The following is a 72089-nucleotide window of genomic DNA, read 5'->3' as shown; positions in this document are numbered from 1 at the left end:
AGCAGATTTACTTATCTGCTTCTCGAATGTCCCCATCATCAACTCGACACCGCTGTATTAGTCCATTCATTCTTTAATGGTCTCTCTGACCATCAAAAGGAAACCTTAGATATCATGAACGGCAGTTGTTTCATGGACAAGGGCGCTACTAAAGCATACACGTTTCTTGAGAAACACGCTTCACGGCACCCATCGGGGAAACACTTGATTCTTCTAGATCTTCTAAAGACACTCCTACCAAAGTTACGCCTATGTTCGAGGTCAAACCCGATCCGAATTAAAACTCTAATCGAGTCCCTAAACAAAAAGGTCGATGCTCTTTCGGTACAAGTAAATGATCAAAAACCCAAACAGGTCATGGCTGCCAACGCTTCCCCATGTCCTCTTTGCTTAAGTCCTGAGCACGCCGATTCTTATTACCCTTTGGTATATGAGTGCCCTCCCCAACCTTCTGAAGAGGCTTGTGCTTTCAACATCCCTAATGCACCTTGGCGACAACATCCGAATTTAGCTTGGGCATCCCATGCCCAACAACAAGCTCCTCCGGGTGTCAACAACGTTCCTCTACGACCACCCGCGAACTACAATTCCTATCGTCAAGGAAATTCCCCACAATTCCAGCAAGGGCAAAGTAATTTTCCCAATAATATAGGGTACCAAAACAACCGCAACCTTGTTCCCGCTAATCAAGGATATGGCTACCAAAATCAACCCGTAAATAATAACCGTGAACTAGTTCCTGCTGTTCCGCTGGTACAATCCACAGCCGATAAAACAACTGAAACTTTTCTGACATACATGAATCAACATAATCAAATCCTAGCTTCTATCCAACATTCTCTTCAGCTGTTAGCTCAGGATAAAAGTCAAAAGGGCGTGTTCCCTGGCCAAGCAGTTCCAAACCCTAAGCCTACAAACACTACCTTTGAACTCAACAATGCACCAGGACCTAGTAATCCAAGCCAGGGTGAGGTAAATGCCATTACCACTCTTCGTTTTGGCAGAACCATCAACAATAAAATACGTATGCCAGACGAGGAATCGATGGAAACCATGGCTGACGTCCTTCCAACTCCTACTTCGCAACCTATAACGGACGAAGTTGTACCTTCCAATTCACCCACGTCCCTAGGGAAAGACGCCACTGGATCCTTATCGCAAATTCCGCCCAAAAGCTCCGTTCCCTGCCCCTTTGGTAAAGAACAAACGTGACGAACATTTCGATGAGATCCGTGAAACCTTCAAAAATTTGACCATAAACTTACCTTTCCTAGATGCTTTAGCATTTACCCAAGCATGCCAAGTTTTTGAAGGACATGTGCACCACCAAACGACGTCATCGAATGTTCCTCAACAAGCGTTCCTCATCGGCGGTTTCAATTACCACTACCAATGGTGTGTGGTAAAGTATAAGGACCGAGTCGACCAACTGTACCATGCACGTTGGGCGACAAGTATACCGCTACCGCACTTTTAGACCTAGGTGCCAGTGTTAACCTACTTCCCTACTACTTATTTAAGCAGTTAGGTCTTCATGAATTAAAATCTACCAATATGACTCTGCAACTCGCGGATCGCTCCATCAAGTACCCAAAGGGCATAGTAGAGAACGTCATAGTCAAGGTCCAAGATTTTTACTACCCAGTTGATTTTGTCATTTTAGATACTGAAGTGGCTTGTGACTCCATTCCTATCAACTTGGGACGTCCTTTTCTTGCAACTGCTAACGCTCTCATAAATTGTCGGGACGGTTCAATGACATTGTCTTTCGGGAACCTTTCTGTAGAACTCAACGTATTCAAATTAATGAAACAATTTCCCGATCCTATAATGGAGGGCGAGATTAGTTTGGTTGATAAACTGGAACATGATTATTTCACAAACTCTTTTCCCCCAGACGAGATACACCAATTTCTTTCTTTTGATAATCCTGAGTTTGACGATGACTCGTACATAAGGGATGTCCACGCTTTATTAGAGTCGGTACCACTATTTGATCCTACTACTGCGTTGCAAACTGATTCAGAAGAACCGGATTCACTCTGTTCCATTGAAGAGGTGATCCCTCACGAATCCCTGATCCCCAATCCTCCAACTCCGGATTTAAAACCTCTACCCTCTGATTTGAAGTACGTGCATCTTGATCTCGATGGTAGTCACCCTATAATAATTTCTGCTCACTTGACTACCGACGAAGAGGCACGTTTGATTCATGTCATTCGTGAACACCGCTCCGCTATCGGATGGTCCTTAGATGATATCAAGGGAATAGACCCTAGCATATGCACGCATCGCATACATCTCGATGACGGCACAAAGACATTGCAAGAACCACAACGCCCGCCTTAATCCCGCCATGAAGGAAGTGGTGAGAGAGGAAGTTTTACGTTTACTTGATGCGGGTATCATATACCCTATCTCTGATAGTGATTGGGTTAGTCCTGTCCACGTTGTTCCCAAAAAGTCCGGCATTCAAGTCGCAGTACAAAATGAAAATGGTGAGTGCATCTCCACTCGCATTCCATTAAAATGGAGAATTTGCATTGACTATCGCAAACTTAATACCAGAACACGTAAAGATCACTTCCCTCTCCCATTCATTGACCAAATGCTAGAACGTTTATCCGGTCATGCTTACTACTGTTTTCTTGATGGCTATTCCGGATACTTCCAAATTGTCATCGATCCCGCCGATCAAGAAAAGACAGCTTTCACATGTCCCTTTGGAACCTTTGCATATAGACGAATGCCTTTTGGTCTTTGTAATGCCCCAGGCACCTTCCAACGCATGCAGTCTTCATGGACGATTTTTCCATCTACGGGAATTCCTTTGACGACTACCTATCCAACCTTTCGAAAGTATTAACGCGTTGCGAAGAGAAAAATCTGGTACTCAATTGGGAGAAGTGTCATTTCATGGTTACCAAAGGACTTGTTCTGGGTCATATTGTTTTGAAAAATGGGATAAAGGTTGATAAAGCTAAAATTGTTAAAATTTCTTCGCTACCTTTCCCACGTACAGTTCGTGATATCCGTGCCTTTTTAGGCCACGCTGGGTTTTACAAGAGATTCATTCAGGATTTTTCTAAAGTTGCTTGACCTTTAACTAATCTCCTGCTAAGGATGCAGTATTCGACTTCAATTTGAATTGCAAACAAGCTTTTGATACTCTAAAAACCGCTCTGACTACCGCTCCTATCATTCAACCCCCTGATTGGTCTTAACCATTCGAATTAATGTGTGACGCTAGCGACTTTGCTATTGGCGCCGTACTAGGCCAACGACGTGATGACAAACCCGTTGTCATTTACTACGCTAGTAAAACTCTTAATGACGCTCAACGTAATTACACAACAACTGAAAAAGAGTTCCTAGTTGTTGTCTATGCTTTGGATAAGTTTCTCCCTTACCTAGTTAGAACATCCACCATCGTATATACTGACCATGCCGCACTTCGGTACTTACTCGCAAAAAAGGACGCAAAACAACGATTGTTCCGCTGGATCCTTCTCTTGCAAGAATTCACCCTGGAAATCAAGGACAAGAAAGGAACCGAAAATGTCGTGGCCGACCATTTATCAAGGTTGGTTGGTGATAGTGATAGTGATTCTGAAGCCATCTGTGATTCCTTCCTAGACGAATATTTGTACTCTATTTTCTCATCTCCATGGTACGTGGATATCGTTAACTACCTTATTACTGAGGAAGTTCCTTCCTCTTGGTCACGTCCTGATCATAAAAAATTCTTATCTACTGTAAAATATTATTTTTGGGATGACCCCTACCTCTTTAAGTATTGTTCCGACCAACTCATTCGTCGCTGCATTCCCGACTGGGAGCACACCAACGTATTATCCTTTTGCCATGAACAATCTTGCGGAGGTCATTTCAGTGGAAAGAAAACTGCAGCCAAGGTATTACAATATGGTTTTTACTGGCCTACCCTTTTTTACGATGCACACGAACATTGCATAGCTTGCATTCGTTGTCAGCACCTAGGTCGAATTACCAAACGAAATATGATGCCCCTAAATCCTATCTTGATTGTGGAAATTTTTGATGTTTGGGGCATTGATTTTATGGGACCTTTCCCTATTTCTCAAGGTTTTCTATACATTTTAGTCGCTGTGTGTCCATTTGGACTATGTGTCTCAATCCATTTGGACTATGTGTCCAAATGGATTGAGGCACTCGCATGTCGCTCAAATGACCATAAGACTGTCGTGAAATTTGTTAAAGAAAATATTTTCCCTCGTTTTGGTGTCCCCAAAGCTATCATTAGTGATGGGGAACACATTTTTGTAATAAAAATTTTGGGTTTTTAATGAAGAAATATAGAGTTACTCACAAAGTTGCTACTCCATATCACCCACAAACGAGTGGCCAAGTGGAAGTCTCCAACAGAGATATAAAAGTCTATTCTGGAAAAAACTGTCAACCCATCATGAAATGACTGGTCTCTCCGCTTATCGGATGCCTTGTGGGCATACCGAACAGCATTCAAGACACCTATAGGGATGTCTCCTTACCGTATTGTTTTTGGAAAACCTTGTCATCTGCCAGTTGAACTTGAGCATCGTGCCCTTTGGGCCATCAAAAGCCTCAATTACAATATCATCGAGGCAGGCGAGAAGCGAAAACTGCAATTAAATGAGCTTGAGGAGATTCGTAGTGATGCTTATGATCTCTCGAAATCCTACAAAGCTAATATGAAAAGAGTGCACGACAAGCACATTTTGGGTAAGGATTTTAAAATTGGCCAAAAAGTTCTACTGTACAACTCCAGATTACACATTTTTCCTGGTAAATTGAAAACACGATGGTCTGGTCCTTTCATTGTGTCAGCTATGAAACATTATGGGGCAATCTCTTTGCTTAATCCACAAGATAATAGTGAATTTCAAGTCAATGGACAACGCCTAAAACATTACCACGAATTACGCTCAATAGATGTTGAACAGACTCTTCTTCAGGATTCGGTCTACACAGACTAGATGTTTCATTTGGCGTACTCAATCTTTTTTCTATAGAGGGTACACCATTTTGGTAGCCGGGCCATCTTCTATCTTATAATCTCCATAGTTCTTTGAAGTATGTGGTTGCAAGCTGGAACCTTAGTCCACAAAAACTCTATTTCAGAACTGAGTATAAATGTTTTCTGCAACACGAGCAAACGTGCTTTTCGGTAAACGATGGGTACCTAAAATTTCACCTCCTTCCTTCTCTTCCCTTTTCTACTCTCTACCTCGTGAACTTCAGCTAATCATTGGTGTAAGTCTCACTCATCACGAATAGGGAATAGTCGTAGTACTTTTGCTCGTAAACGACGTGCGCGAAGGATTTGCTGGTGTATGCATTGTCAAACACCCTTCTGTCTAGGTCTTGACTTCCTATCCAATACTAGCCAGTTTAAGGTATACTTCTGTCTGACACCAGCTGTGCAAGATAATCTTCGACGCCGTGCCGTTTTTCCCACAGGTTGGGATTTGTCTTGAGAATCTAACGTTAAAAAACCCGATTCGTCTTGAGAATCTGACATTAAAAGACTCGACTCATCTTGAGGATCTGACGTTAAAAGACTCACCTTGTAGATATGTTTATATTGTTGCCTTTTCCCTTTGCATTAAGTTTTGCACATGAGATTCGTGTCCAACCTCCGATGCCGCATACTTAGAACACAAACGGGCAATGTATTCCACCAGACCAACCCTAGAATTGGTTACTTTGAGTTCCCTTGGGGCAGTTTGAGGATAGCCGTATGTAATAAGGGCAATTTTATTAGATCGTAGCTCGCACGGTCCAGGATGGTACCGTCCTGCCCCTAACCCCATAATACATAGAGGTAAAGCCACAGTCTGGCTGGATTGGGTTCGCTCCAGAGCCGACATGGTAGTTGTCTATGATTTAAGATGGTGACTCTTCTGGACATCTAGTGTTTTTCACGTATATCTCCCTTGTATATAAATAAAACCTTTGTTTATAAATAAAACACTCTCTTTCTTTTCAAAAACTCTTATGACCTTTGAGGATGACTCATATAATTGGATAGCATTTTTCATGTCGATCATTTTGATATCTCATTCATCCAATTCGGAGTCCAAACGAGTCGTGGGTAAGCGTTTAGATTTTTTTAAGCTTAAATCGGGTTTTTGGCTTGATTTGGGCTTGGGAAAATTTTTGGCCCAACCAAAATATCGAAATATCGGACCCTTTAAACCCGGATAACCTGACCACACACGTCACCATCACTCATTTCTTCTTCCCTAAATTCCGGATCTTGCCCCCTCTCGTTTAAGTCTCGCACGAGACAGGCCCACACTAAATACAGGTCTCGCGTGCGACTGTTACAACTCCGACAACAATTCCTTTCCGTCAGCAAGTCCCATTTCTTCCCCTCATCATTAATCCATATCCAGCCTCTCCCTAAGACCAGTAATGGCCGGTAACAGGCGGATTTGTGTGGAGAAATTGTTTGGAAATTTGTTTGAAAACGGGATGTTTGCTCCATTATTTGATAATGAAATTCACTCTAGAGGATGGGAGTACTTGCTATATGCTAATGGAGGGCTTTATTCCAAGGATTTGGTGATGAAATTCTACGACAATGGGAGCTTTAATGGCGACCATTTTTGGGTTACCGTCGAGGGTGTGCGCCATTGGCTATGACTCAATGGCTGGGACTAAACGTCATTGGCACCTCGAAGCCCTCAAACATCAAGAAGACCTTCCTCCACCTTCTCTGGATCCTCCAGGAGTGAAAGGGTAACTTCTGCATCGTTACCTTTCTTTTTGACATTATTACACATGTCACTCTTAGATCTGCCCCTCTTGCTGTTCTGGTAACACAAGTTATGATTACCTTGGGTTTTCTGTCCGCCACCCCGCTACTCCCTATAACACAATATGAGAATATACTTGTCTTCAAGAAATGCATACAGGACCCTTGGGAACCCATTAAAGACCTAGGGCTGCCGAAAGCACGCTTAGCGTAGGCTCCTCTCACCCACCCTACTTTGATGAGATCGCCATGAGTAAGATCACCCACCCCATAGAGGCCTTTTACGTCTGTGAACAAATGTGGTGAGAGACATGTACACTCGCCCGTATCGATGCGGCGTACCTTGGGCGAAGTTAAGGACAGATATGACCACTTTTCGAAGTCGATGATGACAAACATGGGCAAATTCCAAAGAGAAATGAGAGGTTCCATGACTGCATTTCAGGACAATATGCTTACTTCGCCAAAACCAGTTCAATGAATGTTCATGGCGAGCCAAAGATCGATTTTTAGGCTCGGTGATGGATACTCTTGGTGATATCCGGAGCAGCGGTTAGCATCTACGGAGCTCAGATTGCCGCGACGTCGCGGGACTCCCCGGTTTTTCTTTTCCGCAACCCCCGGGATTCTTTCTGACCCACGAGGATCATCGGTTAGCTAGTTTATTTTTCCAGTCTTGTATAATATTTATGTCAGATATTTGATTTACGTGTTTGCATTTCCAGCTTAATAGTAGGTTATTTCCTAAAAAATTTTACCTGGATATATTAGTTATGTCTAATATTATATTATGTAGGTAGGAACATATATAATAATATTAGTAATAATAATTTATATACATATATATAATTATATATACATATATATTTTAGATGTCACACTTAACAGCAAAATTTACCGTAATCTAACGTTTTATTAAACGGTCATGAAAACGCACAAAACACGGTCATGAAAACGCACAAAAAATGGTCAGAAAACAGTCATGAAAACGGTCAGAAAATGGTCATGAAAACGCACAAAAAACGGTCGGAAAACGGTCAGAAAAAGGAAAAGTTCTTTCTATAAATAAGTTCAACACTTCCTCCACATTCACTCATTTCATATTCTTCCCTCTACACTTCTTATTCTAAAAAATGGTTTTTAGTCCGCTCCAAATTTCAAGCTTCATGGATGCACTAGAAAAGTTTGAGCAGCGGCAAATTGAATATACTAATCAAGTCTTCATGCTTGTTTGTTTCATTATAGTAATGTTGTTAATGTAGCATATAGTTCTATCTAATATTTAGGTTTTTATTTCATTTCCCGTATCATTATGTTGTGTTTCCATACCGTTGTACGTTCTTATATCTTATTGTGATAGTATATCTACATTTTCCTTGTCCTTATTCTTACGCTATATTTAAAAAAAATAAAAAAAAAAAAAAAAAAAAAAAAAAAAAAGGCACTCCTTGTCACATGCCCCATTCTTCTCATCCACACTAAATCCACTTTTGCATATATCATAGAAGATACACGTGGTCTAACTACCCTGTGACACCTCGATCCGTATCTTTTACAATTTCGGATTGGTGACTATTTATAACAAGGATAGACACCTCAAAAATCTAACTTCCCTTTTTCCAAAAATATTTTTCTTCACCACTCCATCTTTAATGGCCCTCACTCGAAGTTTCGTGCCCGAGCAAAATTTTATGGAAAATTTCCAAAATGGTCTTTTTCATCCCTTTTTTGACGTAGAAATATCACATCGAGGATGGCACCCTCTTTTACATCATAAGCAAGCTTTTTATTCCAAAGAATTGGTCTTGTTATTCTATAAAAGCGGTTATTTCCAAAACGGACAATTCTTTGTCCGTGCTATAATCTTGGCGTGAATTGGCTATGGAAATCATCTCTGAGGTATTTCAAATTCCTATTACAAACCAAGGAGTACACCTTCAGGATTCACCTTTCGACAATATCAGGCATCTAATGTTTGCAACTATCCTTCACGGCGAATACAACCGGAAAAACCGTATTGTTTATCAGCGATCTTTGCAAAAGAACCAATTATCTGTGATCCAATGGGTAGCTCATAATGTGCTCGGCACGTCTAAGACTTCCGAAATAACCAAACCCCTACTCCATATACTCTGGGTCTTACAGAGTAACTGCAATGATTTTTGCATTATTAAATTTCTCTGGAACGCGATCGCACGTGCCAGGGAAAAGGCAGCTCCTTTACTAACCATTGTGACACTTATCATGATACGTTGGGGTTTTTCTAGTACTTCTCCTCATGCACCTCTTCGAATAGCTAACATTCTTACCATTTACTCAGTATGTAAGAACGGATTCTGGAACCCCGACGTTGCAAAGAACCATGTCGGTGCAGAAACCGACGAAGATTGTTCCGTTGACAACATCTTCACTGAAAATGCATTATGCAACGTATTTAATCCCATGGAAGGGCTTCGTTTAATGCAACAAGGACTGATGACATTATTCAAACGTCAGAACATTATCATCAACAGTCTTCTTGAATTTCAGGACCTGCGGACAATAAACGAAGAGGAACAAGCACAATTCTTGCACGCCCACAACCGCCTCTGGCAAATCACACTCTCATAATGGAGAACCACGCCGACATTTACCAGACAGAAAAGCAAAATCTTGCAACGAGCTGTTGCCTGGATTGACGGCATAGAAAATCTTATAAATGGATCCCTCCCACAAAAGGATCCTTGCCGTTACTTGGGCCAATGAAACCATTTAAATTTTGCAATTTTATATTATTTGTCATTTTCTTTTTAGTTTTTAATTTTACTATGGTAATTTGTTTTTACTTAATTATTCTCATCATACTCTAACATTTGTTTATCCTTGTCTATATAGGTCACATTTTTTTTCACAATGGAAGCTCCAAAGATGATTCCAGAACAATCTTTCCATTCGTTGCTAAATTCTCCGGCATATGGACATCTTTTCAGAGACTACATCACTCAAGTTGGTTGGAACTCTCTTATTCTACACCCGGAGCAGACATACTCCCCAGGTTTGGCAACTTATTTTTATGATCACATGGAAGATCTACTAGCTGTCCAGGGTTTCCCTTTGAATGGTTTTACACTACGTATTGGTAACACCCGACACACTTTTTACGAGCCAACTGTTGCTATGGCCCTAGACCTTCCTCCTCTTCAGCCAAACCTCCCCATTCAATACATGATAGAGAATGACTTTAATGACTATTATAGGGAAGATTTTGCTGCCCGGTATGGTGATGGCATCGCCCACATCAGAGAACGTGCCGAAGCCGGCCGATGGCCAAACTTCACTATTCCACTAGCCAGTATGACCATGAATGTTGGAACTGCCATGTTATTTATTCTTCTGAACATCATGGGGGATTGGCATTTTCCCACTGCATCAAAGTCAGCGTGTAAGACATTCCATGCTTTGGCCCAGCAACATACCGCCTTTGACATTACAGACCTAGTAATTGAGAATCTTAAGAAGGCTCGGTCTTTTCGGTAACACTATATCACCCTGCCAGTTACAGCATGCAGGATAGTGAGGACGTACTTCCCACAGTTTGTGACCACCTTTCAGGACTGGGTAAAGGTCGACTCTACTTGTCCAACAAACAAGATAATCCGTTCTTTGCAATTTAGGACATGGCGACGCCCTGCAAGGTATCTAAAGAAAGTTCGTTCTTTCCCTGATGATGATAAAATGATAGCTCATCTAGACAATGCAAAAAAAGAGGAAGTGGAGTGAAGTCTGGAAAGCTATGATAGATTGGCGGGATACAAGGGATTGGCATTTCTACAGGGACAAGGCAAGGATGGACTATCCCCTAGTTCAAGGTTGGGGCAATGTGAGTTGATGCATGTAAATATTTGTTTTACGCTTTGATGTGAAATAAATAAATAACCTAACAAAGGTGCTACTCTAACAATTATTCCTCGCTTTTATGATGTATAATATATAGTGTATTACAATAAATTTATGTGGAAGATGTCACTAGATTTTTGCTCAAAGCCTCCGGTATACTCTTTCTTCCTCTTAACACTTTGAGGACACATTAATCCCGACCGTTTGGGGTGGTGAGAACCTTTTGCAAAAATTAGGCATGCATAGTTGTATATAGTTTACTTAATGTCTAAATAAACGTGTTTAGTGACAAATTCTCGTTTCCTTCTATGATGAAAAATATTTAGAAATCTCACCCTAGCATCGAATTAGGACTTGTTCTTAGAAACTTAATTTAATACATTATGCAATAGTTTTACATCTTTTCATGAGCATTCATACACTGACTATCATTAAATGTACACAGCTAGAAGTTTCGACCCACGGTTAGACAACTTAGTTTCCATATCCCGTAAGAATCTAACCAAAAGCCTCAAAATGTGTGATATATGAGTAATGACACGGAGGAGTAGTTCTTCCGAATAGAGAAGTTCACATATCTACTTACTTGATCACTACCCAAATCCTAGGCGAGAATTTAGGCCTTCTTTGGATCGATATAAGCCAAAAATTCACACCTGTAAAAAAAATACCGCTTAATCGCCTCCATCAACCTTTCATTAATCCTTTCTACTTCACCAAAAAAAATCATTACCCATCTATTAACCACAAATAAATAAGCCTACCTAGATGATGAGTATGAGAAATAGGATGAAGTGCAGAAAAATGAAGAGAAAAACCTTGTCACAGATCAAAATCAGTTACCTGTTTCAGAAGAAAAGAAAAAGAAAAAAATAGAAATATGTTTCCAAAAATCAAAAGAAATATCAAGGTTAGAATTCCCCCCAAAAAAATCAAATCAAAAGGGAATACAAAAGCTTGAAAAATCCAAGTATGGAAACCCATGTTAGAAGCAGGAAAGAAAATAGGGATTCTCTAGTATAAATATCTCGAAGACCTTATTCTCTCATACTTATCATTTTTGAATTTTCCATTCCATTTTCTTCTACACTACCACCTAAGCCCCATAACACCTAATAAAGACCTCTAGCTCAATTAGGAATAGGATAGTGTGATAATAAGTAGTAGTTGTGACTTCTCGGCCCTCCTCCTCCTCCATTTGTCATTGGTATGTGAGGAAACGTGTGCCCACCGTTTGCCACCGGAGATAGCAAAGCTTGAGTGGAAAAATAAGAGAGAAATTGTGTTTTAAACACATACCTGTGAGAACACGCTATCCAAAAGATCCAAAACGGCCCCCTGCCAGACATTTCATTATTAGATCACTGCGATGCATGCTCATAATGCGAAATTTGTTTCGATTATTGTATGTATATTAACTTGAATTTCGAAAGAATAAAATCCTTGTTTCCCCTGCTAGTGAGATGTCTAGATACCTGAGATTAATTAAGGAAACAAGCCTTTGTTACTGAGTCGTTGTAGTATAAATGAAGTTTGTGAGTATCTTCTCTGGAAAACTCTCACGAGGCTATAACTCGGCCACTAGTGGGATTCCTAGTGGTTCAAGGCCTTGTTGCATACGGTCAATGCAACCGCACTCTGCAAAATGAGATTTAGCTTAGGACCACATTTTTGACCACTTATCATTTTGATGTCTCTTCTTTGCTTGAGGACAAGCAAAATACTGTTTGGGGGGTGGTGTGATAAGCACCCAAAACTGTAATATTAAACCCCGAGAGACATAGCATTTTGATCGATTATGTGTTTAATAATCATGTAATAATTATATTTTCGTACTTTTGCAGGTTTCCGCATTTAAAATGAATATAATGATAAAACATGCATGAAGTACGGGAATACTAGAATATTTGAAGTTTCCCACTCAACCCCAGTGAAGCCCAACAGAGCCTGACTAGAGCCGAAGTTTCCAAAAGAACAAAACCAGTGCAGAACGGGATCCACATATAAAGAAGTAGCAAACTTCCGAAGCTCAAATCGGATAAATCGGGGTGCCGACGTTGGCTAGTGAACTGCCAGAGCGACCATGGCGACAAACTCTACGCAAAGACAGAAAGTTGTAAAAATGCCAAAATTGGCGCCGCCACTGGACATACTAAGTGGACCCACTCTGCATGCCCGTAAGGCATGACGAAGTCATATAGGCAGTGGCAAGTGATGGTTTTAATTTGGTGCCACCTCGCAATAAAAGAAGACATCGCACCAATTCAAACCGGTGGTTTGAATTGAAATTAGCTAAAGGATCGAAACCTTAATAAGGTAAAAGACAAAATTAAAACGAATAAAAACAAAACTTTGATTCTCAAAGTTTTGAACGCGTTCAATTAGCATAAGGCCAAAACTCAATTAAATCATTCACGGGACATCACCCTATATATATGAGGGGTAGCCTTCATATATTTTCCTTCAAAGATTTTATGCTCTAGCTACCACTTAGCGAGAGTTAGTTTTAATTCAGCACTTACATTCCGTCATTTACTTTCCAGCAACTTAAATACTGTAAGTCATTTTACCCTTAATAACAGTCATTTCTTTTCTAGTGTAATTCATGTCCTGCATTTATTTACTTAATGTATACAGCAAGTTTTATTATTTCTTCAATGACCATGAGCTAATCCCCCCCCCCCTCAGGGGGAGGGTTATGCTGCTCGTGTGAGAATCCGGATTGACTCGTTAATATTCTAGAATCACTACTTAGGAATTAGGCATAGATTAGATATCTGGTCCCAAAATGACTGAGACTCGCAAAATTTAGAGTCTTTGATGCTCCGAGACAGTCTCGGGTCGCGACCAAAAATCTCTCGGCAAGTGACTCTATGGTGTCGATGACTCTCCAATTTGTCCAAATTGATGTGGAATCGAGCCAGAGCTGAAATGATATTCCGTAGATGAAATATTAGTTCAACTCCTTATGCTAGTGTGATGCCTCGAGATGTGGGCATCGCTGGCTTAGGATCAATACTCGGCGTAGCCTCCTAACACGGCAGGCGAATTAGAGATGTAGTGATGTGGTAATATAAACTGTTAAAAATGATTCTTGCATGAGTATGATTAACTCTCTCCCTGTTTCTCTATTTTGGTTTATCTACATATAATCACCGTAGTAATTTACATTATTTGCATTACCGTTAATTTAATTAAAACCAACTAAAAAACCTAAAATCCTACTCACCAAAAGTTGTAATTGCAGTTGTGAACCTTTTCCGAGCCCTAAGGTTTGGACGATCCCTTACTCGACCTATCCTACCAAACCCACGTGAGTAAGGTAACTTGACTAAAACGTACGACTATACGGACGTTGGACTTTGGACTTTGGACTTCGAACTTTGGACTGTGGACCTCGGACTTAAGAAAATAAGTAACTAAAAACTATAAACATTCGAATAAATGCGTGTTTATCATGATCTTTATTTAATTTCTCTATTTTATTCTTCCTCTTTCTCTCTTACCTACAAGTTGCATCTCTAAGTAGTTAGTTTTCTGTGTAGCATGCCTCATTTGCATCCTTATCATTTGACTCTCAGTCTAGGATGTGTATGACCATCTTGTAATTTGTGAATTTTTTTGTCTCATGTTTGGAACTACTTTTTTCTTTCGTGAATCTGCCCTAGGTTAGGTGATGATACACCCTTAGGCAGTCTTATTAGCCATCAAAATGTGTTAATTTAATCATTTAAAGGGAGGGGGATTTCCATACCATTCACATGCAAGGGTATCTACTTTTGGCTTGGAGGAAACAAGTAGTAATTGGTTTTCTAGTGAAGTTTGCATATCACTGAGTAAATAGTTTAGTTTTTAAGCAACTTTGGTAGAATCACCAAATGAAGGCCGAGTCGAAACCATTCAAAATCATATTAGAAGCAGCTATTCCCCATTCTGGAATGCATCCCTTTTCTAAGTTTTACTTATTTATAAGCTTCAAATAGTGGTTTGTCACAGTAATTACATTATTGCTTTGTGGGAAATATGAGGATCTAGGTAGAGAATGACTTAGTTGACAACGGTAAGGTGAGGATAGAATGAAACAATGGTGGGATCAGAGAATTCAATACTTAATATGTAGAGATTTTGGTTGAGGCTGATGGGTTTTGGGGAGGAATTAGAATTTAAAGTAATAATAGATTTTAGTTAGATGTTGTAAAAAAATTACCTATGCTGTTACAGACACTGGCGCCGGTTAGTGTATGTAGCCTTAGGCAGTTGATCATGGTGTTTCAAATAGATCAAAAATTAGTTTGTAGCACCTATAAGTGGAAGTGATTAACAAATTATAACTACATAAACAACAAATATTCAGAAATACTGTACAGGGAAGTTAAGTCAAGAAACTAATCCTATGACTAAAGAGAATAACAAATTACAGATACCAGTGATGTTACCAAAAGTGAATACAACATTATTGAATAATAAGCTGGGATTAGAGAATAATAAGCCTCTTACTGAAGACACTACGGGATTAGAGAATAAGAATCCGAAAGAAACTACCGGGAAACCTAAGCTAGGATTAGTGCAAGCTAACCCAGGATTAGAGAAACATGTGCCTCAAGAAACGAATCCTATGACTAAAGATACAACCGGGAAACCTAAGCAAGAATTAGAGAAAACCAAAGAAACGAATCCTATGACTAAAGAGATTACCTAATTACAGATACCAGCGATCCCACCTCAAGAAACTATGGGACAACCTATGCATGGATTAGAGCAAGCTAACCCTGGGATTAGAGAAACCAGTGATATGTATAAGGTCATTCTTATGGTATCCTTGATATTGTCAGTATCAAGCTATATATAAGCTTTTTATTCATGCGCGCAGTTATATAAGTTAGTATGTGGATTGCCTAGTAAACAAATCAGAACAAATATTTACTTATTTCTTAGCAATTGAATGGTTCCTTGTTGATGGTTGAGTGTCTGCTTGCTGTTTTGCCTTGATTGTACTGAAATGGAGTTAAGATCACCACCTTTTGGTACTAAAAATAACCAAATCAGGAGTCCCGCCATTACTCTCCCTTCATTAATTTTAACTACCTTATCATAAGATATTCAATCCATGTTCAGCAATTTGTTTAATCTCTTATCTCTTGTATGAACTGTTCAAGTTTAATTATTTCGCTCTAACTTTTTCTAATCGATCTACTTCCTACTACACCCTCGCAAAGATGGACAACGGACTACAAATTATGCAAAGCATTTATACTTACAAGATAATCATATACCATCTTTGCTCATGGATGGAGAGGTAACTAGCTATCTTCAACTATTTATTAATTATAAGTTTTTAGTTTGCTTCTATTAATTAACATTCAATAACTTGTCTAAATGAGTAAATGTGTTAGACCCGGTGGTCCGCATACACACGAGCACAAATCAAAAGGTAAATGACTGGATATTATCTAATGCCCAAAAGAAAATGGTCGTGGGTTTGGGCTTCAAGCACCTAAGAAAAATAGACCAGTTCCATGGGGACCGGGACTTGATATCTGCTTTGGTTCCATGGCGACCAGAGACTAATTCATTCCACTTCAAGCACCTAAGAAAAATAGACCAGTTCCATGGCGACCAGAGACTAATTCATTCCACTTTCCAACTTTTGAAGCAATAATTACACTAGAGGATGTTGCCTATATTATGGGCTTAAATGTAATTGGGAAACCAATTGTAGGCAACTTAAAATTGGACGCTCATGAAGCATGTAAGAAATATTTGGGCCTAAGTCCTCCAGAGTCAGAGGTAAGAGGGAAATCGGTGATATTGTGCTGCTGCAAACTACCTTAGTACGCCGACGATCAGGTGTGAGCCAAGCACAACGCGTGATTGCGTTTATGTTATTCCTTATTGGAAGCACAATTTTTTCAGAGCCAAGAGGTTATCATGTGCATACGAAGTATCTACCATTCCTGGCCGATACAAAGAATTGTGCCTCGTATGCTTAGGGTACTGCTGTGCTTGCGTTCCTATTCAGGTCACTCATGTGGGCATCACTTCGTCGTAAAGAAAATAACAAAGGCCACAAAAGTGACTGTAATTTTGTTTTGAACGTTTGTGGCTCTTCAACTCTACTGTTGGTAAGTGTTGTAACACTGTAGCTTCAAATTCTTTTATGGACTATTCTTTATTAATTAACTATGTATTGGATTGTAATTGTGGATGTTTGCTTCTAGGCATGGTTTTACGAAAGGATTTGTATGTGTCAGCCAAGGTGTCCTACTTTTGTTAAATTCCCAACTGCTTATCGGTGGAAACACGTCAAATATAGACCTTCAAAGCTCACGTATGAGCATCTAAGTGCAAAGATAGGCACGCTACGTGCGGATAAGGTTAGTCATGCAATGGTTATCTTAAGTAGATATTTAGGTATTAGTGATATGCATTTATACTTGATATCTATCATGCATAAACAAATTAGCCACACAGTAAAAAAACCAGTGCAATTAGGTTGTGTGAATGTGAATGCCAAAGAAGTGTATATACGAATCTTGGTATGATGTTTGCTATTTTAGATAATATGGCAGCCATGAGACGCCTGGGTGAATGCTCCCCAGTTTGCTTTGAACGCTTCATATACGAAGCCCATATCGACATGGCTTACACACTTCGACATTCTAGAGAGGTATATGCCAGAAAGATGCATGAGGCAGTTTGGGTGGAAGCAACACATACCGGATCCACCTCCTAGGTGGAGAGATGATCCTAAATCCCGGAAGCCATCCAAGAAAATATGCACAGACTGGGAAATCTAGTGTACGTCTGACTGTACTGGGGAAGAACAAGTAGAGTTCACCGAGGCAAGTCATGCAGCTTACTTGGAGTGGTATAGGAGCCACAGTGTCACGCAGATTCGACCCTTGCACCCTCAATGCAGGCATTCTTTGAGGGATAAGTTGACTGAAGAGGTTAATATGTTATGAATTCATTCCGTGTGTTTACTATGTTTTTGTTTAGAATGACGTTTTCTTAGAATGCATGCTTTTAGAAAGTAGCTTGATTATGATATGATGAGATTTCCCTTAAAACTTCTTCTTGCTAGTAACTTCAACCTTTATTATGTGGATACTTATCCATGTATATCTTGTGAACCTAAAACTGCATATGTATTTGTGTTTTGGTGCAGAGGAAACGCTCTTTCCGCCTTGCTCAATTGCTTGTGCCTTTCTTCGAGAGTACCACTGAGCAAGTAATCCCAGAAGATTTGCTCGCCGTGCATTCAGAAATAGTAAGAGCTGGTGAAGCCGGGAGTGATGCTGATGTAAGTGAAGATATGCATTATGATGAGAGTGCAAGTGGTGTTCAGGAAGGCTCCAATGACATGAGTAGTGAGTCTGATCCTTTTTTGGCACCAACTTATGAAAGTGAAGACAGTGCTGATGACATAGAAGTCAATCAACAAGGTGAGCGGATCAATGTAGTATTAGAACCAGTCAATGTGAACTTATTAGATGAAAATATGTCGCTGACTACAACACTGCCTGCTTCTCGTGGTGGTAAGTTTAGGTTGTGATGCACAGTTTTATCGAATTAATGATGTACTCTTTAGTGTAAATGAATAAACACATATTTGAACTGATGTGTAGAGAATGTTGAAGGAGGCATTGCTAGTGGTAGTCCCCAAGTCGAGCAAGAAATACGTAATGGTAACCTGGAATTGTTTAAATATATATATGCATCAAAGAATTGAATTCCCAAAGTAATTATTATCATTGATGCTTACGGGTTGAAATTTGCGACAATTGGTTATGCAGGTAATTCTTCAAGTCCGGTTGACAACATTTTCACCTCACTGCATGCAGAATGTGATATGCAAGACATGCGTGAAGGTAAACATGTTTTCAAATTTATTAATGGTGCAGTTTTTTTTTTTTTTTTTTAAAATATAGGGTTTAGTGCACCCCAAATTTATATAACCAGTGCCCTTGGGTTATAGTGGTAAAATTTTGGGAATGTTTGGACTGGAATGTATACGTAGTTTCTTCACCACACAAGTCTTCTTTATTTTCATTTTCATTTCATGTGATGTGCATGTTTTGAAGAGGATTATGTAGTTTCTACAGTCTTCTGATCAGCTAATTTGGGCTCTATTAAAAATTCAAAACTTGGTTGTGTACATAATAACTCCATTGAAAATGAGTTTGGAAAAATAACACAGGGCGTGTTGGATGCGGTTTCTCATGATAGAGGAACACCTTTGAGGCTTTTACATGTTATCCAAGGTTGGTGCTATGCCGAAGCTAAGAATCCACTAAAAGTGACCGAGAACAAGTATTGAGCAACGTGTTTCCCGCGTTTTATTATATTATAAAGTAATGTATGTGTATAATAATTAAAATCAATAAACAATTACAATTATAATTATGAAAAGACAATTTCACTAGAGGTTAATGGAGATGCTCTTGGCGAGGAGTTCAGGGGTTATGCGTTCAAAATAATGGGAGGGTGTGACAAATAGGGTTTTCCAATGAAGTAAGGTGTCGTCACTCTTGACTCCTGGACCCTGGCCGTGTTTGCCTTTTGCAGCACAGAAGCACTCCCTACTTCTGTGGACACGGAAGGCGCACTGGATAGAGGAGAAGGAAGTATGTTCGTGGTAGCAACTTTAATGTGTTTTTATTACCATCTTCAAAGTTTGAATTTGCCTTGATAAATAAAAAAAGAGAAGTACTCCTGCTCTTGTCTTTACATGGACCAATTATAGGGAGTTAATTAAGTGATGGTCTAAAATTGTGTAGAGAATATTAAAATAGAGGTTGTTGCTTTATAAAGTGTGAATTTCTTTAAATAGAAGATGTTTTATATATGCCCATTTCATCTACCTTTTTAATATATATCATTTTGTGGCGTATATAGATGTTTTGGTGAAAAAGAGGTCCGAGACGATTGAGCAAGCAGCTTCAATCTCCGTCGATGAGGCAGCAAGTTCAACAGGTTGTCATCCACAAACTCCACCTCCTGTTGTGACTACTGTGGAAAGCACCGAGGATTGTGGAATGGATGGTAAGTCGATAGTGTCTTATCATCCTTATCTATTTGTGCATCATGAAAGTTAAATTTTTTCTGAAATTTTTATAAGTTATAAGGACTTGAGGACTTATCATCTAAAATGTTTATTATTTCCCTATCTAGATGGTAAAGTGAAGAAGAAGCCAGATATGGACAAACAAAGAGAAATCCCAAATAAAACTTGCCTGCGCCGACGACCCGGACATGCTTCACCTGATGTCACTCCAGGTAGTTTGTCTAACCAATATTAATTTTAAATTTCCTAATGAGATTGTTATCGTCACGGCGTGGGGCTTTTATAAGCCACACTACTCTGAAGTATCTTATAATTGCAAGTGGTAATGACATGAATTCAAAATATTTTCAGAGCTCCTCCAACCTGATCACAACGTCACCGTGGAATACCGAAAGTATCAGAGAAAATACCTGCAGAAAAAGAAAACTTTGAAGGAGACAAATGCATTGTCGACACAACTTGGTGAAACTCTACTAACACTTAATGAATATTTTATGTTTTCATGCTAATAACAACCTATTTCTATTTCCTACATAAACAGTATTACTACATGTAAGATCTATCTTTGCCTTCTGAACTCCTTAGGGAGGCTGAAAAGTCAGCTGCTCTATTAGACTCTTTTTTTTTAAAAAAATAACAACCTTCACTAGGCTAAGCTGTTGCATTAACTCCCAAATCTCTATCACCTCATTTTCAACAGACCATGGCATGGTTTCTTTTTTGTTAAGAATCTCGAGTCAGTTGCAATCTCTATCTTCTTATAACCTACCTGGTAGTATACACAATTTCAAGCAATTAAGAATAGCTTGTAATTCCTTATGTAAGACTGTTCTTGTACGACCTAGCTTCAGCTCTATAGCACATTATACTAGTTCTCATTAGGTCTCTGACTATGCCTCCATGTCTTGCTCCTTTAGGGGCTACGCTTCCATTAGTCTCGACCGCGATGAGTTGATCTTTGGGATCCCGTGAACCGGTACCGGTTAGCGGGAGGAAGCGATTATCCGGTCTGTGAGGATGTAAAAGAACAAGCACCTGTCATAGTAACTAGGTCAAAGAGGCAATTGTTACAGGAATGAGAGCTAGGTTGCTAAGCTTGGGAATAAAACTTGTTTTTCGATGATTAAACTTTATAACTTATGTCCATATTTGTATAAGTTGTGTGATGGAGGTGCTATGTTGGATAGTTGATGTGGTACTGTTGTAGGTAATGTGGGGTAGAGTTCTAGGTAAAAAGGAAACTTTTTCTTTTTGTTAGAGGTTACTTTCGACATATCAACTGTAATGTCGCAGGTTGGATATCGTGTATCAGTTCTTAGATGGAGTATGCTTTTTAGTATCCAGAACATGTGTGTTATACAAACCAATTGGAGGGTTCTGATGTAAGTACCATCAGAACTCAGAAGGTCCCTAGGTATTATCTTTGGAACTCTTTTGTTTCTCTTTTAGAAAGTTGTATAGTAAGTACCATTTGTTAATGATGTAAGCCTTTTGATAGCTATCAGACACAGAAGTATATATTTAATTTGTGTTTTCGGTAATGGCTTTATACGAGGTGCTTGGATGATCTGTAATTAGTCGAGACATTTAAGTTCTTTGGCGTACTAAGTCTTTCTATTGCAGTGATCTCATTTTTGTCAACCGGTTATTTAACTGCTCTGGCATTCGTCAAGACGGTTAAGTACGTAGCTGGGTTAATGACTGAGAAGTATATTGTTTTAATTTTCAGGTTATGACAAGTCTTTTATATTTATGAAATGTTGAAAATACAGAGGAGACTCTGCCGAAATTTTTCTAGAAAAGTCACATATCTTAGGTATATAATTGTTTCAGATTTGAGGCGTGTTTATTGATGGAGCCTTTGTTTTTTATTTTGATTTACTTTATTTTTTTAAAGAAGTTAGATGGCTACTCAAGTTAGATTAGTTACAACATAAGTACTCTGCACATGAAAAGAAAATGACAACATAACTATTTTGCTCATGTTAGATTATGTAGAACATAATATTCTGTATTGTATAGCTGACCTTCATAATATCAAATTGTAAACTTGTATTGTTTTCTTTTCTTATTAGTAATTAACATACATTTGGACTTCATTTGATGGAGACAGCCATAAAATAAGAGAAAAGAGAATGGACTTTCTACTAAATTGTAATTAGGCTACTACATGCAATGCCATTTGGTAGTCCTAGTATCAAATAATAGTATATATACTAGGGCCTAATATAGTAGAAAGTAGGACAAGTAAGTATGAAAAGAAATGTAAATCAAAATGCAGAAAAACACAATGTGAGAAGCCCTCATCTTCTTTCAATCATTATAGCATTTGTCTATGATACAATTAATATCATATGAGAATCGTGGTTGACTGGTTGTAACGTAGTTTGGTGTTTCACTCTTGGGTTGCACTTAAGTGTTTAAGTTTGTGTTTCAATGCCTAAACATTGTGGTTTGGTTTTTGAATCATGGCTATGTTTTTAAATGAAATTACGACTATATTTGGTACTTAAGCGTTCACATTCAAATTACAGGTATGTGTGGTACTTGAGTGTTCACATTTAAATTACGGCTACGTTTTCGCGTTCAAATTATCATTGACATATTTCATTATGATGTACGCATTGGAAAAGACTTTTATTCCAATATAGCTCTACCACTTTGCCATCGCTCGCAATACTTACTAAATCCAATATAGTGATTTAATGGGAGTATGCTACAGATAGTAGTTTAATAGGAGTATGCTACATATAGTAGTTTAATAGTAGTATGCTACATCTACTGTTTTAATATAAGTTGGTCAATGCATTTGTTCCCTTCGTATGCTCTAACAGTATAACCGTCCCTCTTTTTACCTTTCTTTTATAAACAGCATCAACATCTAGGGTTAGGGTTTAGGGTTTTTACCTTTTTTTTTTAAAAAAAAAAATTCTCAGTTATTGCTACTACATAAGATCCAATCAAGCATAAGAAGCACGAAGCAAGCATAAGAGCACGTTAATTTTGCAAAATTGAAGGTAATTTCCCTTTAAATTCATGAGTTTGATTAAGTTTAAGTTTTAGGGGTAAATAAGAGAAAATTTTGAGTTATTGAGTGTCATTCTTCACTTCGAATTTTATCAAGTATAAAGAGCACGAAGAATTTGATCTTCGAAATGTTAACAGAGATAAATTCAATTTTAATTTATCAAGTATAAAGAGCATGAAAAAATTTGTTAGTTGTGTGAAGGTTTTCCTTCCTTCATGGATTAGTAAGTCTTGAATAATTGAACGTGGTTGAGCTATTGGTCTGAAGTAGCCTATTAAGAAGTTTAATTTCTGCATTAGTTGTTGATCGAGACATTTGTTAATTGTCGCTATCTTCATGAGTTTCAAATTGAGAAGTACATGTTTTGTTCACCACATGTTGAATGTCAAGTATGTGATCAACTTGGACACTCAGCTATTGAGTGCCAATTTATGTACTCTCGTCGTAAAGAAGCTACATGTGATGGGATCCGATTGTTGGGCAAATCGCAAACAACAAGCAATCCAAGAAGGAAGTACTTGAAGTGCCAACATGATTCATGTCAAAGTTATTTGCAATGGTTGGATGAAGCTGTTTCTGATCAACTTTATGGATCAAGCTCATCAACAAACGAATGCTTTAAGTGTGGTCAGCCAGGCCATTGGATGAACGAGTGCCCTTAGGTAAACTGTGAATGCAATACAAAAGACTGTAAGGAGAGGCGGACTGTTAAGACTACCAAGTATGGATTAAATGTTGGAGAAAAGTATTTGAAATGCAAGAGCTGCCAGGGATTTCAATGGCTTCGATGATCAAGAAAAGATGGCATCAAGAAAGAAAACAACCATTTTGACTGCAAAACCCATTGTTACACTGAAAATGACTCTGTCTGAATTCTCAAACCTAAAAATAAATTGAAAAATGCAATGTGTAATGCAAAGTTCAACTTTGAACTTCTGCACAGTTATAGCTTTGTAAGATGGCTCCTTGTAAGATGTATTCTAACATTTTTCTCTCTTTTTCTGATTGCAAGTTTTAGCTTGGTAGGATGTAACCTAACATTTTTATGATTGCAACTCTATAATGCTCACGATGTATGTATTTGAAGCACTCGACACGCGCTTGACAACTTTTTTAAACTGAAGCACTTATCTGTGTCTGTTTGCTCATTTTGCTGTAACTTTTTCAGTAATAGCCCATTTTGTTATGTCTGTTCAGCCATGCTAATAGTTAAGATACAATCTGATGTAACACGTTTGCACTGTGAACACATTACAAGTATGAAAATAACCTGTCAGAACTCCATAACTCTCTTTTTAACATAAATCTTCTTTACTATATGGAATCCATAATGTAGTGACATACAAAACAAAGTTGCACTAACTAGACGCAATCTCAGGTGGTATGCCAACTTTTTAGGAAAAATAGTTTGTGATACAATGGTTTTATCATATGATTAAATACAAACTTTTATCATATGATTAAATTTCTTTTAAGTGATTGCTTATTAATCTCAACACCAGTTTTGTAGCACTTAAATTTATATGAAACTCAGAGTATCATATTACTGAATATGTGACTTATAGTATCATACTATTGAATTATATGTAACTTCGAGTATTATATTATTGAATATGTGACTAAGCAAAGCATATTATTGAAGTATTATGTGATTGATAGTATCGTATTCCTGAAATATATGAAACTACGAGTATCATATTATTGAATATGGGATTAATATTATCATACTATTGAAGTCTATGTAACTTAGAGTATCATATTATTGAATTTGTGACTAAGAGTATCATATTATTGAAGTATTATGGGCTTTATAGTATCATATTCCTGCAATATATATAACGAATAGTATCATATTTGTAGGAACCGTTATTTCATAATGACTATTTCTACAAACCGCGAACACCACGCGCAGCGAAATTAATGGGTGTCAACGATTTGTGATTGGAAAACATACCTTTGAATCCGATTTAGATAACTCTGAGAATCCAAGCTTTCCCAAATCCGAAATCAACCCCTTGATCTTCTGTTGTATTCCTTTAGAACATATTGGACGTTGTGTGGGCAACAATCTACCAATCCCCTTCTTTCTCTCAAGATCATAAACGAATTCAGATATACTTTTCTTGCCCCTTTTTCAGAACAATGAATAGTGTATTTCGGCCAGAGAGAAAGTATTCTATTTATAGGCTACATCAGGGACCATGAGGAGAAATTAGGGTTGGGCCTCCTAACGGGCTTGGGCTTCCCATATTCGCCCCGAATACACGGCCCAAGTCCGTCAACAAATGGCTTATTCCACTAAAGGCCATTGTTGCACTACCGCCCTAATCCCAAATAACGTGTTAGCATTTATGGGCTCTATATTATATGCTCGTTGATCTCCCCGTGTTTAAGATATCGAATGTCCGTTGATTAAGTCAAGTTACTGACAACTACATTAATCAACTTCTTCTGTCCTTGAGTAGTACCACTCAACCTCATTGTCATGTCGAATAAATCCACTGCGGGGTTTACATGACAATATTTTTAGCTCCTCAAAGGGACATCATCACCGACTTTCTTGCGAACACAAATTCCTTCTATAATCAACAGCACACCTTACATACAATGTCATTACCCAATCCACCGAGTTTGTTGATTCACCAATGAATCTCACTCATTAATGATTTAAAGTAATGTACAATGCACGTAAGTGCCCGCTATTATATCCGGATTAGGAGGACAAGCATCCATAATAACAGAGGCGTTTGTTCTCTTATATATTCAGCATAAGGAGAAACAACCTCACTTGGTCCTGTTCAATACACACAAAGTGTACTAGTGTAATCCTATAGTCAAGATAGACTAATACCAGATTATACTACAACCGTACTAATGGTTTGTCCAAAACCATCTAGGTTGTGAACGATTACTTATACTTTATAAGGTACTGATGATATGATCTTCTGTGTGTTCACACCATATATCATCTACAACATAAAGTATTAGACTCATGCATATAACTAATAACATATATAATATGCATATCATTTGCCCATATGATTCTCATTCAAAAAATGAAGAATTAGAGTTAATACAAAAGTAATGCTTTTAGTATATAACCCTATCAATATTATGGAATATGTGATTTATAGTATCATACTATTTAAGTATATGTAAGTTTGAGTATCATATTATTAACTATGTGAGTAAGAGTATCATATTACTAAAGTACCTAATCCTGGGTTGTATAGGACATGGTTTGAGTGCGACAAGCAAGTAACGGGGTTTCCTAATACTTTGCACTAAAGTTTTGCTTCTATAGAGGAAAGACAACGAGCTATAGAAGGACAGCGAGTATGGACTCTCTACAATAGTCAACACAGTGCTTCACCGCACCCTAATTTTCAAAAGGCCACATGCAACTATGTCTCGAGCTAATAGGTCACATGTGCTTCGTGAAGTTCCTCCAATTGTCCCACCAAATTTTCCATCAACACTATCTCCTCTTCGAGCTGTGCCTAATCTCGTTCACTACATTCAATATGTCATTTATTGTTCGATACTAACGTATATGCTATATGTAGTAGTTTAACTAAAGTATGCTATAACTAGTGGTTTAATGGATAGCTTAGTGACCCAATTGAAACTTCTTCACCCGATTATTCCAGTTTTGCCCTTCAAAATGTGTGGCTGAAAATCCTGCTCATGCGAAATTTGGGTGCACCCTGCGCACTCTAGAAGCCCTCATATTTTTGTGTCAATAAAAATCAAAATCATATTTTACAAAATTTCCAACAGGTTCAACCCTAAACTCCTACTCATCTCTCCTTCTCACTTATTCTCACTTATTGTTAGTGCTCTCTTAGTTTTTATTCACACGATCCAAGGTCCAATAAGGGATCATGTGAACCTTGAAAAAACCCCACACCATCAACTCGTCTCTTATTTTTTTTATCGGTAAAAGTTATATTTCAATCCTAATCTTTTTACAATCACTGCGTAGTTAGCAAGATGCTAATAGTTAGACTTCATATAGTTTTTTGCACACAAGTAAGGATTTTATTAGAACCAGAAAAAGAGTTACAGAGAAGTGAGTTTGTTACATGCAATTAAAACTAGGAGTTACAATCCAGTCTAATCAAATCTGTAGTAGGTTCTCAAAGGACTCTCTATAGAGGTGATAAAACTTGGTCTAGATGTGCTCCATAAAGAAACTCCACTGATTAGTGAAGTACCCTTCTTTGCAGCTGAATTTGCTCCAAAATTTGCCTCCCTTAAGGTATGAGTAATACACCAAAAGTCAAGCTTGCTTACTGCTCTCAACTATCTTGCTTTTAGCATCCAAGGCACCTAGTTCTTTTGGGATTGGGCAGCTGCCGTTGAGTCGCTTTCGATCCAAAGCTTCTTCCAATTATGCCTTGCAACTATCTCTGCTGCCATGATGATGGCAGTGCACTCAGCTGTATAGTTGGTAGTCACTCCCATGTCATATGTGAGTACACCTAGAACAGTTGCATTATGATTTCTAAATAGCACACCGACACCGCTAGTTCCAGGATTTCCCAACGCAGAACCATCTGTGTTCACTTTGACCACTCCCCACTGAGGTGCAAACCATATCACTTCTCTAATATTGATTTTTTTGTCCCTACCCTTCAAGTTAAAGAAAGTTAGAAGGTCGAGGTCTTCCATGGTATTGTACATAGTACCTGTAGCAATCAGGCCAACAGCTCGAACATCCTTAATTATGTCATTCTTCAGTTGAGTCATGTTCAACTTCTTGTCTTCAAAAAGAATTTTGTTTCTGGTCTTCCATATTTGAACCATTAGATGTACTGCCGCAGCATTCCATAGCTCTTTTCTTTTAGGACTTTTTTCCTTTGTGGCTCTTCTGACACTGCGAAGATCGAAACTACTTAAGGAAATATTAAATAGTTCAGAGATCCAGGACCATAATTGCTTAGCTACTTCACATTCCCATAGTATATGATGCACATTCTCAGCTACCATATTACACAATCTGCACTTGGAGAATAAGTGAATCCCCTTCTTTTGAACCTTGTCATCAGTAGGTACCACCTTATGCATGAGTTTCCAGACTAGCCCAGTTGTTCTTGGGTGGACATGCTTGTTCCAGACCCAACTATGCCAGCTTATCTTATTGCCCTTTTTTCTGATTGCTTCAAAAGCTTCTTTGATTGAGAAGGCTCCATCCTTAGCTGATACCCAAACTCTAGTGTCAGTAGCTTCTCCAGAAGGTGGTAAAAGTGTATTTACATCTATACCAGCTTGAGAAAAAACCTCGACTACATTGGTGGGAATGGACCAGTTGTTATCCACTATAATATCCGACATCTTGGCAGTAAATTCTTTCCAATTTACTCCTTACACTTTATCAGCTACTGCCGGCCCAGCCCATGCATCTTGCCATAATCTAATACTCTTTCCTTGCCCAACTGACCAACTCATATGAGGATCCATTTCCTTCAAAGCCCATCTTAGACCTGGCCAAACATATGAAGACTTATAGTAGCTGATCCAATTTCCATAGAGCATGGAGAAAATTTTTTTCATCATATATTTACTCCATTCAGTGTTTTGTGATAGAAGGCACCAAGAGAGTTTCATGAGGAGAGCAAGGTTTAATTCCCTTAATTTCCTCAAACCCAATCCCCCCCTTCTTCAATTGGCTTGCAAACTTTCTCCCACTTTAAGGTAATACCCTTCCTTACAGATGGGTCCCCTGTCCAAATGAAGTTTCTCATGGCTACTTCACAGTCTTTGATGCATCTTGAAGGCCATTTGTATACAGACATATTGTACACAGGTATGCTATTGAGAATGGATTGTGCAATCACCACTTGGCCTTGAAAAGATAGCATTCTACCAGCCCAACCACTGGCCATTCTTCTAACTTTCTCAACTAACACTTGAATGTGAGCTCTTGTAGCTTTCCCCTTAAAGATAGGTGCTCTGAGGTATTTTTCAGGCAACTTCCCCTCTTGGAATCCAAAAAATTCAGTCACTTTTTGTTTCTTTGCATTTCTAATAGCTCCCATGAATAGTTTACTTAGAAGAGTTAAAAAATTGATTCTTCAAGAGCTTGAGGCCACAAATATCCCCATTTGCACAGATGAAAATATCATCTGCAAATAATATGTGGGTAGGACTAGGGCAATATATTGCCAGCTGCTGCCATATGCTTTATCTTGCCCATGTGGAAGAGCCAATTGAGACCCTTACTTAGCACATCTTCTGTAATATCAAACAAGAGAGGGGAAAGGGGGTCTCCTTGTCTAAGACCCCTGCCAACTCCAAAAAAACCGCAAGGACCTCCATTAATCATAACCGAGATGTTGGCACTGCTAAGAAGGGTAGCGATCCATAAGCACCATGTACTGCTAAATCCAAACCGTGCAAGCGTCTCCAATAAGAATTCCCAACTGAGAGAGTCAAAAGCCTGAGTAATGTCCAGTTTTATACCCACACTGCCTCCTCTAATCTTCTTATCCATTTTATTCATCATCTTAGAAGCAAGTGTTATGCCAGTAGTACCTGTTCGCCCTTTAATGAAGGCAAGCTGCTCTTCACTAATGATATACTCCATAATATGCTTAATTCTCGCAGCCATAATTTTAGTAGTAATCTTAAACAGAAAATTACTTAAGCAAATAGGTTTGTACTGGTTAATTGTAATAGCATTTGTGATTTTAGGTACCAAAACGAGGAAACTAGAATTCATACCTCTTGGGAGCACATTATCTCTAAAGAAAGAAATCACAGCCGAGCTCACCTCAGTTCTAATAATATCCCAGTATGTGTGATAAAAGATTCCCTAAAAGCCATCGGGTCCAGGAGCACTGGACGCATCCATGGAGAACACTGCGATTCTCACCTCTTCTCTAGTTGGTATAGCCGTGAGAAGCTTGTTGTCTTCTTCCGTGACCAGCCTAGGAATTAGCTTTAGAAGGTTTTCATTAAGATCCACCTCATGGAATGCATATTTCTCTTCATAAGCTTGTACTATGTATTCCTTTATCTGAGTTTGCTGCTTGATCAAGCTACCATCCTCCTTTTTTATTTCCACTATCTGAGATTTTGCCAATCTAATCTTTGTGGGAAGCATGAAAAAAGGCTGTGTTTCTCTCTCCTTCTAGTGTTTCTGTGACTCTAGATTTCTCCTTTGCCATCATGGTATCAACCTTCATGGCTTCTTGTATTTCTGCAACTTTCTCAAACTCTAACTTGTGAAGGTGAGAATCGAAAGGGTTGACTTCTTGGTCTTGCAGAATAAGATCTAATTCCTCATTCATTTCCTTGATGTTCTGTCCCAGGTTCCCGTAGGTTGTCCAGCTCCAGTCTTTTAAACTAGCTTAAGCCTTTTAAGTTTTTTCATAACCTTTCTGGTAGGCACATCATTGAGAGGCTCAACCCAACTCTTCTCAATTACCTCTTTCAAGCTGCTATGAAGAATCCAAGCTTTCTTGAATATGAAAAGGATGTTGCTCGGCTTTAGAATTTTTGTATTCCAACCAACAATGGGGCTATGATCAGAAAAATTCCTTTTAAGGACTTTGCTTCTCCATCCTGCACTATTGTCAATCTATTTATGGTTAACAAGCATTTTATCTATCTTCTAATACATCCTCCTGGTTCCCATCCTCTTATTGCACCAAGAATACTTGAGTCCCATCTTAGTAGTATCCACCAGAGCATTAGAGTGAATGAAATTATTAAATTCATTCGTAGCTGTAGAACATGGAGTACGTCCCCACTTTCTTTCATCTAGGGTGGATATTACATTGAAATCACCTACGACTGCCCATGCTTCAGCATTGAGACCCAACTGTGACAATTCTTCCCATAAACTTCTATGACTTTCATAAGAACTCCTAGCATGCACAAAAGACATCAGAAAGCCGCCTATCTTGACAGTAATATGTTGGTTGGAAAAAGCAATGAGTTGCACCGTAAGCTCTTCCTTCCAGAACACCCAAATATTTCTTACTTTATTTGGGATGTCATTATGAACAAATTTAGCCCCAAAACCTAATCTACCGAGCAAAGAAGGAAGTCCAGTAGGTGGTCGAATAAGCGGCTCAGCAATACACAAAAATTCAGGATTAAACTCATTAACAATCTCCTCAACATAAGACCAAGGTTCTTGTCGTTTAACTCCCCTGACATTCCAGTATATTGTATTCATTATTAATGTTGTTCGGGTGGGTTGCCTAACCTTGCCCTAGGTGAAGGCATGTCTTGCACCTTATTCAGAGGTCTATACCCTTTCTTGGTCTTCAGTTTCCATTCCTCTTCTTCAGCTTCATCTGCCCAATTACCAGTATTCAGCAGTTTACTAGCTTCCAGCATGACATTAGCATTCAAGGGAGTGCGTGGGGAGGATGGATTCTCATCACGAATCTCTCTACTCATACCACTCATTTCTGAAGCGTAACTTCTACTACTGAAGGAATTTGGTGATCTTCAAAAGATGCATTTACTCTATTAGTTACGCTAGTTGGACTAGCAACTACCACTCCTTGTGATTCTGTAATGGGCGTATCAACTGTCTCAGTAGCTACCGTTGAGGACCAGTTCTCCACCTCTGTAGCCTTATCAGTAACTTGCATATTTACTAGAGAGACATTTAATGGAGAATTTAATGCTTTAGCATGCAAAGCCTCAGTTTGCAACTCCTCAGTATGCAAATCTTAAGTTTGCACCACTACATTCTCAACAATCACCCTGTTAGCTGCTTGTTCTTGTATGACCCCATCTGTACCATTCACAGCTCCAGCATGGGCGGGCTGGATTTCTTCCACATAGACCAATCCATTAGGATCCTTGGCTCCACTAGTGGATGGTCGTTGGTTTTTTTTCTTCCTGTTTCTTCTCCTTTTCTTTTGCGCCTTGTCTGATTCTGTAATTGTTGTTTCCTTCGGCGCATCTTCTTTTCTGAAATCTTTCCGTAAACCTTTGCATTCTGCTGCCAAGTGCCCTACAGATTTGCAATGACCACAAAACTTTGGAAGTTTAAACACCTCCACTTCCTGCAAGAAAGATTTACCATCTTCCTCCTCCACCAATATTTGGTTAGGTATTGGTTTTGATAGATCAACTTCTACAAGCACCGATGCAAAGAACCCGAAGGATCTTTCTAGGGTATGCTTACCAACCCCTATTGGGCCACCAACTCCCCTAGCAATAGATATTAATATTTCATAATCCCAGTATTGTTGTCCGAGTTTGGGAAATTTGATCTAGATCAGGGCATTTGATTTAGTATGCACTTCTGGATCAAAATCAGGAGACCATTTAGATAATCTCGGAGTTTGGTCCCCAAATGTCCAAGGTCCACCTCCCCAGATTTTCCTAAAGTCTGACTCACATGTTAATCGGATAATGAAGAAACCCTTTCCTAAAGGAATAAGCTTCCAATCTCCTTGTGGTTGCCATTTTGAAGCTGCCATTCTTCTTACCTCATCCAGCGGGATTTTGTGGAAATCCAAGCGACCAATAAGATAGTGCTTGCAGTATTGAAAACCTCGTTCCACCGCCTTTTTTGGAAGCTTGATCAATAGCATATTGCCTTTCATCTCCGGAATTGGTAGATCTTCAATATCCAGATGCTGTGGTTGTTCACCACGAACCTTGTCAGCAAAATACACCTTTTTTCCTTGGTCACCATTAACATGAACATCGGATGTCAAAATTGATGTTGTGGAGCTTAATCTGTGCGATTGAACCTCAACTACCCACCTTGGGGCTAGAGGGAGTTCAAACTCAGATAAATCCATGCTTTTGCATGGAGCAGTGGAATCCCAAAAGGGGAAGGTTTTGGCGTGTTTCTCCTCTCACCAGTTGCTCGAGCAGGATAGATATTACTAAATCTAGTAAGAGCCCTTATCTAAAAGAGCTTATAACAATCGCTCAAAAAGTCGCTCATCTCACTCTCACTCTCCTTTCGTGTGAACAAATGAAAAAATATGAAAATTACATGACTAAAATATTCTAATTCACAATAAAATCTTGAAATCTCAACTCCCAAAACTCCCTAACGTGAACATTACTCATCGACCAGTCATACAAGGTCTCTTAAACTTCCATTAAGATCTTGCACAATTCTTTTTCCTTGCTTTAAAAAATTCTCTAATTTCACTCCAACCAAAGAACTCACACTATTGCCTTCGGAAGATGCCTTACTATCCACACAGCTTACTCTTCTCGAAATGAAACTAAGTGTTGAGGCTAGAAAACAAAGCCAAACACGCCCAACTTTAACACGAAGCACTTGTAACTTGTAAGGATGATGAACCATGATGCTGAAGATTGAGGTCTTTAAAATAGATGTCAAATTATTTAATAGTGTAAGCGATTCCTACTATGAAGATTCCTAATTAAGAATTTAAGGCCTGCTTAATAACAGTGTTTTCCTGCTGGCAAATGTTATTTTCTCACTTAAAACTGTATTTGCCACTACTTGGATGCAATTTAGGACTTGGCAAATTTTTTTGACATTTGCCAAATTTCCCTATCCATCTCTCCTTTTGAGAAATTTTGCCAGAGAAAACGTCCCTTATTTTCCCACTTCATATTTGCCGCTAATATTTGCCCAATTAAGTGGAAATTTTTATGAAGGACGCCCTTACTGAGTTTTATAGATTGTACATGTTCCCTATTCAATTAGGATTATGTTTCTAAACTAGAAACAATGCAAGACTAGAAACAAACTTGTAGTCATTGGTCAAATTGATAAAGATGCATTTTGTGTGAGTGTTTCTTGAGTGTCATTCCCATCATAATCCCGAGTTTGAACCCGAAGTGGACGTGCGCAACAAAATAAATAGTGGTTAGTAATATTTACAGGAATGGCGAACCACAGATCTTATAATTATAGAAAAAGATAATTTGTACGTGTAGAAGTGTAAAGAAAAAGACGTTTTCTCTATTTAGTGTTAAGGGTGCGACCCGCGCTCGATTTATACCTGGACAAGGCGCGTCCTGCACTCATGCCTTTGGCGACCTCCAGGTGCTTAAGCGCCACCCGTGCTCAATTTTGCCTGGCCGAGGGCGCGACCCGCGCTCCACCGTATTTCAGCTTGAAAAGACTGTTTCGGAAGTTTTTTCTGAAACAGTATAAATATAGGTTTTTTCTGTAGACACCCAACTTAACCAAAACCAAGAAAGAGAGAGATTATAAGTGAGCAATTTTGTGTGAGTTGAGTGTTCATTCTTTGTGAGTGAATTGAGAGACTTGTAATCTGTTATTTCGGACATCTAGTAAAGCTTGGAACTCTTAGTGTTGACGTAGGCAAATTGCCGAACCACGATATATCTCGTCTTGTGGTTTGTTCTTCTTTTACATTAATTGGTTTACTTTAGATGCTTGTTTATTTGATATTGAGAAGTGTTGGGATTACTTTGGAGGGTGTTGAAGTCTTGTCTAGTGAGAAAGATCGATCTTTGTGTAGGAATGATCTATTTGTTGTGGGTAACGTTGTTTTCGTATTGTACTATTCACAACAAGAAGCAAAGTCCTTTGAATTTGAATGGGGGAGAGGTTTTCCTGGTGGGGAAAAGGTGGGTCTCACTGAAAGAGGAAGTGGGGGAGTGTTCAAATGTTCTACTGTAATGGGTGGAGCCAAATGGTTGGGAAACTTACTCTGCCAATGCTCTTTAGGCGGTATCAGTAATGGGGCTTCCATTAGGCATGTGGATGATTTAGGTCAACCAATTGGAACTATCAGGAAGAATGGGAGAGGTGATTTCTTACAGGTTATGTTTCAAAAGAGAGCTGGAACTAAGAGTCTTAAAACATTGTGTTTTCCGGCAGGGAAAGACAGAGAGGGTTGAGCCGATATTGGCTCCAAACTTCTTCAATTGATAAGCCCCCAACTTTTACATCGCAGATCTGAAACTATCTCGACTAATGAATAGGCACATCGTACTGCCGGGCAAAACGTTTGGGGACATCATGGTGCCATAACAACCTTTTCTTGGGTAGAAGGTAAACCCATACTAGAGGTAAGATCCAAAGGTAATGTCCTCAATTCTTCGTGGTGGAATGAGGCGGTGATCTGTTCGACAAAAAGGGGGAAGCCAGATTGGAACTGGGTGCGACACAACTTGGAAGGAGTGTTTGGCAATGTCGAATTTAAAACCACAGAGGGCGGAGGTGCATTAGTTTTCCTACAATCTGCTAAAGAGGTCGACAGACTTGTCAAAATGCCGTCTTTGCGTTTTGGGGATGGAGAGATACTTTTTAGCCGGTGGAATCCAGAAGTTGGGGCTCTGACTCAGGATCAGCTGAAGGAGAAAGAACTCTGGGTGTCCTTCTCAGGTGTCCTTTTACACCTTAAGACTAAGGAAATTGCTCTGGACTTGAGTAACATCTGCGGCCAGCTTACGGAGATGGACGAGAGCTCACTCCACTGTTGCAAGGAAAAGGTAAGAGCTAAAATAAAGGTAGAGGATGTGGGAGCTATTCCAAGGATAATATCCTTGGCCGAAAGAGGTTATAGTTTCCCTATATGGGTGGAGGTGGTGATGGACAAAGCAAGTCTAGCGGAAGAACTTAACTGGCCGGAGTTGCCTATTGTCGGACCAGAAGGGGTGTATTGCACAGTTAGAGGGGAGACGGAGCATCCCATTCAGCATGACCCATGTTCATATTCAAATTCAAATCCTAATGGGAGCCACGCGGAGGCCACGTCAAGTCTGAGTAGACCACCAGGATTTGAAAATATTTTGGAGGGAGTCATTCAGGATTTGAATTTTGAAATCCCTGAGCAGGTTGGGGTAGCAACAGAGATGGCAGAAGGTGTTGTCCAAGTCCATAGTTCCAACAGTGCGATTGGGGTAGTTAATTATGGGGGGGAGGTGCTAAGAAGCGAATATGATTTGGTTAGTCCTGAATCAAACCCAAGCAGGGACTTAATATACTCTACTAATGCAGAAGAGACACAAATTCATACCCATGAGGATTCGGATAGTACAAGGCGTCTAAGCCCTGATGAAGGCCCATACAATCTAGTCCATAGGGGAAGGATGAGAGCATGTTCTGTTCCTGGGAGAAGGCAGACTCCAATTCAACTAGGTGATTATGAAGGACAACTCTTGGCCCATAAGGGGAAGAAAAGGTCGGGCCCATTCAACTGCTGGGAGGAGGCTACCTCCAGTTAATCCATGGCGCCCAACAAAAAATAATTTCTTTTGGAGGTGTGGCGTACATAAGCCACACAAAGGGAGAGGGCCTTTCACAACAACTTCAATATGTAGCATCAGTGGCACGAATCACACCATGTTGCAGGATGAGTTTAATGATGAATCCAACAAAGGGAATTTATTGGCAGTAGCAACTAGTTTGTATAACTGTCGGAATTCAGATGAGGTTACAGATTAGATCAAGTTCATGGTGGTTCCATTAGCTGGGAAATTGGAAATTACCACAGGGTTGGGGAGGAATGGCTTAGAGAAACTATTTGGAGAACTACATGATACCAACAACAGTACTGTGGGACAAGGCAACTCACAAGGCAAGGGGCTGAATGATAATGTTATGGACAAATCAGGGGATATGGAGACAGATCATGTCGATTAAACTGATATCTTGGAATGTTCGGGGTCTTGGCAATGATGACACTGTTAAATGTATTCGTACAATAAGAGGGGAGCACAATCCATGTATTTTTCTAATTCAAGAAACTAAGATGGGGGAGGAATTTCATTCTGTTCTTATGGAATTGTGGAGGATGTCATGGAAGTTTATTTATGTGCCTGCAATTGGGTTGTCTGGGGGAATTCTAATTGCATGGAATTCGGATTTTGTTGATGTTACAGATAGTTTACGTGAAGCATATTCCCTTTCTACAGAATGTGTTTTGAAGGAAAATAATTTCGCATGGTTGATGACAGGGGTATACGGGCCATGTGATGATGCTAGTAGAACTCATTTTCTAGAGGAATTGGAAGATGTGAGGGCATGGTCAGACTTACCATGGTGTTTAGGGGGAGATTTTAATCTCACAAGATTCACTCATGAACGGAGTGGTAGGAGCTCTCTTACGCCATATATGGGTATGTTCGAAGAGTTTGTCTCAAGGAATGGTTTGATTGACTATCCATTGAATGGTGCGTTATACACATGGTCGGATAGTCGGGGGATGAGTAGGATTGATAGATTTTGGCATCCATTGAATGGGATGAACAGTTTGCACAGGCTAGAGAAGTTGTGTGTCCGAAGTTTGTGTCTGATCACAGAGTAATCCTACTAGACTGTAGTAAGTCAACTAGAGGGCCGCTACCTTTCCGTTTTGAACTCATGTGGTTCGAAGATACAACTTTGGTGCCTCTCATTGAGGAGTGGTGGTCCTCTTTCTCTTTTGAAGGAACTCCTAGTTATGTGTGGTGGTGCAAGATCAAAGAGTTAAAGAACAAGTTGAAAATATGGAACAAGGAGGTCTTCGGGATAATAGACTTGCTGATTAAGTCTAAGGTACAAGAAATTGACGACCTCGATAAAAAAGAAGAGACCTCGGCACTTTTGCAAGATGAAGAAGTGCATAGGGCTGGACTGAAACATGAGCTGCAAACTCTAATGCGGAAAGAAGAGATCAAGTGGAGACATAAGTCAAGGGTCCGATATATCAAGGAGGGAGAAGATAACACCAGTTTTTTCCACAAAATTGCTAATGCCCGGAGCAGAGTAAATAACATTAAGAGTTTACATATTGAAGGAGTTGAAGTAAGTGAATGTAGTGTTATTAGAGAGCACATCGTAGAGTTCTACAAGTCACTATACTCCAAAGATCCACTTATTCGACCTGAAATGGAGGGGATGATATTTGATACAATCTCCTTGGAGCAAGCTACTGGCCTTGAAGAGTCGATTAAGGAGGACGAAGTTTTGGCAGCTATTAATGAATTAGGAGGGGATATAGCTCCAGGGCCTGACGGATTTCCAATGCTAGTATTCCAATGGTGCTGGAATGTCTTCCGTACATACTTCATGGTTGTGATTCATGCATTTTTTGAGAATGCCTCTCTTGATAGAAGGAACAATTCAACTTTTATCACTCTTATCCCGAAGAAGATTGGTGCATGCTCTCTAGCAAATTATAAACCGATTAGTTTAGTGGGCGGCATTTACAAGGTGATTACAAAGATTTTGGCTACTAGGATCAGAGGGGTACTACCATCGGTTATTTCCTGTCATCAGAGTGCCTTTGTGGGTGATAGACAAATATTGGATGGGCCGCTAGTTGCTAATGAATGTATAGATACCAAATTGAGAATGAAGGAAAATGGGGTGCTATGCAAGGTTGATATTGCGAGGCCTATGACCATGTAAACTGGGAGTTCCTTCTTACCTATGACCAACATGGGTAAGACAAACTTGTATGCGGTGGGAGAAATAGATAACTTGGGGGATTTATCTCAGATTATGGGGTGTGGTACTAGCTCTCTGCCTTGTCGGCATCTAGGGCTACCTCTCGGAGCATCCTATAAGAGTAAAATAGTGTGGGATCCGGTGTTGGAAACTGTTGAAAGAAGAATAGGGGGTTGGCAGGCTAAACTTCTAACCAAAGGGGCAAGATTAATTCTCATTCACAATGTTTTAGCTAATCTACCGATCTACTACATGTCTTTACTCACAATCCCTAGAAGCGTTGCGAAAAGCATTGAGCGACGGGTTCGAGATTTCTTGTGGGGTTCTACAGAAGCGAATAGAAAATACCACCTTATTGCCTGGGAGAAAGTGTGTCTACCCAAAGAGAAAGGGGGACTCGGAATTTGAAACTTGGTGACAATGAACAAAGCCTTGTTGGGGCGTTGGTTATGGAGATATGATAAAGAGGATGGTGTACTATGGAAGAATGTAATAATAACCAAGTATGGAGATAACACTGTCGGTGGATGGCCTAATAAGGTGTCACATTCTCATCAAGGTAGCTTATGGAAAGGGATCCTCGCAGTGATGCCTAGTTTCTGCGGTGGTATTACTCATATTTTGGATCATGGGAATCGTATACATTTCTGGTCAGATGTATGGGTTGGGAATAAACCTTTAGCAGACTAGTTTCCTCGTGTCTATCAAGCCTCTAATAGGAAATTGGGGGTGGTACAAGATTTTGGTAGAATGAACCACAATGGCATCAATTGGAACCTTCACCTTCGGCGAGCTTGCAATGATTGGGAGACAGAGCAATATGTGAATATTTCGGCTCTTTTGTAAAATATTGTCTTTATAGATCAAAGTGACTCTTGGAGTTGGAGGTGGACCAAAGAAGAAACTTTCTCTACTAGCTCTTTCTATGAAGTCTTGCATGCCCGTGATAGTCCTGACCAAACAACTAATATGGGATCTCTTATAAAACTTGTATGGAAAGTCTCTATTCCACTCAAGGTTAGAATTTTTTATTGGTCTGCATTACAAGGTCGCACGCTAACGGCTGACTCACTTATTCATAAAGGTTTTGATGTCTCTCCCACTTGCACTATATGTAGTAGTTTCAGTGAATCCATCATGCACCTATTTTTATTATGTCCGTTTGCTTTAGAGTGCATGGCTGTTCTCATGCAACCAATTGGGGCTGCCTTTCCAAGAATTGCCCAGGTTGATACTGTGAAGGAATGGTTAGTAGCATGGCCGAGGCTGAGGAGTAGGGGTTTGGGGGCGAAAATATGGAGATTGGTGCCCTATGCTGTGATTTGGGCTATATGGAAGGCTAGAAACAATCACATTTTCAGGAGGAGACCACCAGATGTAGCGCGTACATGTATCGAAGTTAAGGCATTCTTGTGGTATTGGACATCTGGTTTACAGGAAAGAACAAACTATAACTTCAGGGACATTGTTATGCATTGGGATGATATCATCGCGGCGGCAAAAAGCTGAAGGGATTAGTACTTTGGGGGAGTAGTTTCGTTACTTGTTTGTCAGAGCTTGTAGGTCTTATATGTGAGGTCCTCTCTCACTGGTCTGGCCTTTGAGCGGGCCGATTTGTATCTTTGATACTTTTAATAAAAATAACTTACCAAAAAAAAGTAATAACTAATACGTGATTCTTAGGGGACCATAGTCAATTAACTCGTAACTAACAATACTTTAGGGCTCAACATCAATCTAATATCAATGTACACCTTTCTATTTATTTGCCATACAACTTGTGAATGGAAGAATCCATAAATCACTAAAATGACGTTGTGGCATCTATGTGGAGGTCTGTCTCCGAAGTCTCTCATATTTTGCGCGTTCCTCCTGAATTTTTTTAAGCATAATTAGAAATTAAACAGGAATATAATACCAATACAGTATCAATGACAACATAAACGAATAAGTACTATGGTTAAGCACATAGAACAGATCCCTGCAATGAGATTATCTCTACCAATTACACTAGTTCTGCTAAGATTTCGCTAGCTCATATTGATGTAACCACTCTCCACCTCAATGATAATCAATAAAAAGAGAAAACGTAATCTTGAATTACTAGTTGTCTAATAACAATTTGATAACTCCCATACCTGAGTAAGTTAGATTGTGTAATCTTTCATTGCTAGCTCTTCATTACAAATCAGTCCACTCTAAAGTATGTCCCTATTTGATTGATTGGTTATATTCAACAAAACTTTCAAATCAAGCTCACACATTTTAATGTGAAAGCATTTTAAGTAGTAGGGAATCATCCCACTACTTATCATTTGTCAAGTTAAAATGCCTTTCCGTTTGTGACTTTCACCTTTAAGAGATTTTAAAGGCTAGAACATTCAGAGCATACTTTTTAAAGAAAAAATAGCAGAATGTCCATAAATATCTTAACAATGAAACCAATTTACGTTCCACAATCTCAATTATAGCTAAAACCATTTACACAATGTTGAGATTAAAATCCCATATGGAGTATCTTAAGCCTTGCATTCAAATAAAAAAAAAATCGAACCTCTCCACTTATCACCAATTGGTATTAACTATTAAGTTGGATGCCCAAATTCAATATGGTATCAGAGCAGGCTATTTCTCGACCCATGTCTCCATGTCACCCATTTAAAAATTGTCCACGTGTTTGTCTCAAGATTACACCACACGTGAGGGGGGTTGAGATTTATAGTCCCACATTGTGTATTTTAGGCCTTGCATTCAAAAAAAAAATCTTGGGGCCACTCAAGCTATCACCAATTGGTGGTTTTAAGTTGGATGCTCAAATTCAAAACACAAGGTAATTCAACTTTACCTGGAGAGCTTTGAGAAGGGAAGAGTATCGTCTTTGCTCTACTATCGATCGGTTATACTTCTCCTTTAGAGCATCACAAAGTGTTTGCTCGTTTTGAAGTCCAAGTTGTACCTTTTCCAGCTTCTACAAAATGAATGCAATTATTTCTATGTCGAAAACATAGATTCAAGAACTTAAAAATCATAAAATCTGATATAAGACACTAGTAGCTACTCACCAAGAACAAAAAGTTAAGGTACTATGAGCAACAATAGATATTACGAGCAATTACATGCAATGAGACAAACACAATTGAAATTGTATAAGCACATTTATCCTCGAATTTATTCCACCACAAGATTTTGAAGGACCTTAGAAGTAGCTAGGAACTTACGAGATTTCTTGCTGCTAGGTCACTAGTCGGTGCAGCAGCGACTAGCAACTATGCATAGTTGTTAGGGGATTAATCGAGTTAATCGGCATAGTCGACGCCCTTGGTATGTTGTTGGTGCATGTATGAGCATGGTCAACCATGTTTGCAGTTTTGCCACAGCATCATGGACCAGCTTGCTTGGTTTTCTTTTTTAGTATGTCTGCCACTTTTGTAGCTCTTGAGTCTAGTTAGCAGGCGCACAACTCTTCTAATTTTGTGTGCCCCAAACCTAGTCATGGTTTTAATCCCCTATCCAAGTAAATCTTTTGAGCTAGTATTGTACTTGCTATTAGTCTTCCAACATTGCCACATGGCATATCCAATATATGTACATCCATTATGCATCCAAAATACACAATGTACCCACTCTGTTCGTTAAGTATCCACTATATGTGCACTTTCTGAAAATTTGTACATACCCGAGAAATTAATATTCCATGAATTTCATATTCATCACAAAGAAATTAAAAATCTGGTTTGACATCTTGAGAAAAAGTTATATCTCAGAATGTCAAATTCCGAGACAAATGGGGACTTAATAGCATTCTACTAATCCACACAGGAACAAATTACGATAACAAGATTAACTGTAATACGCCTAAGAGAATCTCAAATATGGCCAGCATTCATCTTTCTTCATCGAACTTGTTAGTACTTTATAATTTTGTAACAAGTGGTTCTTTGGTCTATTTCATGCCTTTGCATTTACTACTAGATAACAAACGGTCAAGCGCATTTACCTGTTGAGTTCCCTTCACAATTCCCTCCATCGAATCAATAAGTTTTATTCTTCCAGCTGGATTGGTAATGGCTTCGTGAAACTAGAAGAAGAAAAAAAATCAAGTCACAAAAACAGAACAAGTACTCTCTCTCTCTCTATGCATACATATAAAACTAAAAACCTGAGAGTGATATGTTTTAGTGTTTCACAAGGCTAGTAATTTTGTCTTATACAGGAAGGTGCAGATACAAAAAGATAATAAAATAAAAGGTATCAAAATGTATAGTGCTTTCTTTGTTTCCCAAACTGAGATGTAGATTCAAAACATGCGCCCAAAACTAAAACAACAGCTCAGATGTGGGAACATGTTTCACCAAAGAACATGGAAGGTCAAATCATAGATGGTAATGGTTCGTGGAAGCTCAATTTCAAAGTTCAGCGACAAAGATGAAATAGGATGAGAACGGTAAGAGAAGCTGATGAACAAGAGTGTAGGATTTTATTTTTTTTAGTTCGTCGAGATCTGCATTGCATATAAGATGAAAGATGAGATGTCACTGGTCTACACGTGTAAGGGCAGTTTGGGCAAAATCAAAAAGGACCCAAACAAAAATTCTAAGTTTCAACTGGATCAGCTAATAGAAGTAGAGAGAGAGAGAGAGAGAGAGGACTCTAAATAACCATATGTTAATGATAAAAGCTTGAATTTTCAAACAAACCTGTGAAGTTATCGAATTCAGTAATGATGTTTCCTTTAGAGCTAATTCTTTTATTTCCAGAAGAGCGTTATATGTTGCATAACATTTACGAGTTTGTCGAAACTTTTCCTGAATACAAGTAACAAACATGCAGATGACACATTAATGTCAAGGTACTATATTGCAGCAACCAAAAAATCCGACACACATACATTATTCATTTATAAAAGGGAAAGTACAATTTATTATGCACAAAGCCACAAACTCGAACCTGGATTTGAACGTCTAACTCCGAAAACCGTTGCTCGTACCTAGAGATTCAAATAAAACCGATGCAGACAAGTTACACAATGATTCAAACTAAAGTTGCAGCTTCAGATACTCCATTGCAATATTCATGATACTGTAAAGAAATAAGTTAAGATTGAAGTATAAAGGGCTAATGTCAAATCATCCCTCAGAGTCCTCCCTAGTGGAGGTACACACAGTCCAATTTCCAAGGCACGCCCTAAAGGCATTTTGGAACTTGTGACCTTACGGTATCTATTATTATTATTATTTTCTTTTTTTATATAAGTAAAATAGAGGTAATGAGAATCTAGGATGAGATATCCTATTACAAGGCAAGTAAAAGAAACAGAGGAAAGAAAAAACAACAACCAGAATACAAGAGTAGGAGTGCGTTTACCACTCTTCCTCTCATGAGAAAAACTCAACACATTAAAATCACCTCCCACACACCAAAGATCACCCTGCTAAACGCAAATCTATCGTCCACCTTGGCCACGAACTCCAAAAGCTCCTCCGGTCTAGGAAGATCATAAACCCTGGTGATCAATTACCCTATAAGATAATCGAAAACCTCCACCCTCCCTTGTCCCACAAAACACAAACTCTGCAGGAAGTATCAACTGACGGGAGTTCTTTCCAATCAATCTCCTCAATGCCCTGAATATCACGAGCCACGTAGCCACTTAGCCCTGTAGGATAACCATCGAAATTCTATCCACCCTGCTCACCTCTTTGATACCCGGATGCTTACTAACTCTACCAACATTCCATGGCATGATTTTATGCTCTATGTCCATCGATAACTATCGTGTTTCACCCTCTCCTAGGACTGCCAGCGCCTACCCCCACATCCGATAAATGATGATAGATGTTTAATTCCGTAGTTCTCTACTACCATTCCAAGTCGATGACCTTCCATGAAGCAAGGTCCGAACTCTCGATCTACCAACTCTATTATCTTTATGTTTGTCCATGTTAGGGGCTAGAGACTTGCGTAAAACAACCCCAAAAACAGCTCTAACAAGTTCAAGAGCCTCCTCTCTTCTACCTGTGCCAACCAGCATATGGTATCTATTAACGGCTTTGATCCTATGCATACACCGACAAGCCTTTTTTTAAGCCATCTTCATTAGAAGTCTTCAATAGAAATCTGGTATGGAATAGAAAATTATAGTCTTAAAATGTCTTACTATTGGATAGTTGTAATTCTATTTTTCTGTCAAGAAAACCTTAAACACAGACCTTCTTTTAGATAGTGGGGGGAGATCATATACTTCATAATGGTACCCTCTAACATTGGCTTTAAGCCATCTGAGATCCTAGATTGGTTCACCAGTTATGTTGAAGCCATTGACAAAGCACCACACCCATGGATAGGCAGGCTTTGGGCTTGATCTTTTGAGTGGCTACGTGGGGACAATATCAACTATTGGTGCGTGGTGAGTCGCTACATATTTGGTATCACAGCCGAGGAAGACTCACTCCTAAGGTGGTGGGATTGTGATACCTCATTAGGGTTTACCCCACATCAGCAATAAGTCATTTGAGATCTTAGAGTAATTGCAACGTATCACCATTTCCTTTGATCAAGGCTTTTCCAGAGAAACTCACACCCAAGAATGGAAAAGCTTTAGGCTTGGGCATTTGGTGGCTAAATGTGGAAAGCATATGTTAATGGTATGTGGTGGGTCGTTATAAAATTTTGGTGACAGAGCCATGGATGGTTCGCTCCTAAGGTGGCGGGATTGCAATACCATAAGGTTTAGTCCCACTTTGGATAGGAAGACATCTGAGATCCTTAGAAAACTGTATATGGTCACCACTTACCACTTGTGTAACCCACAGTTAAGAAAGCTTTGGGCTTGGTCCTTGGGGTGGTTAAGTGGGAACAATATCTAGTATGCGGTGAGCCATTACATCATACATGATTATTGAAAATCTCAGAGTCTATTTAAATAATATAAAAATATGATGAAGGGTGTGATATATCTACAAGAAAAATCTTTTTTTTTTTTTTTGGCTCGGTAAAATTGAAATCTCATTAAAAGTGAAAAGAAAGTAGGCCAAGAAAACCTACTACTATTACAAATAAACAAAATAAAACTAAAAACATAGCCACAGGAGGCTAACTCGAGAATTACAAATTATTCTACTTCTAAATACAAAAGCCTATCCCATCTCACCACAAAATACTCAAAAAGGATACTCCTAAACTCTTTAAAAATCTTAGACCACTGAAATAATAAAACCTTAATAGATATGATAAGCTCCTGCTTAGATGCGGAAACGCCTTCAAAGTGTCGACGATTTCGTTCAATCCAAATACCCCACAAAATAGCAAATGGTAATAAGCTCCATAGGCAATTACCTGATGAGGTAAAAGGACCATAACCCCAACCCTTCAACAAATCCACCACTCGCCCAGGACTCACCCAATAAAAACAAGACTCTAAATGGAAAGAAGACCAAATCAATTTTTAAACAAAACTAAATGAAAAATCACTTTTTAAACAACAAAACTACAAGAATACAACATCTAGAAGTTTAGATGCACCAAACATGTCGGCGTGATTAAAACTTCTCTTTGGCGAGTTCATTCCGTAAGACTCGTGGCACAAGGTGTATTTACTAACCATTCAACACTTAAAAGGTGGTCCAATGTTCATGATTTGCATCTTTTGATATTACTTAATTATATACTTGTATTAAACCTATAATGACTCGGTAAATACTTATCACCAAGCTTAGGTATATTATGGACTCTTAACTTTCAAGCTTGACACAATTACCTTTCTTTTAAAGATAATCTTTTTCCTTTTTCCTTTTTTTACCAACATCACAAGATTTTTTATTGGTGGTAATTGATCAAGGATGTCATACGATGAAATAGAGTACAATGAAGTCATACTAGAACTACATTTCAATTTAAAAGCAACTTCCTCTTATCTAGCACCTCTAAACCTAATGTCATAAGAAGCTTAATCTCCCAAAAGTGATTTTATATTCTGAATCGAAGTATTCTAAGGTCTTTACCCTTGGGTTCTTTCTCAACAAAAAGCACAAACAAATTGCAAAAAATTGAAACTTCGAAATGATTTTACCGATCCTGAGAGAGGTGATTATCACACTTCCAATTCTAATTTCTTATACAACAGTTTGTCATGAGTACTCAAGCAACAAAGCCAGCCGAGAAACCAAATGTAAATACTTCCTGAGAAAGAGCATAGCAGTAATACGGTAATACATGATGGATGGACTCCTGTTCCCTTCCACACATGATGCACCGGGTGACCATCATATTGCCTCTATTTCTAACATTGTCAGTTGTAAGAGCTCTCCAATTTGTAAGAACACAAATGAGGAAAGATATTGTGGAAGGGCTCCTTTGTATTTATAATTTCCTCCATGGACGATTAAAGTTTTCAAGTTCAGATACGCCATTTTTTATTCATTGCCATCCCAGACTCTTATAGTTACCCTCCGTAAGGTCACTGGCTCAAGTAATTTTACAGTTCTTATAAATGTCAATGCTATTTCACTGCCTTAAAATATTCACTATTATTTTCAACTATTCTTAGTGTAGGAGTGCTTATACGATAAACGAGTCATGGATTTCCCCCCCCCCCAGGATTTTCACCTATACGACTTTCTAATATGTCACTATATTTATACCCATAATTGCAAGTTAAGTCCAACCACTTATTATACCTTCCAGTAGTTCTGAACAACAAGCAAGAATCTTATGTCAAAATGCTTCCAGGGGAATGGTTCAAGCGCAGGAGAGATACAAGAACCTCAATGAGCATCATTCATAATAATGTTCAAGCAAGCCAGTTTACTAATCTAATAAGAAAACAGTAAGTACATATATGTTGGTACATTATACCATGCGTTTGTTTACAAGTACTGAAGTCATTGAATATAACAATACATAGATATTTTTGGTACAAACGAGTATATTTACTTCATACCATCATGGGCAACTACTTGGACAAGCAGCAAACGAAACTACTGAGGATATACTTCTGCACACACCGTTTTGGCCCAGTGATTCATATAATGTTCAAGGCCGGCCGCTAGTTAGATCCATGAGGGAATACCAATTTTGTGGAAATTATAGTATATATTTTAATCAGCAGGAAAAAAGTTTTCTTGTTCTGTCAAGTTATGTGAGGACAACGTTTAGAAACCAGAATCCAGGAAAGTAGGTAAATTTTGAAGAATTCACCTCACCGACTAGGATACAAGGATTTCATAGAAAGATAATCAATATTTACTATCGAGCTAACTTGAGGAAGGCTTTAGCTTGCAATAAGGACAGAGACAGAAAAAGAGAAAAAAAAAATGGGAAAAGAAACAGAATGAGCATCAAATCATAAAAGAAGTAACATACTGGATGAGTTCTGATTGACAAGGCACTTCATCAAGTCGTCTCTTCAGCGAGAGTACCTCCCTTAGTTTAACCGCAAGCTCCTAAATAAATAATAAAAATAGGAAATCATGTTAATTCTTTCACAGGAAAATGTCTTGAAGAATAGTTAGAACAACACAGACATGAAGGAAAATTTGAAAGAACACGAAACTCGAAGTTCTGTTATACACAATGCTCTGAACCAAAGTAGAGCATAAAAGATGCTAAGTACAACAGGTATTTATAGTAACATATCACCAATTGAATGTATTTATTATTTGGTCATTAATATAAAGTGTTGTATGCGTAAAATGTTCCATAGAAAGTGTGGTATACAATCACCTCCAACGTGGTATCATACAAAAGTTCAGATAGGCAATGACGCATTTTTCCAGAAATTAAGTTGTATGCAAAAGAAGCATAAATTAACAAATGAACACTTACAATCTTTGCTGTATTCAGTTTCTCCAAATGGTGAGAGCTAGTTTTTTGTTCCTTGTAGGTTGACATATTTTTGTCCAGTTGAACAATATGAGCTTGCAAATTTTCTTTCTCCTGGAATATATACATACATAACCAGTGTCAACTTCCCGTACACATAAAATGAAGTAAAGAAGATAAAGCCACAGTTGAAGCAATGTTACTTATAAAACATACTTGTTCGTTTATAATCTTTATCTCATTCTCAGCATCACGCAATTCGTTGCCCAGCTGCTTAAGACTAAACTCTTCTCTTTCTATCTCAAGTTTCAAATGAGTAACCTGTTATGTAAATGTGTCAAAATATTAGAAAAATAAATCAAAATATCTACTAATCATTGTATTACCTCATCATTGATTTCTGACATTTTTTTTTTTTAAGACTTCGGCTAGTTATTTGGAAATTAACAAAATGCCGGATGGACAAAATATCGGTAATAATGTTTTATATTTTTACCGGGAGTTTGATTTGTTTGTTGTCGGCAGACCGGAAATAAAAACGTGCTTTTGGGTTTGGTAATTTGGTTTCGGTTCAATGTTAAGTTCCGATTAAAAAGGTGTTTGTTACTGCCGGACCCCATATAAAAATAAAAACAATTATTATAAATATGTCATTGGCCCCAAAAGTTGTTTTGTGTTGGCTACTTTCCAAACCAACTTGAATTTGACTTGTTGCAATCTTTTCAGTCTTTCTCTTCTATTATCTTTTCTTCCACCATCAAAAATCTTAAACCCTTAAACCCTAAAGAAAACTATATCCTAACACTAATACTAAGCATTAATGGAAGAGCCCAACTCCATTTTAGAACATGAAGATGAAGAAGAAAATGTAATGCATCATGACCTCATTCAAGAAGAAAATGTAGAACAAGTTTCAAGTGATCTCATTCAAGAAGAAAATGTAGAACAAGTTCCAAGTGACCTCATTCAATAAGAAAATGTAGAACAAGTTCAAAGTGAAGAAAATAAAAAAATAGATAATAATGCATTTAATAAGAATAAGGTAAATCTAAATTAAATGTAATTATACATGTAGTAATTATTCATGTGTACATTGATATATAGGACTGAAAGAGAAAATTCAAACACCCGAGGCTTAAACGACCCGGCTAGGTCATTCATATTGCACACCAAATGGTCTGGTCACACCGTCTGGACTGAGTCCAAAACGATGTGACTATGTCGTTTGGGATTTGGACTTAAAAATTTACCGATGTGGTCACACCGTTTGGACTAAGTCCCAAATGACTTGGCCACACCGTTTGGGACTGTCCAAACAGTGTGGCCATGTCGTTTGGGATTTGAACTTTGAAAAAATATGAAGTTCGTTTTTGGCCTCTTGACCGGTGTGGCCATGTCGTTTGGGATTTGAACTTGAAAAAATATGAAGTTCTGTTTTTTGGCCTCTTGACCGGTGTAGCCAAGTCGTTTGGGATTTGAACTTGGAAAAACATAGAGTTCTGTTTTTTGGCCTCTTTACCGGTGTGTCCTCACCGTTTGGGACTTATTCCAAACGGTGTGGCCATGTCGTTTTAGAATGCTAAATGTCCAGTGAATTAACTAAAGAACACACATAACATATATTATGAAGATGAACAGGAGTATAAGATAAGCATCACACATTGCAACACCGAGCAACACCATCCCAAGTAGTTCTTGCGCATCCCTAACTTCATTTGCAAACCACCAGCTATCGTTGGTCAAATAACCCCATATATTCATCACGAAAAGATAAAGACTAAATAGAAGTCCCCAGACAAGACAGATGCTATTCTGAGATGGCGTCAGAGAAACTGGAGTTGAAGAACGAGGCATTGTGTTGCTTGAGTTTGGACTCATGAGGGTCATAGCCATAGACACGCTGGTGCAGCAGAACAAAAAGAAAAGTTAAACTGAAGAATTAATGTACTAGTGTTATTTAGAAGCGTCAGACAAACTTCAATCGCAAATAGTAACTCAAACCGTAAATTCCTTTGGTTGTGTTTACGGGGTTCGTGTTTGTGAATTTGACGAAGGGTGGTAACTGGCTATTGTTGGTTTCTCAGTTTGTTAAGTGTTTTGGTCGGTTGGGGGGTGTATGGTTCGAAGTTGCGCCCAACACAATTGGCGGCACTTCGCCCAACTCTTCGGTCCGCCTAACACAAATCGAGATCCGCCGAAGAATTAGGACTCTTAAATATTGGTTTGGATCCGAATTTACTATCCATGTACCAACTACCAAGTACCAACCGATAGGAACCCGAACCAAAAATAATGGTTGGCATCTTAGTAATATGAGATATCTAGTGTAAGAAACTTGGGGCTAGAAGAAAAATGTATGGAATAGAGTGTTTGAAAATAGAGTAAGTTTTATTGTTTTTCATTACCAATTTGATAGCATTTTGGTGTTTACAATTAGTATGAGAAAACATTATATGTGTCTTGTAAGTTGTAAGTTCCATTTTAAATTGAACACTAGGAGTGAGTAGCGACGTATGTATTTAAATTCAAATGTAATGTTAGTCAAATGTACCGTTTGTTAACAATTCGGGATACAACAAAAATTCGGTACGGGTAATTTGGTAAAAAATTCGCAATACGGTAATTATGGGGTGTTTAATTAATACGCGTTTTAAACGTTTGGTTACAAAAATTCAAAAGTAAAAAATTCGTGATATTATGTTAGTAAATATTAATAATAGTTGTCATTCTTTACAATATAACAAACATATCCAAACAATTTAGCAACGAAAACATTGAAACCAATTGAAAGGTCTATTTAGGTGCCTTCATTTATTTGTTTTTGGATTGAAATTACAGTTCAAACTTCAAAATACACACACCATATTATGACAACATTTAAATTTTGCCCAAAAAATATATAAGCAAAACTTTTGAATTAATTTATCACTAGAGTGGGGGACTTAAAGTAAAAGTAAGGACATAAAGTCCATAAAAAATAACAAAAGTGCAACAGAATTTTCATTATTTTTTGTTTGGAGCTGAATTTTTGAAAAATTCCTTAAAAACCGTATTATACGTTTTAAGGCAAAAAATCGCGAATTATTCCAAATCTTTTAAACATTCATAAATATTATACGTATTGCCTTTCAAAAATTCGATTCGCGAATTATTCGAATAATTCGGTGAATTACTAACAAGGAACATAACTGATGAAATGCGGTCCAAACTTTTTGTTAATTCAAAGTTTCGAAAGTTATTTTAAGTGATGTCCGAGCTTTTTAACAATTTCTATATATAAAGGAAGGAAAATTATCTACCCACTCTATTAGCTTATTACCTAGGCTTTACAATCTACATTGGAAGTAGATTTTTGAGAATTGGAGAGTAAATTTTACTCCTTGTACGGTTTAGCTTCATTGGTTGAAGCTACCATTTTTTCTGCCGCGGGAGCCAAATAGCATTTTAAATTTGAGTGTGAATGTGAAATTCTGAAGGAGAAAAAAATAAAATAAATAGAACATAGTCGCGAGTGAATGACGGTTGCCACAAAACCTCTTGTTTATAGGCTACTAGCATGTGTCCTGTGCTACGCATCAGTTCGCCAAGTTGTGAAGAAATAAAATGAAAATTGTTAGAAAAACTAAGGAGAAACAATTTTTTGTGAATTTCTCACTAAGAAAAAAGAAACAATTTTTTAAAAATGGGAAAAATATACAATTCCTATACATAAATTTTAGCTTTTAAATTAAGAAGACTATCCTAAAATTATTGAAGAAGGAGGTGGTTCAATTTAAATAGAGATCAGGAAGCCAATTGTAATTAATAAATAGGAGAGATGTAATTTAAATAAATGTAGGGAGGTGGTTCTAAAATCTTAAAATTGAGAGATTATAAATACATTGTTCGGTTGAGAAGTGTGGTTCCTACAAACCCGGCTATCATATAGTCTAGAGATTGGAATCAAAGACAAATAGATAATCCCAAGGACGATAAGCATGAGTTGCTCTAGTTAATGAGGAAAAAATCTGTTCCTAATGCTCAAACTGAAGGGTGAAATAATACACCGTAAATTCACAAATCACTGTAACTTATAGGAGGAGTGATTAAGAACTAACCCAATGCATGAAAATCTTTTGAGGAGAAAGAGAAACAGATATTCAACAACATTTTTTTTTCCCCTGATTGAAGTGAACTGGAACAAACTCAATTTTTAACACAAATACACATTCAGAAATATAGACATTCATGGATTAAAAAGTGTCTTAATTAAACTCCAGCATAAACCTCCAGTACATTGTCCATGTGAAGATTAGAGGCGTAGTAGTTAAGGTAGTCCATGTAATTGAAAGGTCGATAGAGTAGAGGGTGTTCTTTGTCAACTAGTTCCTCAGGTATTTCAATCACTGCTCCCTCCTTCGGTGCTAAGAACAATCCGAATGAGTACCTCTGTCTGTCTCCATTTGTCATCACCCTGTGTTTTGCTGTATGAAGTCTCGCGTTGCTCCAAGCCTAGTGAATTCCACATTTTGATCATGATTTAATTTTGACATGAACTGCATTGTTAAATTGAAAAGACGTAAGCAAAAACACGCACCTTGAGTGCTTCGCCAACAAAAACTACGAATGCACCAGGTAATGGAGCAACTCGGAGCCATTCGCCTTCCTTTGAGAGCACTTCGAGACCCTGAGACTCTTGGCACAGAACTGTTAAGGAACTATTATCTGTGTGAGGTGCAAGAGCCATTTGTAAATCATTGCTGTGGGGAGCTTTGTATCCATTTACTCGAACGATGGTGTTATTGCTTTCAACGTAGGAATTGTAGTATTTTTCGGCCCCAAAGCTTTGCATTACCATTTTCAGAACTAGTAGCTCTAGATCATACAATTTATTGCTGATGGAGTTGACAGTTTCGCTGATAACCCCCGCCCAGAAGATAAGCCAAAAAATAAAAATGGAAAAAATAGTGTTAGCAAGTGCAAGTGTTATAACAGCCAATTTAGGTGGGTTTAGTGAAGTTGACTTTAATTTTGAGCTGAATTTGAATATCTGAATATAGACAGAGCAAACGCAAGTACATGGGTACTTGTCCCAAAACTACAGTTTGTCGGCGGAATGATGACAGCCCAACGAAAACTGGGTTGAAGCATCAAAATTAGTCTTTACCAGCAGGTCAGGTTGATCCTCAATTTGTGAAGACCAAATTTTGAGAGTCGTCGACCGGGGTATGGGCTTGACTCTTGAGGCACATTTTCATTTCTACAATAGCTGTCTATGCATCCAAAATTATGCAGAACTACATACATATATGCAGAATTTCTTTGGAGGCAAGTACATTTTAAAAATAAGGAGATATTAGAGACATATCATTTTGGAAGTATGTTACATCAGGTTGAATTCCTTTGTCATGCTTCGGAAGTTATTCCTCATATATTTATTCCTGTGGTGATGTTCTATTTATGATTGAGCTGCCAATGCTAAAAGTAAAAAACAATCATGTACATATTTATCAGCAAAGAAAGGAAGAGATTTACCAAAAAACAGGATTGCCATCAGGCCATATCTGTTGGGCGAAAGTTCGTGCCCCGTCAACAGTGGTCGCGTCTTCAATCCCCAAGCTCTCATACAGTGGAACTGCATCAATCTTGCCAATGTAGCCATAGTAAGGTTTAGAGTTCAAGTTCTTGACCTTAATCTCATCAGGAAGATCAAACAGTTCCTTTGATGCCTTGAACATCTCTTCACCTAGGTGTGTAGGGAGCTTATTGTATTTAACTTGAAAACACCCATACTCTTCACATGCCTCTCTTACTTTCTTACTTAGACATTTCCAACCATCACTCCCTTCTTCCAAGTCTTTTGGATCTTTTGTAAGATCAAGAAATGGTATTTCTCTCTCAACCTTCATGATATCCATTTCTTATCACCCTCTTCAAGATGATTATATGCTTTTGTCTTCTATATATATACAAGACAATAATATTATGATGAAACACTTACTAATTAAAGACTGACGAAATATAATTGTAAATGGTGACATGTGATATGTCAAGATGTTTTAGGGGTTTGTTTATGTATCGAATTCAAAAGGGTTGGGTGGAGGGAGCACTGGATCATGTGGCATTTATGTATCCTCTGATAGAGTAGTAATGACGCCATTTGACATTACTGCGATTTGCTAAAAATAAAATGAGCTCCAAATAATATATAGTTTTGAGTACAGCTTGAGATGTTGTAGTCATGAATCACTACGCAAACACAATGATCTTTTATTGTTTTCATTAGGTTTGTTATAGATGAAGAAAAGGAGCTGGCCAGAGCCAGCTGTAGGATCTTGACTTTAGAGAGTTTTGATCAAGTGAATTGTGATGTTGATCAAAGTTCGTATTATCCCACCTTGATTGTTGTCCGATCGTCTAATTAGATTCATTTATTTGGTGTATTGTGATTAATAATAGTGCTAGTGGGTAGAAAATGTATGCTAGCTAACTATCCCAAGTTTTATGTACCAATCATATATATCATGTCTTGCATTTGGACCTCAAAATATGGAGTTAATTAGGTAACATGTCTAGCTCAGAAGGGAACTTCTTTGGAGTAGTGATGACCCTATAACATATAGAATCTAAGAACATAATGCCAAGATAATTCCTATGATAAGGCTATGCAGCTATGACTGGTAGTCATCAATGTTTTTTTTTTCGATAATCAGTAGTCATCCTTGTCAAGTACTCTAGTTGTTAAAATTCAATATCCTAGGTAACTAGGTTATCACTTGTAACTTTGTAAGGTTGGTTTCGGGATATATACCAAATTATATATGAGATCTCATAATTAATAATAATAATAATATATATATATATCTCTTAAAATGACTTTAAATAAGGACATTAAATAAGTATCAAATCTAAATCACCTATAACTTCACCTACAAAATGATTTAAAACCTAATCTTTTGTACATATGATTTACTACTAACCATAAAGAAAATCTCTACAAAAATTCAACTCGTTTGATATTTTCTAACTTAGATAAAAATTGTTGTCCACTTTTGAAAAAATATCTAATAGTCTAGAAATATTTAGTTTTTGCAATCATTTTTTGCCAATGTTAAAAATTGTCAAACAAATTGAATTTTTATAGAGATGTTTTTTATGGTTAGTAGATCATATTCACAAAAGAATATATTTGAATTTTTTATTGGTAAAATTTTATTTACGTTCTTATTTTAAAGTTAACTTAAGTAGTTATTTTTTAGAGAAAGAATATATATATATATATATATATATATATATATATATATATATATATATATATATATATATATATATATAGTCCCTCTCTTAAACGTAGGTACTTAAGATAATAATTAACGGAGTAAACCTCACAAGATATCCCACGAGATTCAGTCAATCCAAAACTAAAAACCCCACTCGTATCTCTCTTTCTCTTTTATTTTCTCTCCCATTTTTACTCCCCGTAACTCTCTCTCTCAACCAAACAAAAAAAAAATGAAAAAAAAAATAAACTCTCGTTGTTCTCTCTCTCTTCCTCCTCTGTTCACTTTCGTGTTTTTCTCTCTTTCCATCTTTTGTTAATAGCTTCCATGGAAAGCTCAATCTATTCTAATATGGCAGCCTATTTTGTTTTTTTTTTTTTTTTTTTTTTTTTTTGAAGTTATTTGAAGCAAATGGTGAAACTTGAAAGTAGAGGTAAGGGTATGGATATGTTGACTTGATTTCATATTTAAAACTTATTTCTCGTATCAAATTTTGTTGTTAGTAATTTTATTTTGTATTTAAATTTTTTTTTGGGCATATGGCGTCTTGAATTTCAATATCAGGAGTGATGGGTATGTCAATGGGCATGATTTAGTGAAGCTGAAGTTGAATTTGGTTTTACGTTTTGTTGTTGGCTTTTTAATGGTAATTGGCGTGAGGGAGTAAACTGGTTTGTCAAGCACCAATGCATCTAGGATCGGAGTACTTAATTTCTATTGGAAAAGAACGTCATTTGATTGTCTTGATCTTGTACTATGGCTAATTAGTATTAACTACAATGCCTAGTCTGGTTTGCAGACAAACATAAGCATAATATCTCTTGTGTTTCTCTGTTTTCTGCTATTGGAATACAGAACAGGACAAAAAAAAAAAATAAAAGTTCAAGTGACAAGATCGGCTTAAGTTTTCAAAGTAGAAAAGACAAGTGACTTACCGATTTGGTTATGAGCCGAAGAAGAGAAGTCGCAAAAGCTTAGCAGTAATCAAATAATACATTTTGAGAAATGAGATGTGGAGTATTATTTGGAGAATTGATGAGATGTTGCTATACTAAAACAAATAATTAATTATTACTATATGGTATTTTTTGGTAATAAGTTTAATTTTTTCTTATGTGTTAGGTTATAGTGATGGAGAATTCGGAACTCGATGCAGAGAGTGGGAGCTTAGGTGCTGAAAATTGTGAGATCTATACTCCTCAAGAATCAAATGACGTGAAGCCAAAAGTAGGTCAAAATTTTGAATCATTGGATGACGTTTACAACTTTTACAACGCATATGCAAAAATAGCTGGATTTAGTATACGTAGTTGGACTCAACAGAAGAAGGATGGTGTAACAGTAAGAAAGGAATATGTTTGTTATAAACAAGGAAAAAGTTTACTAGTAGCCGATGTTGGGCAAAAAGGCGCCGGGTAATATAAAAGAAGATTGTAAAGCAAAAGTAGCAGTGACGAAGACAAAATCCGGTGCATTTGTAGTTAGTATGTTCATTGAGGGGCATACTCACTCGTTGTCAACTCCGAGTAGAGTACACTTTCTGAGATCTCACCGTGGCTTTTCTAATGCCCAAAAATGTTTAACGCAACAACTTAGCATGGTTAATATACCACAACATCAACAATTCAGCTTGCTTGGAGTGCAGTCAGGTGGGATAGAAAACATTGGTTTTATACAGAAGGATTTATATAACCAGAAAAGGAACAAGCGTAATGAGATGAAGGGCCACGATGGAGATATGTTTCACGAGTATTTAAAATTGGAACAAGGAAAGAATCCTTCTTTCACTTTTAAAATTGAGGCAGATGCTGAACAAAGAATTACTCGTTGTTTTTGGACAGATGCAACCTCTAGGCGAGCATACAAGTTTTTTGGAGATGTGGTTATTTTTTATATTACCTATAAGACCAATCGATATGGATTGATTTTCGCACCATTATTTGGGGTTAATAATCATGGCCAAACTATTTTATTTGCTTGTGCTTTTTTATGTGATGAGACCGCAGTGTCGTTTTGTTGGTTATTCGACCAATTTTTAGAAGCTATGCCAAGCGACGCGCCGAAGATGATTATAACAAATCAGGATCCAGCAATGACAAAAGCCATTTCTCAAGTTCTTTCAACTACTTATCACAGGTATTGTAATTTTTTCTTTTATTTTATTTTATTTTTATTTCTTTTGACATACTAAAGATTTGGGTACTCTGTCACAGGTATTGTAGTTGGCACATATTAACGAAATTTTCCGAGAGATTAGATATAGTTAAGTATACTGAGTACTATGGTGAGTTTTCAAGTTGCATATGGAGATGTGAGACGAAGGACGAGTTTGACTCCAAATGGAATGATCTTGTTCAAAGGAGTGGTTTACATGAAAACAAATGGCTACAGTCAATGTACGATATCCGTTCACAGTGGGTGCCTGCATATGTGAATCATATTTTCTCTGCTGGTATGTCAAGTAGCCAGCGAGCAGAAAGTGCTCATTCATTCTACAAGAGGTATGTTTCAAAGGAAAATTCTTTAGTAGATTTAATGATTCAATTTGGTAGGGGAATTATGCACCAACGCCATGAAGAATTAATGGCTGATAACAAAGATATGATTGAGAAGCCCAAATTGAAAATGCCCCATAATTTTTTGGTACATATGGCTGATGTTTATACACTTGAGTTGTTTTTTAAATTTCAAGATGAGTTGTGGGAGAGCTTGAACTATAGATTTGAGCTTCTTAGTGACGATGACAGTTGTTGTGTTTATAAAGTTGAAAGGAAAATCTTGGGGAAGAAAGTGGTGGAAACGTATAGAGTGCGGGAAGTTTGTTATAAAAAAAGATTTGGATTTGGCTTCATGCAGTTGCAAAATGTTTGAAAGTGCGGGGGTCATTTGTAGACATATTTTGGCATATTTGAACAAGATGCATGATTTTGATAAATTGCCAGACCAATACATTTTAAAGAGATGGTGTAAAAGTGCAAAATCAGAGACAGTCATTGATGATGGTGGAATGGAGATAAAAGATAATCAATTATACCTTTTGACGAGGAACGAACTGATTCAAATGTCTACAGTTGTAGTTGATGAAGCTCTTAGAAGTAAAGAAGCAATTAAAATGTATACAGATGCTTTATGTAGTGCACTTGGAGAGATTAAGAAGTTAGTTGATTGTGGCACAAGTGTAGCAGCAACACGCGATAAAAATATTTTTCCTATAAATAAGAGTTCTAATCTGGAAAATAATTATACTGAACCGAGTCAAGCAAGGTCAAAAGGTTGCGGAAAAAGGCTTAAGAGGGGAAAAGAGAAGGCACTCAGAAAGGGGAAGCAAAGTAAAGGCAGGCGGTGCAATGGATGTAATAAGATTGGAGTATCTCATGACAAAAGGAATTGTCCAATGCTTAACAATGGGTAAGAAATGCCAATTTATTATTTCTTCATTTTTAATCCTAAAAGTGCATTCACATATTCTTTGTTATGTTAATTTCCTTGCAGCGAACAAGCTTCACAAATTTTTTCATGTGATGAGGAGGATGAAACTAATACAAATTCTAATAGTGATGATGATTCTTATTCTGCCTCGGGTACACTGATTTTTTGTATTATTTTTTACCTTTTAGATAGTATTGTATTGCTTTTACTCTTTGTTGTATTGAATTTTTGCTTGATATTAGGTGATGGAGCTTTGCATTGATATGCATAAAGTACATGGCAAAGGGATTTGGTCTTAGCTGCTTGTGTGATACACAATCATATTAGACGTGAAGAGAAAAATGATTGGTTATTCTGTGCCGGACAGAGTAAAGCTTTGGAAGAATTGCATGATCTTGATGATCAACTTGAGGCACAATGCACTTCTATGATGCAAGATCAGACTGCATATTTGCTACGTAACTCAATTGCTGGATCAATGTGAAATAACTTTATGAATGAATGGGAGACATGGTAATCAGATATTGTCAGTGTTTGAGCTCATTGTAGAGACTTGTGTATATCAGCATAGAGAATGATCTTTTTCTTTTCAGACGATCAATATTTTGTCAACATTTTTAGCCTTTACTTTATTCTGCATTAAATTGACATTTGTGGTTTAGTTGTTGTTGGTGGTACCATGATTGAGTTATATTGAATCCTCAAATCACTTGATCGGCAGAAATGTTCTCAGTGTGTAGTAACTTTTTTTTTGGATAGTGAAGCATTTGTACTCTAAGGGCACAAGTGTGTAGTAACTAAGTGAATGGTAGGGAGCTCAATTACTCTTTTGCGATGGTTATTGCACGCTTGAACTGCATTGTTATTTTCCTTTACTTTTTCTTCATGCTGATTTGCTGTCTTGAGGCAAATTTACTCTGATATGTCCCCAGAAACTAGAAGCAGACTTGTTAAAGATAAACTAGAAGCAGACTTATTAAATAAACTTTTCTGACATCTGTTGGTTAATAAATAAACTTATTAATAAACCCACATGACTTATTAGATAAACTTTAGAGAAAACCTTTATTAAATAAACTTTTCTGACATGATGCTTACTTGTAAAACTAGAAGCAGACTTGTTAAAGATATGTGGAGTACGTGCTACTGCCATCACATTGTTAGTGAAAATTTGGAAGAATAGTAATAAGATTAACTATGATGGGAGTAAATCCAATTTCGGCTTCATTTGCTTGCAGCTCTTAAGTGCAGTTAAGAGAGCTCATAATAAGCTTTCCAATGGGCTCACGGACAACTCAGTTCAAGACCTTGCTGTTCTCAATGCTTTTAGTGTCCAATGCAAACTCAGAAGAGCGCCAAAGATACTAGAATGCTACTGGAGCAGACCACCACTAGGAATCACAAAAGCTAATAGGGATGGTTCTTCAAGGGGAAACCTCACACGGTCATTACTTACAAAGGTCCTTATAGCCTTAATCACTGTGCATCTCTGACAAAATTATCACTTAGCAACTGGTTTGTGATGACAATGGGTGGCAATCTCCGAAAAGGAAAAACAGCTACAAAGCTAGAAACAGAAGTGCTGAGAGTGAAGGGAGGAATGAAGTGATCAGTGATGGCATGTACCCAGGAACAGAAGTATGTAGGGAAATTCTGACAAGGAATACAAAGGGCAACAGCAGCAGTGATGAAGGACCTAAATTTAAGCTATTTATACACCCTCATATCCATAAATGATTGATTGTGCTTGCTAGAAAATGACACTAAAGTGCATGTGCTTGTACAATCTTGAACCAAAATGAGGAAGTCTCAACAACAATATAGGATCTTGGTGGATTCGAACCACCATATCTTTGGATAACTCCAAAGTGCTCTACCGTTTGAGCTAAAGATCCACTCGTGAATGTGTTTATCGGCACTTTATAAAAACCAGTAAACAATGTAGGCTGCTCAACATCTCATCAATTCTCCAAATAATACTCCACATCTCATTTCTCAAAATGTATTATTTGATTACTGCTAAGCTTTTACGACTTCTCTTCTTCGGCTCATAACCAAATCGGTAAGTCACTTGTCTTTTCTACTTTGAAAACTTAAGCTGATCTTGTCACTTGAACTTTTATGTTTTTTTTTTGTCCTGTTCTGTATTCCAATAGCAGAAAACAGAGAAACACAAGAGATATTATGCTTATGTTTGTCTGCAAACCAGACTAGGCATTGTAGTTAATACTAATTAGCCATAGTACAAGATCAAGACAATCAAATGACGTTCTTTTCCAATAGAAATTAAGTACTCCGATCCTAGATGCATTGGTGCTTGACAAACCAGTTTACTCCCTCACGCCAATTACCATTAGAAAGCCAACAACAAAACGTAAAACCAAATTCAACTTCAGCTTCACTAGATCATGCCCATTGACATACCCATCACTCCTAATATTGAAATTCAAGACGCCATATGCCCAAAAAAAAATTTTAATACAAAATAAAATTACTAACAACAAAATTTGATACGAGAAATAAGTTTCAGAAATATGAAATCGAAGTCAACATATCCATACCCTTACCTCTACTTTCAAGTTTCACCGCTGCTTCAAATAACTTCAAACAAAAAAATCTTCAAAAAAAAACAAAATAGGCTGCCATATTAAATAGATTGAGCTTTCCATGGAAGCTATTAACAAAAGATGGAAAGAGAGAAAAACAAGAGTGAACAGAGGAAGTGAGAGAGAGAACAACGAGAGTTTATTTTCTTTTTCATTTTTTTTTTGTTCCTTTGGTTGAGAGAAAGAGTTACGGGAGTAAAAAATGGGAGAGAAAATAAAAGAGAAAGAGAGATACGAGTGGGGTTTTTTAGTTTTTGGATTGACTAAATCTCGTGGGATATCTTGTGAGGTTTACTCCGTTAATTATTATCTTAAGTACCTACGTTTAAGAGAGGGACTGTATATCATATATATCCAAAAAGGAAACAGCCATCAGACAGCCGAAATCCAACCGTTGGATCACAAAAAAATCAAACGAATCTACAATCTCACGAAGGGTTTGGGTTTTCTCTGACTCGCTATTCTCTCTCCTATTCCTCTCTCCAAACTCGTAATCGAAACCATCAGGAACTAGATTTAGTTGAATGAAATATGAATTTAATCTAGTTCTAATAGCAGTTTCGGGCTATATAGCTTTGTATCTTATAGCAGTTTCGGTCATTGCTGGATTATGGGGGCAGTTCTTCGTAAGAAAATTGGTTACATTGTTTAAAAGAGCTTCCATCATTATGTTTGCTGTCATATTTGCTAGTGCTCTAACAATGGGTACGATCTCAGAACTTCGTTTATTTTCTGTCAGTTTAGAAAAGCGAATGGTATATCACTTGCTCTGATTAATTCATTGAATTCATATGTTTCATCTTTTTTGTGCAAACAAATGAACTCAAGAGAATAAATTATTGTACTTAACAAACGAATATAGTTTTAGAGTTTGAGGAAGATATTATTCTTCAAGAATTTCGAAGCCTTCAAACTTGTTAAGGTATTCGATAAAATGTCTTTAAGTGATTTTTATTGAGTTTTTACTGATTTTTTAAGTTGGGATACATTGTTTTTGAAATAATTTGTTGAGCAAACATCCAAATCGATGATAGTGGATCTTTAGCTGAAATGGTATAGCAGTTTGGAGATATCCAAAAATGACGGTGGTTCGAATCTACCAAGATCCTTTAATAACAAAAGTTCATACAACAAAACTGGTATTTCCTATTAATTTTATCTTTGCTATTTAGATGTGAAGCACTTAGTGCAAGAATTGGTAATATGTATTGTGGTGTTGAAATATAATTCGTATAGTCGTCGTGATGGAATTGCTAATGTGGTTGTAGATGGATTTCTACCTTGAAGTTGTTGTGAATCAAAATGGGTTTGGCGTAACAACGGTTTTTGAAGTCGGTACTGGGGTTCTTACTGGTTTAATATGTGAGCTTTTGCTTCGTACTTTGGTTAGTCTGGTTGAGAAGAAGCCACAGTGAGCTGAGAATGTGATTGTGTTTCTGGAGCAATATCTTTGTTCGCATTGTTTTGTTCTTCTAGGTTGCTATTGCCTTTTGTTTTCTCATGTTTGTTATGGTGCAATGTTTATTTTGGTTTGTTGTTTGATTGTATTGGTTTGTTGTGGTGTGTAGTTTGGAGAGGAGAATATGGCGACAAAGATTACTCCATTCCTTTTGTCAGCTCAATCGCCTGATGCGAATATTCAAACTGCAGCTCAATCACCATGTATTGAATCTTGCGGTGTTTTTACTTGTTGGGACAACTTCGGCACTTACGATGAATGTAGTTGGTGTGTGTCAAGGATTGATTATTGATTGCGTTTTCGTGGTATGTTATTAAGAATACTAATGCAAGCTGAGAGTTCTGTAAGGGTGTACACTTGGTAACGCAAGGAATGAGAAAATTAGCTATCTACGTTTTTTTTTTGGATAGTAATTTCCTATCTACGTAAGTGATCTGTCTAGCTAATTTAGCGCAGACAAGAAATGTACAGTTGATTGAGTTATGTCAGAGTTTTTTGGTCTTAGTTACAGTTGATTTTCTAGCAGAGTTTTTTTTGTCAGTTTTTTTGGATAGTATTCTTAATCTTGCAGGAAATTAAGGCTTCGTACAACATTGTGGTAAGTACCTGCACGTATCAGTTTCTACATTTTAGCTTTGGGTCTGGAGAATGAACACAAGGAACACTATTGCTGCTAGCTCATTCATTCACTGCGTGGTCTTTCAAGTTAAGGAGGAAGTGGAAGTAGCATTAAAGAAACATTTTAGCAAGAAGCAGTAAGACTTTTGATCATTCTTAGTATTTGTTGAGTTGCTTGCTTGGAAATATATTATTGAGAAAATAGTTTTAGGAGCACACTTTGTTTCAGCAAACTTTTCCTTTCAGAAGAACTCACACTTTGTTTAAGCTATCAGAAGGTCCTGACAGAAGGTCTTAAAGCTCTTGGCAGAATTGTATAAACTCAAGCCAAAATTCTGATAGCCAAAATTTGGATATCATTTTTTGGTCTTAGTTACAGTTAATTACTTGAATAGAACCACTTGCAGGAAATGGAGATGCTATAGGGTTTCATTGACAGGGAAGAAATTGTAGAGAAGAGCCGATGGAAGGACTAATGAGCTTGTTTTAGATGCTTATTAGTATGACTGAAAGAGAGAAAACACGGTTCTTTTGTTCTTTTACATTGTATATGGTAACTACAGGAAAGAATGTCGGAGAAAGACCATGTTTCATTACACTTTTGAGGCAGATATTTACAAACTAAATTGCTTTGTAAGAAAGCGTGTTCTGCCATGAGTCTGATATCTTTGTCATTGCTTTTCTTGGTACCTTGTGCAAGTCCAGATATATGTACATAATTTTACAATGTCTGGTTCGTATGCCATTGAACATATTGATGTTGCAAAAGGATTGACGTATCGAGACAATGCTATGGGATTTCATATAATTTTGGGACCTCTCATGGAATTCAGTGAAAAATATCCCCAAGCAATTCAGTGAATAATAATTTGAGGAATGCATATGCCTGATCAATGCACCTACTATTGGGGGAAAATAAGCACTTAACATACGGGAGGCAGTGTGATGCAAAACCTATTTGACTGATTCACTCAAACCCTCTGACAAATAGTATATTTACATTCCCCCCACTCCACCTCTTTTCACAAGTTTAGTATCAAATATGAACCAAAGGATGATATGGTTTTTCGGTTATCAAGATCCTCAAATTGTACAAGTTTTATAAGGCGGAAGGAAAACAATATCCGCTCTCATCTATCTGCTCAAGACAGCACACGGGCTGATGGCCTGATGCATTGCAGACTAATATAATTTGAAAGAGGATTCGGAGAGAACCAAAAGAGTACAAAGGTGGAAAATAGACAGAGAGAAAAAATGGAAATAATTGAGTTCCAAATACTCTTATCTGCTTTCAATTTTCTCTAAACATTGCAACTTGCAAGAACTACATATCTCACAACAACAATTTCGCTTCATTTGCTATACTAGTTCAGTCAGAACCTGACACACTTCCACCATCCCTTATCCCTGCAGCATGGTGCCAGAAGAAACTATTATGACAGAAGGGGTGAAGGGCACAATTTAATTTGGTCATCCATGCTTGATTAACTCATTCTTTACTTGAACCAAGATGCTCACGGAGAATTGGACACTTAAAGAAGCTTTGCTACTGGTTATCTTCGTCACCAGTCCACTCATTCCAGTCTTTGTCGACATGCTTCTGCGCCCAAACTACCGTTGTTCTCGCAGCTTGTGGGCCCTCAGGTAGTCCTCTTTCATTGATGGTGTCAGCCATATCAATGAAAAGAACTACTAATAGCATTCCTGGACCTCCATATTCAGTGTGTAGGAAAGTACTGAAGATCTGTTTAAAACATGATAGCGAGCACATTCAACATGTTGCAATGCTAAACTAGATATAAAACAGTGGTAGACTCACTTAGACTAACAAAATAGTTGTAATCTTATTGGTTCATACGTTGCAAGGATAAAGAATTTTCAGTCAAAAAGTTATATGTTTTCAGGATATAGATATATGCAAGAACAACATAAGGTCTAAATCTCGTAGAGCATGAACGTTATGTCTGCTAGTTTTTGAAATTGTGTATCAGTGTAAGAATAATTCTGATTATCCTATTAATTTACACAATACAAGCCAGCCGGATTACAATGTCAACTGTTGGAAGTTTCTTAGCCACAGCATGCATAAGCATAAACATCACACTATCACAAATAACATGGTATTGGAAAAACCAAAAATAAATAAGTCATTTTCAGATTAGCGAATAAGTTGTCTTAAATTTCAATAACAAAGATAGAAAGACAACATTAGCTCCTTTCCTAAACCATAATTCTTTTTGATTTCAATACTTAATTTATGTCTTAAATTTGAATCTAAAATCAGTTATAGCTTATTACCATACAGATACAAGTAAGCACTAACTATACAGTCAACAAGTTCACTTTAGTAGAACTAGGTAACACTCTATATCTGTTAATTACGTAATTGCAAGAGTGAGATTTCAAATTTTGAGTAGTAGTTTCACATTTCTAGCTATCTGCTTATCTGCACTTAAATTTTCTCTCAGCCATATGTTACCGAGTACTTCATCCCACAAACCACAATCCGTTTCAGCAGCATCAGTTTAGCAAAATTTTCCCACTCATCCTTCTTAAATTCTAAAGTTTCTATCAACAACACTATGCATACACCCTGAGGCCTAACCTGACTCCGGATTCATTAGCTAATGCCTTAATATACATATTAAAATGCATTAAAAAATAAAATAAACAAAATATGAGTTCGAAAGGGAAGTGAGTAGTACCTCAGTACAGATTCCAACAACATCTTGAACAAAACCTCCATATATTTCTTTCTTTGGCAGCTTTTCAGCTCAATTTGGAGAAGGGAGAAGGGAAAATCTAGCTTTTCAGTTTGAATTTGGAGATGTTTTGGTGTTGAATTTGAAATGGTTGGGTTTGGATTCAGAGAAAATTGGAGAGAGGAATAGGAGAGAGAAAACCCTTCGCGATTGTTTTATGTTTGAAGCCGAAAATGGATTGAATTCGAAATTTCGTAATTTCGTGCTTAAGATTTCTGATTTGGATTTGATAAAATATAACGGTTAGATTTCGGCTGTCAGATGGCTGTTTCCATTTTGGCTGTATACCTAGCCAAACCGTATATATATATACAGTTTGGCTAGGGTGACATCCTAACTGTGACATCTTTATTGTACATCCTATCAAAAAGTGCATTTCAACAATGAATTAGTGTATGATTTTTTGTAGATATAATCTACTCCTCATGGATTATACCTCTACAAAAAATTAGCTCAATCCAATATGTGGAACTTTGTCATCTTCCATTGTTTAAGTTTGCAAGTTTATCTAACGGTCTAGAAATAATTTTAAGTTTGACAAAGCTAGAAATATTGGATTGAGCTAATTTTTTGTAGAGATATAATCCATGAAGAGTAGATTATATCTACAAAAAATCATACACTAATTCATTGTTGAAATGCACTTTTTGATAGGATGTACAATAAGGATGTCATAGTTAGGATGTCACCCTAATAAAAACCAATATATATATATATATATATATATATATATATATATATATATATATATATATATATATATATATATAGCCTTGCCTAGAGTGACATCCTTATAATGACATCCTTATTGTACATCCTATCAAAAAAGCATTTCAACAATGAATTAGTGGCTAATTTTTTGTAGATATATTCTACCCACCATAGATTATATCCCTACAAAAATTAGCTCAATTCGATATTTCTACCCACCAATATATATATATATATATATATATATATATAAGAGCCCAAAAACTGTAGTTTTAACCCTCAGAATACCATACTTTTAGACCAATTATGTGAGTAATAATTAAGAGTTAACACCGACATTCGTGTTTTTATGCATTTCAGGCTTCAAAGTCCATTATGTGCAAAATGTGCCACTTTAGAGATAAAGGAGCAAAGGTCAGATTCTTAAGTAGTTAAACGATTAAAGGCCAAGATTCAAGAAAACAAAGCCTTTAACGCCTTGCCAAAAAGCCGAAAAGTCAAAGTCGACGCGTAAACAATAGCACAAAAGTCGTGGAACTTCCTCGCACCATATCTTTGGACTCAGACCTCGGAATTGGGCCTACCTTATGTCAAAACGACCGGCTCGGAAAGAGCTTTCCAATGGTCCAAGACTTGACCTAATCAGAGGAGCATAAGTGGACGAAACATCTGTCGAAGCCAACTGCAGCTGAAGAGCCCATTTTGGACTAAAGAAATTGGGTTTTGGGCCTGATTCTCTGGCCCAAAACATGGCTCCAAGCCCATGCATGATTTTTGGATCTGAAAGTATAAAAACAAAAGCTTAGCTCTCTGTTAATGGTAGATAGTTAGACCTAGATTAGAATTAGATTAGTTAGCCTCCATTAATGAGTTTTAGAACTTAGTTTTAGAATTTCATTTCTTGTTTTAGATTAATTTCTTGAATCATTGAATATCATTCATTAGATAAATAAAATAGTTATTATTCTTTTCATTTCGATTTTTGTTATTTCAATCTATTAGATCTAGTTTTAATTCTTGTTGGTTACCATTTCTTAGTTGTTAATTAGATTTTAATTATTGTTTAATTTAGATTAATAAATTTCAAATCTTGATATTATGTTTAGTTTAGATTCATATGGAAATGATTGGGGAATGATTCTCGGCTAAACCTCCATTAGAGGGGGTTGAGAAGCCTTGATGAAAGCTTAATTCCGATTATCGTAGAAATTAAATTAATAATTTCTATTCCACTCTAGAAACGATTAATTCGCCATGAGAATGGGTTTAATTGTTCACATGCTAGTTATGAATTGGTAGAAATGTCATGTGTAATTAGGGATTAGGAAGAACCAATTGTTACACGTAGCGATTCAATTTGGATTACTGACGATTATCTCATTAGTGAGTTAAGTTGAGTTAAGGTGGAATCAATCCCCCCTAATTCCTTATTATAGAATCAACGTAGTATTTCCGTAGTTGAATCAATTATAGTTTGTATCTTGTGGGTAGTTTCATCGTAGTATAATTCCTCCTCGTAAAACTCTCATTAGACTTAAGACCGATTAATTAGACTAGGAAACATTCCATGCTAGAGAACTAGGAGTGGAACGAATTTGTTACTCCACTCTATTTCGATAGAATTGAGAGTAGAAATCTTTGATAAAATATAGGCTCATAAGAAAGTTTTAGTTTACTTACGTTTTGAGTTCATCGTTCATTTCGTAGGTAAACTATTAATTTTATCGTTTATCAAGTCTTTCTCTAAAAAGTAGCCACCTAAGTTAACTTTAAAATAAGAACGTAAGTAAAACTTTACCTACAAAATGAATTCAAACCTATTTTTTTGTGGATATAATATACTCAATATGAAGATCATCTCTACAATATTATAGCGCATTTGGAAACTTCTAACATTGGCAAAAAATGATTACAAAAACTTAATATTTTTAGATCGTTAGATTTCTTTTTAAAGATACCAACAATTTTTATCTATGTTAGAGATTTCCAAATGAGCTGAAAATTTGGGAAGATAATCATTATGGTGAGTGCTTCATAACAACAAAAAATTAGATTTGAATTCATTTTGCAAGTGAAGTTTTACATACGTACTTATTTTACGTTAACTTAAGTAGCTACTTTTTAGAGATCAGGTAAAACACCTGATTAATGCCGAAGAAGATCAGTCAGCAGCAAGAACACTTGATTAAATTGAACTTTTATTTATATTGATGGAAAATTGAACTTTTATTTATATTGATGGAAGTTTATATTATAGGGGGGAGAAAGAGAGCACTCTTATCACACTTAAACAAAGAGAAAAATGAAAGGTAAAATGAAAGATGTTCCTCAACAAAGGTGAGGTATCCCTTTTATACTAGTCGGATCTCAAAATATAATTTAGAGTCCGCACAGAAAGTGGCTACGTGTGCTAAAGGAGTCGCAGTCGACTGGGCCACCTTGACAAAGCATACTTGTCTTTAATTTCTGTCTTAAAAGGATAAGAATCCTTATAATTCTCCACTTTTGACTTTAAGAAAAACAAAAGGTAAAATGTCCCATTCAAGGGTCCCATCTAGACAAAAGCATTGCAAATCTAGCTGTAAGGATAAGAATCCAAGCAAAATAATGCTGATTCTATTTCTGGTCCTTATCATGGGCCATAATGTCAGTCATTATGTTCAGGAGTGCCAAGTTGAGTGCGTAGATTCTCAGCAACTTGGATAAGGATATCATTATCCACATCTTCCTGTTCTGCGTGTCGAGGAGGGGCACCGAGATGATTAAGAAACTCATAAGGTCCTTCTTCATTAATAAGCTTGAAAATTTCCATAGCTTTTGGGCTAAGAGCCAAAGAACTGGTTCTACTGAATTGTTCATAAAATCTGGTTCTATTAGAATTGTCCAGAGATTCTGTAAGGATCAAGAATCTATCAGATTCAGACAAAAGAGTGAACTTTGGATACTTTTGTATTGAATTATATCCGATAAACCACTTAATCTCGATGAAGACCAATAGCACGAATTTCTGCCATTTCTCTAACTCTCGTTTCTTCAACAGAATGGTATGAAATTTCTCCTTAGATTCCGAAAGAGAAAGAGCTTTTGATATATCAAAAGGTCTTTGTTTGTGGATTCGGACTAGAAAAACTGAAGGATAAGTTTCATATTCTGGTATTCGTGACGGTGGGGTAAATTCATTAAAAAAAATAGTTCCATGCCATTTCATCATAGTATTCTCTATGGCTTGGACCAAAGGAAAGGCCAGGAATGTTCTATCATTCTTTCCAGCTTCCAAAGAAACCTCTGTACTGATGGTGATGGATTTAACAAATCCCATCTCTAATAATTCATCAATTAAATACATATCTCCAGGAAGAAAATATTGCCAAAATGTGGCTGGGAGGAGGATATGAAGATTTGGGTGCATACTGTGGGTTCCTTCAGTGATATGGGCAATACCTTTAATAATTAAAGGACAAGTTCCCAAAACAATTGAATTCCAATTAAAAATCCACTTTTGAAAATGTGAAGGAGGGAGGTTTTGAATTACTTCTGGCAAAGGTGCTGGAAGAGATATTTTGGCTTTATTCCAAAAGGATTCGGAAAAGTCTTTGGAGAGAGTACTCCAAGACACAATCAAGGGATCTATTTGACTTAGCGGTTTTATTTTTGAAGTCAGACCAAGGCTTGATTGAATTCCGATTTATCTTGTTAAAATATTTAGCAGTAATTTTGAGGACCTAGAGAAGATTCATCTTATTATTCTGATAAAAAGAATTGATAACATTGTCCAAAATAGACTTCTGAAAGCTATGAAGCTTCTGATGTGTAAAGAACTTATGCCTGTTATCATGGACATAAGGTAACTCTAGATCATCAAGTCGTACTTTTCTTTTAGTAGTACTGTTAGACTTTCTAGAAGAATTATGCGAAGAACTCGCAATGGTCCTGAAATAATCAGACTCTAAGTTTTACCCTTGTTGATGTTGTCAGATATACCAACAGACTCCTGAGAATAATCCCAGTTAGGGAGGCCTAAATTGTCCTCAAGGATGTTGATGAACTCAACATCAGCAGTATCCTGTAAGGATTCAGAGGCCACTGGGGGCTGCTCTGTGTGTTGTCCATATAATGGATTTTCCAATGAACCAAATTGGAGCATTCTAGATTCTGTAAAAGACATTAAATTATGTCTTAGATGCATAGGATATAATCCCAGAGAAATATTCTCTAAATAATGAGGAGTATGTTGTTTCCAAAATATTTGGATACTCATAGAACATCTGTCTGTGACTTGATTTCACAGTCTTGGATCTTCATGTCTTGCAAAGAGGAAGAGATAAATTCGAAGACCAAAGGGTGATCCTCAAAGTTAGTGTAAATACCATAATTATCAATGGTATTTAAGAAAGGGGTTCCCAGTATAACTTGCTGGGTAAGATCCTTTATTAATAAAAAGGATAGAGGTATATTAACCTTATTCTTACTAATAACAACCTTAGTAAGTTTATGCTGAATTGCTATTTTACTACCACTAGCACTAGTCATAGTTTGAGTGGTAGCTTCAAAATATTTTTAAGGAATTAATCCTTCTTGGATGCAATTCATATCTGCACCACTATCAACTAAAGCAACATAATCAGTAAGAATATATTCTTTATTAATAATCAAAGTTATAAAAGTATTCTATTTCCTAGAGAATGTAGAGAAAATAAAGTTGCAGTGTTGGAAGTTATTGTCAGACTTTTCTATAATAACTTCCTTAGATTGGTGTTTCTCAATTTGAAACACTCTTTGTTTTAATTGAAGAATCTCCCCATTGAGATTCTAGACCTCTCTATCTAGGTCCTGATAAGAAGATTTTGCAGGTCTAGGTTTATTGCTTCCTAGGCGATCAAATACTTCTTTCAGATTGTACCCTTTAGAAGGATCAACAACATTATCCTTTACTGCTTTAAAGCAAGTTTTAATTAACTTGAGCTTAGTGTTTGGGTTAGTAATGGAATCTATAAGATTCAGAACAGACTGTTGATCATTGGTTAAAACATTAATAGTCAAACCATTCATCTATAAGATAGCTTCCATGCTATCACATTTTGATTGCAACATGTTACATTGACATGGTGCTTCATCACCTGAAGAACTAGAATAGAGATCCTCTGATTCATTATCTGTTTCAGAAGAACTGGTGTTAAGTAAGATCTTACTTAACTGTAATCTAAGATCTTCATCAATCTCTAAATTATTAAGTTTCTGTTTGGTCTGACACCTGTTGGCATAATGACCAATCTTTCCACATTTTAAACAAGTAACATTAATTTTGTT

General features: G+C 37.3%; 3 protein-coding genes and 2 long non-coding RNA genes across 5 annotated transcripts; 1 reads left to right on the top strand and 4 right to left on the bottom strand.

The window, feature by feature from the left end:
* Positions 1–28900: 28900 nt before the first annotated feature.
* On the bottom strand, positions 28901–29362 carry LOC147510782 (secreted RxLR effector protein 78-like). The gene has a single exon (XM_086598243.1). The coding sequence runs from the start codon at positions 29360–29362 to the stop codon at positions 28901–28903; it is 462 nt and encodes a 153-aa protein (XP_086454369.1).
* A 10416-nt stretch (positions 29363–39778) lies between these two features.
* On the bottom strand, positions 39779–48460 carry LOC147510781 (paramyosin-like protein). Its single transcript, XM_086602624.1, has 9 exons — positions 48325–48460; positions 48155–48259; positions 47942–48052; positions 47480–47559; positions 43067–43106; positions 42817–42924; positions 42117–42197; positions 40965–41087; positions 39779–39991 (listed from the first exon to the last, which is right to left on the bottom strand). The coding sequence occupies exons 1-9, from the start codon at positions 48343–48345 to the stop codon at positions 39944–39946; spliced, it is 717 nt and encodes a 238-aa protein (XP_086458750.1). The 5' UTR covers positions 48346–48460; the 3' UTR covers positions 39779–39943.
* A 3614-nt stretch (positions 48461–52074) lies between these two features.
* On the bottom strand, positions 52075–54093 carry LOC147510780 (putative 2-oxoglutarate-dependent dioxygenase AOP1). The gene is made up of 3 exons (XM_086599343.1): positions 53453–54093; positions 52515–52833; positions 52075–52429 (listed from the first exon to the last, which is right to left on the bottom strand). The coding sequence occupies exons 1-3, from the start codon at positions 53833–53835 to the stop codon at positions 52187–52189; spliced, it is 945 nt and encodes a 314-aa protein (XP_086455469.1). The 5' UTR covers positions 53836–54093; the 3' UTR covers positions 52075–52186.
* A 7480-nt stretch (positions 54094–61573) lies between these two features.
* LOC147510779 (uncharacterized) lies at positions 61574–63195 on the top strand. The gene is made up of 3 exons (XR_015219015.1): positions 61574–61937; positions 62501–62708; positions 62801–63195. It is a non-coding gene; the product is annotated as an uncharacterized LOC147510779 (long non-coding RNA).
* Positions 63196–64380: 1185 nt separating this feature from the next.
* LOC147510778 (uncharacterized) lies at positions 64381–66251 on the bottom strand. Its single transcript, XR_015219016.1, has 2 exons — positions 66015–66251; positions 64381–65053 (listed from the first exon to the last, which is right to left on the bottom strand). It is a non-coding gene; the product is annotated as an uncharacterized LOC147510778 (long non-coding RNA).
* Between the last annotated feature and the right edge of the window lie 5838 nt (positions 66252–72089).

Source organism: Coptis chinensis, chromosome 3 (assembly GCF_015680905.1).
Source record: "Coptis chinensis isolate HL-2020 chromosome 3, ASM1568090v1, whole genome shotgun sequence".
NCBI classification, from domain to species: domain Eukaryota; kingdom Viridiplantae; phylum Streptophyta; class Magnoliopsida; order Ranunculales; family Ranunculaceae; genus Coptis; species Coptis chinensis.
Note: the sequence above shows the minus strand (reverse complement) of the source record. Positions and strands in the feature narration are given on the sequence as shown.

Excerpts from the sequence above, each read along its gene's own strand:
- LOC147510782 (XM_086598243.1), bottom strand. The coding sequence starts at position 29,362 with ATGGCTGCGAGAATTAAGCATATTATGGAGTATATCATTAGTGAAGAG.
- LOC147510781 (XM_086602624.1), bottom strand. The coding sequence starts at position 48,345 with ATGTCAGAAATCAATGATGAG. Across the intron at positions 42,925-43,066 it reads AGTTAGACGTTCAAATCCAG|GAAAAGTTTCGACAAACTCG; the intron begins GTTCGAGTTTGT and ends ACTTGTATTCAG. Across the intron at positions 41,088-42,116 it reads TTGTGAAGGGAACTCAACAG|AAGCTGGAAAAGGTACAACT; the intron begins GTAAATGCGCTT and ends TTCATTTTGTAG.
- LOC147510780 (XM_086599343.1), bottom strand. The coding sequence starts at position 53,835 with ATGGATATCATGAAGGTTGAGAGAGAAATACCATTTCTTGATCTTACA. Across the intron at positions 52,834-53,452 it reads GATGGCAATCCTGTTTTTTG|CGAAACTGTCAACTCCATCA; the intron begins GTAAATCTCTTC and ends GGGGGTTATCAG. Across the intron at positions 52,430-52,514 it reads TTGTTGGCGAAGCACTCAAG|GCTTGGAGCAACGCGAGACT; the intron begins GTGCGTGTTTTT and ends GGAATTCACTAG.